The sequence below is a fragment of the Sorex araneus genome, chromosome 2, assembly GCF_027595985.1.
Source record: "Sorex araneus isolate mSorAra2 chromosome 2, mSorAra2.pri, whole genome shotgun sequence".
Classification (NCBI taxonomy): Eukaryota; Metazoa; Chordata; class Mammalia; order Eulipotyphla; family Soricidae; genus Sorex; species Sorex araneus.
In genome coordinates this window covers 345,654,333-345,726,421 of record NC_073303.1, presented here as the reverse complement: position 1 = coordinate 345,726,421, position 72,089 = coordinate 345,654,333, and the positions used below count along the sequence as shown (strand labels likewise).

At 43.3% G+C, this 72,089-nt stretch overlaps 1 protein-coding gene across 3 annotated transcripts; it reads left to right on the top strand.

The window, feature by feature from the left end:
* Window positions 1-22,605: 22,605 nt before the first annotated feature.
* INO80C (INO80 complex subunit C) lies at window positions 22,606-53,710 on the top strand. 3 transcript variants are annotated; one of them, XM_004606073.2, is made up of 5 exons: window positions 22,606-22,836; window positions 40,908-41,018; window positions 41,912-42,023; window positions 44,058-44,125; window positions 53,331-53,710. In XM_004606073.2, the coding sequence occupies exons 1-5, from the start codon at window positions 22,681-22,683 to the stop codon at window positions 53,460-53,462; spliced, it is 579 nt and encodes a 192-aa protein (XP_004606130.2). In that variant the 5' UTR covers window positions 22,606-22,680; the 3' UTR covers window positions 53,463-53,710. The 3 variants fall into 3 exon arrangements, with proteins under 3 accessions (XP_004606130.2, XP_054985566.1, XP_054985565.1); XM_055129591.1 differs by lacking the exon at window positions 22,606-22,836 and adding an exon at window positions 22,909-23,034; XM_055129590.1 differs by lacking the exon at window positions 22,606-22,836 and adding an exon at window positions 22,995-23,133.
* The last annotated feature ends 18,379 nt before the right edge of the window (window positions 53,711-72,089 follow it).

The window sequence follows — 72,089 nt, the reverse complement described above, 5'->3', positions numbered from 1 at the left end:
GGTTCCTTTTTAACGGGTCGGACTTTTGTGGGAGATCCTAACAAGAATAGTAAGTCTTTTGCTGAAATATTGAAGGCAATCAAAGTGGTAGCCATCTGTCTAGACTGAACTAAGCCATATCCCCACGCTGGCTGAGAAGAAATATCCTTCTTTCTCGGGAAGAAATGCGGTGTGGCGTCAACCATAGTGTGATGTCCATTAAGCAAACACAGACCTGGTCGCGTGGGAATGGGATATAAGGGGAAAAATTATGTACATGGAACAGCGGGACGCTGGTGGAATCTCGAGCCGGAGCCGATACCAGCGCAATACCTTTGGTCCCAGAAACTGCTTGCAGACACTCTACTAGACTATCAACTAAGCCAGAGCCCCACGCCGGCTGATGACGGGAAATAACCATCTTTTTCGTTTTTTTTCCCTTTGTCAGGCAGCGTGGCAATTACTAAACAGGCGTGAACTCTGTGGCGAGGGGCAAGGGGGGAAAAAAGAAAAGTTATGTAACAAATAGTGGGACTTAATATCTCTATATTCTTAGCAATGGAGAACTATCAAATGCTTCCTTGGCAATAGGACTGTCTTTTTCTTTTGGGGGGGAAACCCCAGCAACAATAGTGAGTTATGTGTTGAAACATGGAATGTAATCGAGATAAAGCGTAAACGAAGTGAAACTTATCACTTACAAGGGTGGGGACTGGGGAGGTGGGAGGGGGCGGCAGATATACTGGGGGGGTTGGTGATGGAAGATGGGCACTGGTGAAGGGAAGGGTGTTTGAGTATTGTATAACTGACATAATCCTGAGAACTATGTAACCCTCCACATGGTGATTCAATAAAATTAAAACAAAAAATGTAAAAGAAAAGGGGCTAGAGACACAGCTTACTGGGCTGGAGCACACGCTTTGTATGCAGGAGGTCTGGGTTTGATACCTCTGCATGGTCCCCAAAGCCCTGAGCACCGCTGAGTGTAGTCCCCAAACCAAAACAAGAGTGAAAGCATATCTAGTCCATCTAGCATATAAAGCATCATAGATGCCACATGTGGCCTTGTATCATAATCTTTTAATTGTTGCCCTAGAATTTTGTTTTGTGTTTTTTTTTTTCTTTTTGGATCACATGCGGCGATGCACAGAGGTCACTCCTGGCTCTGCACTCAGGAATTACCCCTGGCGGTGCTCAGGGGACTATATGGGATCCTGCGAATTGAACCTGGTTCGGCCTCGTGCAAGGCAAACACACTACCGCCTTTGCTATCGCTCCAGCCCCAACCCTAGAATTTTTTAACGTGAGGATTATCTGATAATTTCTTTAAAAGAAAAAAAATGTTCATAAAAAATACTGAATTCTATTAGAATCAGTGGTTGTGTTTGAATGTCAAATCATGGTATCCTAACAATTATCTCAAATATTTTGTAATCTTATTAGAAAAAAAAAACAGAATATCGAGTAGCAGAGCCTGGTAATACTACCTGCAGCATATTTGATATGCCCAAAATAGTAACAATAATGGGCCTCATTCCCCTCAACGTGACAGGGACGAATGGAGACATTACTGACACCTGCTCAAGCAAATCGATGAGCAACGGGATAACAGTGATACAGTGATATATATATTATATATATATATATATATATATATATATATGCCTCCATGCGGCACCTCCATGCGGCACCTCCATGTGGCACCTCCATGGGTCACCGTTGGGAAGGCCGAGTAAAAATCTTCTAAAATCTAGGGCTAGGACGAATAGAGACAGTACTGAGATGGCTCAAGAAAATCGACGATCAACAGGATGATGATGATGATGATGATGATGATATATATATATATATATATATATTTCACTTATATATCTATATCTGTGAATAAATAAACATTTCTTTAAATTTTAGTTTTGGTTCCAAAGATAATTTTACCACACACACACACACACACACACACACACACACACACACACATACATGCATACATACATACCTATATCTTAAATAGGTTTTTAATTTTGACTTCAAGGCCACACCTTGATGATACTTGTGGCTCGCAGTCTTGGGGGACCACATGTGGTGCTAGGGAGCTAACCCAGGTTGGGCACAAGTACTATTTCTCCAGCCCTCCAAATAGACTTTTAAAATATGCTTCAAAATAACTTAGTAATTTATTCTTTTCCAAATAATTTTACACTTCTAAAACCAATCCCAGTATGGGATTTCCTGTATTAAAGAACGAAATCTATTTGAATAAATTTAAAAGTCAAATTGGCAATACTAACTATGAATCAGGGAACATACCACCTAGCTTCAAGAGTGTTCTGAGGAAACACACAAAATAAAAGACTTTTATTAATAAAAGGTGGGGGCTTGGGGGAGGGGTGTGAAGGTTACTAGCAAAAGAAAAAAAAAAAGATTAGATTACTTAGAAGCTAGTCTCCTTCCCTTAGCTAAGGCAGGGAGGTCTTAGCATACTGTTGACCTGTTAGTGCTGACCAGGAAACTTCAGATTAATTGGTTTAAAATTCCACTTTAGGGGAAGGCTGAAACTGCCTGTGCTTAGATTGGGTCTTGGAGGGACTTGTCCCAGATGACTATTTTGGGCATTTTGTTTCCTTTGTAATGTTAGTTATAATATTGTTCAATATGATTTGTGGGACCTTTGCATGAAACAAGTGATATATTTGAGATGCTTTTGTGACATCACTTGTGCTCCCCTGGCGTTAGTCACTCCAGATTGCCAAGAACCAGTGACCTAACACTGAGTCAACCCAAATGATGGCAACAATGAAAGAATTAGGAAGGCCACGAAAGGCAGAAAAGGGGAAGAGAAATCAAACACTTGCCAGGCAACAACCAGGAGAAGATAAAAAGAACTACTCAAGATTATATATAGGAGAAACCGGATGAGGAAATCAGAAAGACAATGTTTTGGAGACTCTGTGGGTTTGGATGGCAAACATGTTTATTTTAACAACTGCTGATAGCTTGATTTTGGGCCATCAGAACAAATGCTCACTGGCCTTTGAAATACTGACTAATTCTCTAATAATAGAAATGACAAATGACTTGACTTTCAATGTATTTCTAAAATAAAAGCACTTTGTGAAGTGATTTTAAAGATTAAATATATGGATAGTGAAACAAATTAAAGTATGATTATAGAAACATACACCTGGACAATTCATTCAGCTTAGGGCTGGGGGCTGCCAGCACTGGCTTGACAAGAGACCTTCCTTTCAGGTCCAGAGAGCTGCATGAGGCGCAGGGAGTGGAACAGCAGGTGCTCGAGGAGACACAGTGGGGAATGAGAGACTGAGCGGAGCAGAGAGGAAGCACACAGTGGCTCACTGTTAAGTTTCAACATGAGTCTTTTTCTCTCCACCCCACGGGGAATATGACGAATTTAGACCCAAATGAATCATGTATTATGATATACTAATTTTTGTCATATATACTTTTTTAATTCTAATTTTTATAAAGTAGTCCATAATAGTTGATTACATTTAATATTTGAACACCAACCCACCAATGTTACACCTTTTCACCACCATATTTTGGATGTTTCCATCCCGAACCCCCACACCTGCCCCAAAGCAGAATTGAAATAGTTTATTTTGTATTGTTTGTTGTCATATATACTCTGAGTTTTCCCTTTAAAGCAATCATATTTCTTGGCATCTATCTCTCTCCCACCCCCCAAAAACATGAATTATTTGTGTTTTATTTTTGGCTCACACCCAGTGATGCGAGGAGTTACTCCTGACTCTGCACTCAGGAACTACTAATAGCAGTTCTCAGGGGGCCATGTGGGATGCCAAGGGTTAAACCTGGGTCAGGTGTGTGCAAGGCAAATACCTTACTGACTGTACTGTTGCTGCAGCACCCCAAAAATATTATTTTTAAAAGACATGCACACCTATGTTCATTGCAGGGCTTATTACAATAGGTAGGATATGGAAACAATGGAAATGTCCAACCACCAGCAATGAATAAAGAAATTGTGGTTGTGATCTATCTATCTATCTATCTATCTATCTATATAGATATAGATATACACACAATGTAATACTTAGCCATAAGAAAAGGTGAAATCATTCAGTTTACCACACCTGAATAGAATTGCAGAGTGTCATGTTAAGTGAAGTAAGTCAGAAGGAAAAGAACAAATACCAGATGCTCTCACTTATCTGCAATATGCAGAGTAACAAGAAAAGGGATTAAAAGGCATCAAATGATGGCAACCCCTTGGCCCTGGGTTACAGAAGTGAGAATGCCAAAGGAAGAAAAGTACAGAGAGGAGCAGGGCATGAGGAGGCAGATTCGCAATGATAGAAGGAAAATATTGGTGGTTTAGAGGTGAGGTTACTACGTACATCAAAATACAGGTGTCAGGGCCAGAGAGATAGTACAGCAGGTAAGGCACATGCCTTGCATGCGGCTGACTCGAGTTCAATCCCCGGCACCCCTTATGGTCCCCTGAGCACAGCCAGGAGTGATCTCTGAAAGCAGAGCCAAGAATAATCACTGAGAACAGTGAAGTGTGGCCCCAATAAAGCAAAAAACAAACAAGCAAAAAAAATAGGTGTCAACACTGTAGCACTATAGCACTGCCTTCCCGTGCTCATCAATTTGCTCAAGCAGGCACCAGTAACGTCCCCATTGTCAGACTTGTTGTTACTGTTTTTGGCATATCGAATACGCCACGGGGAGCTTGTCAGGCTCTGCCATGTGGGCGGGATACTCTTGGTAGCTTGTAAAAAAATGATTCAAAATATAATAAGTAAAATTTTAAAAACAGTTCAGTTATTTTGTCGATAAGAAAGCCAAGTAGGGGCCAGGGAGGGAGTTTGAGGGGTAGAGTTCATCTGGCACGTGAGAGACTGAGTTCAATGCCCTGCCCTGTGAGCCGTCTAAGCACCAGAGGGCCCAGGGGCCTCCCAGCACTGATGAATAGAGCCCCTAGGGGGAAAAAAAAAGGATAAGAGAAAAGAAAACCAAGTTCAGATGACTCGTTGGTAAAGGGCACCCTTGCAAGTGTGAGACGGTGTGTTTGGTTCCTGGTGCCACCCATCTGTACTGAGCATGGTCACTGCGGCTCTGCTGTGCGGAAGCCCCAAAACCACCACAGTGTGAGATCACCAGCACAGAGCCAGGTATGATAGCCAGGATTCTGAGTGTGAGTGTCACTGACCCACTGCGAGTGCTACAGCCAGAATGTGCAGGAGCAACTCGGCCTAATCAGTGTAAGCCTGTAGCACATGTGCGAGCACCACAACTAGAGAGTGGGACTCTGGGAGAAAACGTTTGCCAAGTGTGTGGATACAACCACATGGGCGTGACTTCAACAGTGTTAGCGACAGAAGGAAGGGAGAGGAAGAGGAACAAAAGAAAACCAAGGAGTAGAAGGGCTTAATGGCTCCTGGGTGATATACAACAATCTTCACACTCTTTCCTCAAAGGAAACTTTTTTAGAGCATTTTCAGCGGTTTATCATAACAAACAATACAGATTAAATTATCTTGGTACTGCTTTGGGGCAGGGTTGGGGTTCAGGAAGGAAACATCCGAAATATGGTGGTGGGAAGGTGTAATGGTGGCAGGATTGAATATTAAATGTAATCAAATATTGTGAACTACTTTATAAAAGAAAAAAAGAAAAAAGGAAAAAAAAAACCAAGTAATGTTTAGGAGGTGTCCAGATCCAACATTTAACATTGGCAACCATTTGTGAGAGAAAGTTGTCTATAACAGGACATTATTCTTGTCTTTTGTTTTGTGGTGGAGAGGTAACTGAATGATCAGGTACCAGGAAATTAGAAATTCTTATGTCCTATGCTTTAATGACTTCTCTTAAGTCAATCCACCTCACCTTCAGGTGTTTTAAGGCAATATAAGCCAGAATCCAGGTCATTTATAATAAAGAGAAACACATATAGAAAAATCAGGGAGAATGTAACACAGGAAGAATTTAACAAAGGGCTTATTTGTGTGGTGCTTGCTGTCCTGGTGACAGGAATTCAGAGATAGCCCCCGCATGGTGTTGATAGGTTCTCAGGGAAGTTGGGACCGACAGCAGCTGGGCCTGGAATGATGGAGAGAAAGGAGATGCTGACTGAGGAGTGAGGGCAGAGTGAGAAACACAAACCAACTGGCCTGCCTCAGGGTCCTGACTGAGGCAGCTGGAGAAACAGTGAGCTCTGAAAACATCATCAGGCCACTGGGAAGATTCTCAGAATCTAATTCTGATTAGATCAAGTGGTAATTTGCAGAAGCCATTGGTTCTGGAATATCTGGGTCCAGTGAAAAAGAAACTCAGGAATTCAGCCCCCCAAGCACTTTGATCAGGTGCCAGCTTTAGCTCCTTGGGAGCCAGCAGGAGGATAAACAATGATGACAGTACCTGCTGCTTAGGGCTGGTAAGGATGCTGATGCTAATAAAGCACCTGGGCTTGTCAGTTGACTTGCTGGATTTAAATAGAAAAAAATCATAAGTGGGGATACAGTTGGGGTCGGGGGTGAGGAGGGAATATGGGCACACTGGTGGAGGGAAGTTGGCACTGGTAGTGGGTTTGGTGTTGAAATATAATATGCCTAAAACTCAACTATCAGCAATTTTGTAACACAGTATTTTAACAAAGAAAAAATTTTTAATTTAAAAAAATCACAGCCAAGGAGCCTCAAGACAACCATGAATAGCTTTACTGATGAACTCAACCAAATATTTTTGAAAAAAAAAATAATACACAGTTTTCCTCAGAATTAAAGAGGAAGCAACTTCAAATTTGTCTCTGAGGCCAGTGTTACTTTCACATCAAAACCAAAGATACCACAAGAAGAGAAATGACAGACTACCACCTCTTGAACAAAGATACCCAAATTTAGACACATAATTTTGCAAATAAAGTCCAATAATATAATAAAAAGAAATGAGTGCCATTAGAGCCAAATGCGATCTACCCCCAGAAATTCAGGGTTGGTTTAACTTTCAAAAATCACACAATCAAAAGCAGCAGGAGAGAGGGCAGAAGGGACAGACTAGAAGTGACGTAAGTGACATAGAGGGTCTTGAACATTTTGATGGTGGAGAAGGCTAAGTAATTTTGTACATCAAAACTATAATTGTCAATACTAACGGAACCATATTTTCTAAACCACAATAAAAATTTAAGTTAGGGCCAAAGAGATAGTACAGAAGCTAAGACTCTTGTGTTGCACACAGTGGACCCTGACTTTATTTCCAGTACCACATATGCTTCCCCAAGCACCAGCAGGAGTGAACCTTGACCACATACTCATGAGTTAAGCCCTGAGCAGTGTGAGGTCTGGCCCACCCCCAGCAAAATTTAAATTAAAAAAGAAATGGGGGAAATGGGAAAAAAAAAAACATTCAATCTAATTAACCACACATACAGACTGAAAAGGAAACTATATTATGTTAATAATAGATGCAGAAAAAATATGACCACATTTTTTCTTGAGTCACTGTGAGATGCAGTTACGAAGTTGTTCATTATTGGATTTCAGTCATACAATGTTCCAATACCATCCTTTCACCAGAGCACATCATTTCCCACCACCAATGTGGGAAATTTCCCTCCTACCATTACCCCCACATCCTGCCTCTATGGCAAAAATTTTCTCTCCTCTCTTTCTCTCTCTCTCTCTCTCTCTCTCTCTCTCTCTGTGTCTCTGTCTCTCTCTGTGTCTCTCTGTCTCTCTCTGCCTCTCTCTCTGTCTCTCTCTGTCTCTGTCTGTCTGTCTGTCTGTCTCTCTCTCTCTCTCTCTCTCCTTTTGGGCACTATGGTTTGCACTACAAGTAGTGAAGCGTTTTCATGTATATCCCTTTTTCTCCTTTCAATACTCAGCTCTTATCCAGAGTGAACATCTGACAAAATTTTGCCTCCCTTCCTGATTAAAAACTCTCAGTAAGCTAGGAATAGAAGGGAACTTCCTCAGTCTGATGAATGGCATTTTATGAAAAACCCACAGCCAACATCATACTTAGTGGTCAAAGAGGAATGCCATTTCCTAGGATCTGAAACATAATAGGATCATTTGGCTTCATTTCTCCTACCCTCCAACAAAAGACTGGAGATTCTGGTCAGTATAAAAAGCGAGAAAGAAGGAACAAAGCTTTGAGGGACTCAGCTTGACCTGAGAAGGGGGTGAGGTCCTCCTGGAAAAACACCTTAGCTATTCTTCGGCATCTGACCTCAAGTCAGATAAGCTGCTGACGCAAACCAGGTTAACCACTAGGTAGCTATGCAACTTTAAAGAATTCTCTTTCTTGGGGAAGGGAAGCATAATTTCATTCTATTTCTAGTTTTCTTAGAAGACAGTTTCGTAAGAGAGGGGATGGTTGGGAAAGCAGGCTCATGGAGCCAGAGCCAGAATGGAACCAATATAGATGAGAAGCACTTGTCAGTGGTAAAGGGTCATCCTAGTATCTGGTTTTTCCACATTCATGTTGAGTGTTGAGGGAGATAACGTGACCTCTTGAGAAGGTCAACAGGTAGGCCCGAGGGAATAGAATTTGAGGAGCAAGGTACAGTGTAGGAAGGATTTGCCTTTGAGCTAAAGATGTAACTCTGCACCTTCTGTGTTGTAGCAGGACCAACATCAGACCAGTGCACATTGTGTTGGCAGCCAGTTTGGGTGGTGTTGGGCCCCCACTTCTCCCCAAGTGGGGGGCAGTAGTGAGCATGGTCATTCTTGGGGAAAAATGACAGGACACTGGATCAGATCTTCTTACTATTATGCTACCTTGGATGACCTTTGGAAACTCTCCACTGCCCTAAAGATTTCTTTTCAGAGGAAAATGATCTGTCGGAAGCAACCCACAGTGGGACACCAGGGATGGTGATCTAAAGGATATTTTCTGGGAGTCCCGGGGCAGGAGCAGTGTGAACAAAGGCTGTTCAGGAGTTTGAAGCTTCTATCCATGTTCTTCTGCCTTGAATTCCTCCTCTCACACTGTCCTGTAGCGATGTAGAGGATGAAGGAATCATAACGAGAGGGAAGCAACCTTGTCGAAGATTGCACTGAGGGGCAAAGTGAGGCAGGGTCGAGGGAGGGCAGACGTGGGAGTTTCACAGGGGGGCCCTCACTGGCCAAGAGGGCTCAGTAGTACAAAATCCAGCTGGGCTAGTCAGTCACAAGGGAGCAGCCGAATTGAGGGGATAAGGAAGATGACACTGGGTGTGTCTGTGACATGTGTCAGTGTTAATGGGAAGGTGTGGGCAAGCAGATTTCCATTACTTTCAAAATGCATACCTGTGAGGTCTCCAAAGGGATGCATTTCAATCTTTAATTGAGGAGGCATGAACCATTACATTCCAGGGCTGGGAACAAATAGTTGTCCTGTTAGATAAAACTTTCGATAATGGAATCATAGGGGCCTGACCCCTCTACCACTCAATTAGCCAGTCCTTCTTCATACCTTGCATGGTTCTGGGAAGCTGTGTCACTTCTGAAAAATAAGATAGACATGTCCTTGGGTGGGAAGATGCCGTCCTTAACAACATCGACAAGGAATACGATCAACTGGTTCAGCACCTCCATGACTGCACAAAGAATGCAGAGAGTGAGAAAGCCACAAACAGACGCCTGTCTTTGGGAACTCTCGAGCTCATTCATCAATGTGGTTTGGCGTGAGCCTCAGGCAACCACAAGCTAACGTCCGAGCTCGCAAAGCTGTGCAGAGAAGCGATAAACAAAGACCTCAAAGAGAGAAGAGCAGCAGTGTTGGCCGATGCGGCAGAAGCTGGGTAAAGTATTTGCAGTGCTTACCTGTCCTTCGCCAACTACAAGACCAAGATGACTGTCCTCCAATGTCGTGATGGATCTATCACATCTTCCAGAAAGGCAATGGAGAGGATTATTCACGACTTCTACTCAGATCTCTTTGACAGCCACATCCACCTGCCCACATACCAAATTCCGAAGGATGGATATGTCATTCCCAATGTCCTCCCATCTGAAATCCGACACGCCATTTTGTCGATAAAGACTCGTACAGCACCCGATCCAGACAAGGTCAGACCCAAACACCTGAAGAATCTGCCACTGGTACTCATCAATACACTGGCTCGACTCTTCACATGCTACCTGTCTGAATGCAAGGTTACATCCCATGGAAAACCAGCAGGACCATTCTGTTGTACAAGAAGGGAGACACCGACAATATCGGCAACTATCGCCCAATCTACCTGCTGTCTGTCGTCTACAAGATGTTCACTCATGTAATCCTGAATAGAATAGGCAGAACACTAGATGAAGGACAACCATGCGAGCAAGCCGGGTTCCAAAAAGGATTCAGCATGGTCGACCATATCCACACAGTGACCAAACTCATTGAAGTTTTGCGAGAGTTCAAGATGCTGCTCTGTCTAACATCCATTGACTTAGAGAAGGCCTTCGATTCTGTTGAGACTGAAGCAGTCATCGAAGCCCTGGCCAAACAGGGTATTCAAACTTAGTACATCAAGATCCTCCATGAGCTGTATTACGGATTCACCACCAGGATCTCACCATTCTACAAGGAAGTGATCATTGACGTAAAGAGAGGAGTTCGGCAGGGCGATACCATTTCATCGAAACTCTTCAGTGCCACTCTCATGAACATCATGAATGACTGGAATGGGAAGGAATGGGAGTGAAGATAGACAGTCGGCAACTACACCACCTCCGCTTTGCTGATGACATCGTTCTCATAACACCAAACATTAGCCAAGCGGCACAAATGCTGGCTGACTTTGACCGCAAGTGTGGAAAGGTTGGACTGCAGCTGAACCTCAACAAGACAATGCTCATGAAAAATGAACTAGTCTCTGATGCTCCATTTGCTCTCAATGGAACGAACATCTCCGAATGCAGCAGCTATGTGTACCTGGGTCGAGAGCTCAACATGAGAAACGACTTGGCACCAGAACTGCGCAGGAGGAAGAGAGCAACGTGGAACACCTTCAAAAGTGTCGAAGAAGTGGTTAAGAGGATGAAGGACCTCCGACTCCGGACAAATCTTTTCGACTCCACAGTTCTTCTGTACCAACGTACACCTCAGAAACCTAGGCCCTATGCAAACAGGATGAGAACACTATTCAGGTATCCCAAAGAGGAACCAAAAGAGCTATGCTAGGAGTATCATGTCTCACTCAAGTGAGAGAAGTAATCCAGAGTTCTGACCTCCGTCAATGGTCAAGAATCAGGAATGCTGTCTCATTTGCCAAGACATCAAAAATCAGATGGGTCGGACATGTAAGGCGATTCAGAGATGACCGCTGGACTAGAGTTGTTACCAACTGGATTCCACATGATGTCAAAAGACCTCATGACTGCCCACCAACGAGATGGTCAGACTTCTTCGTCAAAACCCTGAATGAATGGTTTGAGGCTCTTCCTGTTTCTGGAGCAAGCAAATATCATTGAGCTACACTAGCACGCAACAGGGACAAATGGAGGCGTTACTGGCACACGCTCAAGCAAATCGAAGATCAATGGTAAGACAAGTGATACAAGTGTCCTTGGGTGGGAGTTGGTGGCGGGGAGGAGGCAGATCTAGGTGTGGGTCCTGGATGCTTTACCGTAGAATCTAATAGAATAAAAGTGTTTTTGAGGTTCTTTAGTTTTTTTAGTTGTTTTTCTGTTCTGGGGCTACACCAGTGGTGCTCAGGGTTTATTCCTGGCCCTACACTCAGGGATTACTCTTGCTGGGGCTCAAGGGGCCACCTGGAGTGCTAGGGAGTGAACCAGGTGAGTTGCATGCAAAGAAAGTGAATTACCCACTGTCCTATCTTATCAGTCCATACTCTTTAGTTGTTATTAAAATAAAATAACTAGGAAAAATGAAAAACTAGCAGTTGCCTCTTGTCTTACTATCATCAGTAACCATAGCCACGGTGGTCCCCCATCTGAACTCCTTCTTGGGCTTGGTGCTCTCTTTCCTCAACAGGTGAAAATGTCAGGTCCTCATGCACCAACATTCTCTCACAGTGAGATGAGCATTGCCACAGGCTTCACTACCCAGTGTTCCAGTCCAGAATTGGATGAGGAAGAACATAGCAGCGGTAGCAGGGTTGGGACATGTCTCGCCACAGTGGCTAGGCACTTGTCCTTGTTCCTTCTGGATTCCTATTGTTCTGCCAGTTCAGCCTTGCTGCCAGGAACAAAGTTAACACCACTATGGGACCAAGACTCTTCCTGAAAATTTCTTTTGCTCATTTCCTACCTGCCCCATTCAAAGACCTTATGTGGATCTAGAAAGAGAGGAGCCGGAAAGTTTATAATGAATGAAACATTTCTCGTGAAAAATCAAAACAAGCCAAGACTTTCATGGAGACCAGCACTGCTTTATAAATGATTTAATGGTCCAGAACAATTGCAGGCATTGCTTGAAGATTCACTTCAGTGTTATTTCTGTCATATTGAACAGCCTCTTCTCTTGCCAGTGGGACTTATTGCCAAACATAGCTATTCATTATAAAGTTCAATAAAAACAATTCCTTTATAGTCTTGAATAATTGAAAGTCTCATTTGTTGGTAATGCAAAGACACATTTGTATGATCACTTACCAAAATTGTCTGGAGGTATCTATTAATCCAAAGCTATGACCCAGCAATTTCATTCTTGGCATAACCCAACAGAAATATGTTTATGTGTGTGGGAATGAAAGATATATATGGGAACTGGAGAGATAGTAGTAGGTAAGGTGCTTGCCTTTATCTGGCCAATCTGAGTCTTATCCCCGACACTGCGTATGATCTCCTGAGCATCTCTATGAATGATCCCTAAGCACAGAGCCAGGAGTAAACCTTGAGCACAGCCAGGTATGACCCAAAACCCAGAATAGTGGATAAGTTGTGTGCATTCTCATGTGGAAAAACTACAGCTATGAAAATGAAGCACTGCTGCATAATTCAAAGATGAAGCTTTGGATTGGGGCTATTACTTAAGTGGAATACATATCTACCATGCAAGAGGCCCTGAGTTAAATCCCTGACACTTCATGTCCCTTCCCTCCCCCAGTACCACCAGACATATCACTGGTAGCTTTGGGTGCTGCTGAGTCTGAGCATTGCAGTCTGAGCACTGCATCATTGGGTCTGAGCACCGACCATCAAGGCCATAAGACTAGGCTAAGTATTTCCTGTGGTTGCCCCTGTGTCCCCATAGCACTGAAGAGAAAGCAGCCCCCAAAATAAAGATGAATATCACCACAGAATAGGCACATTAAAAGAAAAACAACGTGTGTATTTTATTTATATAGTATTCAGAAGGAATCCCTGGTTTTGAAATTCAGAATAATGTTAAGTTCTAGGAATTAGAAAGGATAAACACTGGACATAAAATAGGGCTTTTCAGGAGCCAGCAATGTTGTGTCTTGACCCGAATTACCAAGAATGTTCACTCTATAAAAAAAAATCATCAGACTATGCACTACAATTTGTGAGATTTTTGTGTCTGAGTTATGCTTTAATAAAAAGTGCTTGTTCTAAAAACTTTCAAGTAAACAAGATTGGCCAATACATCTTAGGTGAGGAAACTGTGCCAAAGGTTAGAAGGATTTGAAACAAAAGCCCTTGACTGGTCAAAGAGATAGTACAGCAGGAAGGGTGCTTGCATGCAACTGACCCGGGTTCAATCCCGGCACCACATACAGTCTTCTGAGGCCAATGGGAGTGATTCCTGAGCACAGAACAAGGAGAAATCCCTGGGCACATCTGGGAGAGATCAAAAACAAAACAAAATAAGAAAAAAAAGTCATTGATCAACCAAATAAATTTCTTAAAGTTCACACACTGAAGCATATGATCCCTAGACACCCATTGTCTGCATTAAGGCCTCACTCATAGGCTTGTGATGATTTTAGACATACTTCTAACACCCTTAGAAATCTGTCACGTTAGTTTATGGTGCATTAAAAACAGAAAATATGCTAAGCATATGGTTGTGCCAGAAGAAAGGTACATAGCCAACCCTTCAATAGAAGAAATGAGCATCAACAGTAAAAAACTCAAACTGCATATTGAAATGGAGGGTCATTTAATAGAGGAGAAATATGCTTCCACCACTACCAATAAGACTGAAGAGATAGTACAGGGAATAAATCTCTTTCTTTGCATGGACCTGACTGGGGTTCACTCCCCAGCACCACATTTAGTCTACTGAGTCCCATCAGGAGTGATCCCTGAGCGCAGAGCCAAGAGTAAGCCTGAGCAATGCAAGGTATCCCAAACCAAGCCAAAACAAACAAGTCCCAAACAAAACACACCAGCTATAACTCATAAGAACTTCTTTATATTAAGAGTACAAATGTCCAGATGATTAATTCACACTGATTTACCAGCCTTAACAAAATATGTCTCTTTATGGCAAACAGGTAGGAAACCATAGAACATTTCAGAAAAAGCTCTGCAACAAGGTGAGGGAATTCAGAAGTGAACCTGAGTTAAGGAGCATGGCAGAAGTCATCCTCCACATAAGTCCATGGATTAGGCCTAAAACTGCTGCAGCATTAAGACTGAGCTGGGTTGTAGTGTGTGTGTGTGTGTGTGTGTGTGTGTGTGTGTGTGTGTGTGTCCCTCTAAGATCTCTGGGAGAAAGTGAGATACAGCGCAGAGCAGAGCAGTGCAGCTGGACTTATTCAGAAATCATTTAGCAATCAAGTGTTCGTGAGTTAAAAAGCAAAGGAGATGGGTCATAGGGCACTACAGCAGTTTTATAGCATGAATGTCAAATGGCTTTCTAAAATACTGAAAGCAAAGACATCCATTCCACTTCTTGCTCTTCCAAACAATGGTAAGATAGATCCTCAGGAAGCCGAGAAGTTTCTATGGACTTCTGTGTCCCATAGACCTCTGGCCCCCTACCCCTTTCCTACTAGGCAAGAAGGTACCTGACACTGTCCCTTGCTCAGAACAGGTCTTTATCCCGAGCTGACCAGGCCTCCTAATCTTCTAGCCCTGCCCCGTGTCCCTAGGGCTGGGCACATCTTAGAACTGGCCTGGTTGGTTCCCTTGCCTAGGGCCAAGGCAGCTGTAGGGACACCTGTACATAGGTGAATGGCACTCTGGAAGATTCAATTTCTCAGCCTTTTGAAGATTTCTTTTCCAGCTTAAAATATGAACATCAGGGCCAGAGTGATAGGAGAGCAGGTACGGGATTAAGGCACTGCCTTGCAAGTGCAGATCCGGGTTCGATCCTCAGCATGCCATATGGTCCCTCGAGTTCCACCAGGAATGATTCCTGAGCACAGAGCCAGGGGTAAGTCCTGAGTACAGCCAGGTATTCACACCCCCCAAAAAAATACCAAAAAGAATCTCAGCCTCCATATCATCCATTCATCCATTTCATTCCATAAACAACTTGCCCAGGGAATTTTTTTAAAAAACAGGGCTGACACCCAGCAGTCCTGGTGGTAAGGAGTGAGGTCACTCCTCCCGATGGTCACAAGTTGGTGACATTTCATGCTCAGCCAGGGGAATGCAGTGCTGGGGGCCATGAAGGCCACACCCTGAAGTGCTGGATGGGGCCATCTGGGCTACTCCCAGATACGCTGGCGAAGGGGTGTGGGGGGCGGCGGGGCATGTAGCACTGTGTAATGCATGGGTAGGCATATGCATCTACCACTGTGCTATTTCACCAACTCTGCCCCATAGTTTGGGGACGATTTTCTCTGGATTATCTTCAAGGGCAAGCACTGCTGAGGACACCAAAAAGTCCCATCAACATAGCAGCATAGCAGCAGGGCTGGAACCATGGTATAGGGGAAAAAATCAAAGCAGGCTGACAGTTTAAGAAAGCAGGTGTTGTCACACCTGGAGATTAGCAAATTTGAGGTTTGGGGAGAGCAAAATCAGGACAGAATCTCAGAGATGGGAGAATTATAGTAATTACATTTGTTTTTTATTTTCTCTATGGTATGCACAGAGTAAGTGTTAAAATAGTAATTCATCTTGAGTAATGGGTGGGGCTTCTGGTCAGAGAGGAAAAAGGACCAGTGCTCAGAGGGACTGTCAGAGGGTGGGAAACAAGGATGGAGAAAATACCAGCTTGGACACCTGATTCTGGCTTTCAGAAATTAAGAGCGATACCCCACTATTTGGGAAGACCAATGTCAGCCTTTTGGGGACATGTTTGTAATGTTAAATTAGTGTTTATATAACACGCATAACTTAAGATGTAATTCCAGCAAGCAAAGGAGCTCTAATGCAATTTTCTCTTAGTGAGATTTTGAAGAGTAAGATCAAGCTTTGAGACCAAATTTTAGAGAGGAGATGGCATGAACATGGGGATGACAGGTGTGGCTGTGCAAAAGAAGCAAGGCCCAAGTGAGGGGGTTGCCACTCAATGCAGTTGAGGCAGACAGCACATCCTGGAGCTGAGTAATGCTCTGCTTAAGTGCACATGGCAGAACTCTAGCACCTCCAGATTCTTACAGATTCTTCTCAGCCCCATCCATTGAACATTGACTTTTCCAAAATTTCCTTCGCCTTCTCCCTCTTCCTGTGGCTACTGCATTTTCTTCAATGAGAAAAACCTGAGCTGCAAGGTGGAAGCCATAACTTCCTGCTAGCTCATCTTCACTTTCCCTGTCGTGGCTCCCAGCTTCCAGGGAAAATGGAGTACCCTGCGCTTCATTGATGCACCTCATCTGATCCTTCCTGAGGACTCAGATCCTGATAATCAGGGGAGTCCCTAACCTGTCCAGGAGGACCCTCTTCTGATCAAACCCTTTAGCACTTTGGGCAACCCTGCTTCTACAACATGCCCTGTGTACTGGGATCCCAGAATCTCCAAAAATGGTGGTGTCTGCTCCCAGGGATACTGTGGGCTTTGGTCCTGATATACACTTCTGTCCCAGTCTCTCCTTCTAGATCAGTTTTTCCCAGAATGGACTGTACCACCACTTCGGGTTGCTACGACAACTCTGAGGGTGGGTGTAGCCTGAGATACAACTGGTGGGTGGGGGGGGCAAGGGGGGCACTGATAATTTATTTCTGAAAAGGCAGTGGAAAGCTATTAAATTTGGGAACTTTTGTTGTAGACCAGCATTTCTCAACTAAGGATCATCTAGTCTCCTGAGGACCCCCAGTATATTTCAAAGGTGCCACAAGTGAAAACTATGTAAATGGGGGCCCACAGTGCAACATCAAGAGACCAACTGGTAAGATGGGGCAGGACAGGAGAAGGGATCAAGGGCAAAAGGGAGCCACAGTCAGAAAAAGGTTGGGTAACACCGTGCTAGCTAGTAGTTATTTAAAACACATGGGAGCTCAGCAGATCATCACTGAGTGCCTGCAATGTTCAGAAAACAGTGGCAAAGGAGAACTCACCTCTGCTCAAATGCCCCTACATCCCACAGGCATGTACCTATATGATGTGGTGTGTACTGAAGGAAACAGGCTTTCGTGAGAGTCTCCTTGAGGAAGACGGCTTACACAGTGAGAACAGAGATTAGAGGCGTTCCTGAGAGTGATATCCAAGGAAAGAGAAGTTTTCTCCACCACCACGACCACTAAGTAAGAGCTACCCTCGCACTCTGTAGGTCTCTGGCTATCGCTGGGGGTACCGTGGGATTATCTGCAGTCTTTTATGCTGCACTGCATTTCCTCTAGACCTGAGTCCTCTCTACACACTGTTCACCCTTTTGTGGTGAGTGTGAGCCAGGGAATTCTCAGGGTCTGGATAGTAGTTTCAGGCTTCTTCCCAAAGAGGAGTCCCAAGTTCACAGGATCAGCTGTTGTTTACACAGAGAGTGACAGCTGTCACACTCACACAGTTACCACAAGATAGCACAGTTATCTTGTTGTAACACTCTTACCACACCCACTTCCATCCAGCAGCCAGATCCCAGAGAGCCACTGTGCTTCCTGAGATTTGCTTCAATAAAGTAGGTCCTTTATGTCTGAAACAATATGGGAGTTTTGCAAGTACAGCTGTCCTTTGCTAACTCGCAGAAGGATGTGTGACATTCATGAGAAACATGGAAACAGCAGGTGCCAGTGAAGAGGCCAGAGAGGCAGCATGTGAGAGAGTTTGGATCATGGTAGAGATGAGACATGTCCTTCAAGTTCTCAGGAATAACTGGGGAGAGGACCTAGGATAGGCACAGACTCTGTTTCAACAAGTGAGAACAGTCATTGGTGATGACTTGAAGCAACAGATACCAGAGCATGTAAGTTATGTATGTGGCGATTGGCACCATTGAGGGCAATGCAAAACAGATTTCTCCCTAGTCAAAGCATTTTTCCCTAATAGAGATATTCGTGATAGTTCTCTCATTATTCTTTTGGCCATCATTTGGTGATATCTGTAAGCTATGACTATCATTGAGTGAGTAATCCTTCAGTGTTGACATATCTGTGAGATGGGAATAATAATTTTGTTAGATCATTAATGATGGTTAAATGAGGTATTTCACAGAAAGATTAGAGTACTAATTATAGCCATACTTTGTTGATTGCCACATGCTAATACTTTGCCAGGTAGAGTTCTGTAGTGTCAAATACAGTAGACCTGGTCTTGGATCTAGAGCAATAGTACAGTGGGGAGAGCCTTTGCCTTCAATGCTGTGGAACCAGATTTGATCCTCAGCATCCCGTATGGTCCTCTGAGCACCACCAGGAGTAATTCCTAAGTGCAAAGCCAGGACTCACTCCTGGGCATCGCCAGGTGTGACCCAAAAAGACAAAAAAAAAAAAATCAAGACCTGGAGTGTGTAAAAATACAAAAGAGGAGAGGGCCAACAGGGGAGTTGGTAGTCTCACCCTGCTTCCCCATCCCTGGGGAGGTTGATGGTGATGATGAGGCAGGCGAAGGAAGGAAGAAAGCCAAACTGGTTGCTCGATCAGTTTATTTCGTTCTGTCTCTCTCTCTGCTTCTCTCCTGGTTCTCGATCTCTCTCTGGATCTTCCTCTATCCCCCTTTCTGCCCCACTCGCTCTCATTTCTTTCACCTTGTGCTCTGCTTATGTGTGTGCCACTGTGCTCTCTTCTGTCTGTCTCTCTGTGTCTGTCTGTCGTGCTGTGTCTGTCTGTTGTGCTGTGTCTGTCTGTCGCTCTGTGTCTGCTTCTGTGTCTTCTTCTGTCTTTGTTGTCTCCTTTGCTTCTGTGTCTTTCCATGTGTCTTGTGTGTCTTCTGTGTCTCCTGTGTCTTCTGTCTTCTTCCTCTGTCTTCTTCTGGCCCCCAGTGCCCCACAGTCTTAGTTTATATAGCAAATTACATAGGGTGGTGACACAAAGGTGGGTTGGACATTAAAAATCAACAAAGAAGGGTAAAACCATTTCTCGAGGAGATTAACAAAATCTCATCTAAGGAAATCTCATCTAAGAAGATCCGCTCAAGGGTGGGGGTCCAAACAAGGGTGTGTCAGGGTGTGAGCTAGTAATCTACTTAAATAGTTATGGTAAATCTACTTCTAACATTTCTAGCAATGTCATCCTGTATGAGCACAGTAAGAGATATAACCTTAAAGTTTGGTTCTTCCTGAGGACATTCACTATATAATTCAGACCACAGTCCTCAGGCCAGGTTAGTCTTCCTAACCCCAGCAGGATCCTAATCTCGTCATTACTTTTGGATCATGACAGCATTGTCCATGATCATGCCCTCAACTTATAGTTGAGTATTGTGGCGCTTTGGCCTGGCCCATTTCAATGTCAGGGTAGCTCACAGCTTGCCCTGGGTTCATTCCGTCCCTCATCGGGACCCTGCTTTTGGGGAACTAAGGGCAACTGAGTTGAGAAAGCAGATGCCCAGGAGTAAATATTATTGGAGTCAATCAACTCCCAAGTTACAAAGGATAATATTAACTGTCTTCCTGTGTCCATACAGAAAGGACATTGCTTTAAGATAAACTATGCAAAAGACACTAACTTACAAGTTCAGAGTCCTTAGAAGGATCTGATCTTACAAGATAACAGAATCTGATTAGGAAAAGGTGATTAACTGGTTGGGAAGGAGGGTGCAGAGACGAGTTTACAGATAAACAAAGGAATGGGAGTGTCTCCGGGAGTGTCTAAACCTAAGCTCCCTGTGGCAAGGCAAAAAGGAAAAACCCCATGTTCTCATACACTGGAGTTTATTCCCTTTCTCCAATATTGTTACCATTATTATTATAATAATATAATTTGGACAAGCCTCATGAATGAAGGAACCGTCAGAGGAACCCAGGTGTGCGGGACCTGGGGCTGAGATCTCCAAGCCTGCTTGGATCAGGACTGGGCCTCCTCCTCCTCCACCCAGACCCCCCATTTTCAGTAGCTTGGCAGCCACACCCACAAACTGCCCCTGGTGCTGTGTAATCCCATCAACAGCCAAGATCCAGAGACTATAAAACCAAGCTTCTGGAAGCACGCAACCACATTTGCAGCCGCGTGACCTCTTATAGCCTACTTCTCCCTCTGAGAGAACCTGGCAAACTACTGAGAGTTTCCTGCCTGCATGGGAGAGCCTGGCAAGCTCCCCGTGGCATATTCATATGCCATAAACCAGTAACAATGATGGGTCTCATTCCCCTGACCCTGAAAGAGCCTCCAATGCGGCACCATTGAGAAGGACGAGCAAAGAGAGGCTTCTAAAATCTCAGGGCTAGGACGAATGGAGACGTTACTGAGACCGCTCAAGAAATTTGACAATCAATGGGATGATGATGATGATCACTGAGTGCTCTGGCACCCAGTACTCAACAACCCTGGTAACTGTTTAAAGGTACCTACCATATCAAGGTAAAAGGGCTCTAAATATAATAAAATAGCAAGATGAGATTTGTAAGTTAGGTAGTTTATTCAATCAATTATTGTGAAGTTTAGTTCTGGGTCAAGAGGGATTAGGGAAAGATGGGATTCAGATTTAGTTGGAGACTGATGTATTCACCAGTGTAGCAGTAAAGAAAAAACATGGTGGAGGTGTGGCTAACTGGAATGGAGACTGGGTGCAATACTCAGGGTGAGGTCAGGAAGCCAGGGTTAAAACCTAGTTTCTGACTGGTAGTATCAGTGAGATAAGAATGAGGAGGACTAGCCTTAGGTGTGGAGACTGGACTATGGGAGGGCATATTTCAACTCTGGTACTCCATTCTATTAGGAAGAAATGAAAATTATTGCTAGTTTTCCTAACTGAGTCATTGTGCAATTGATTTCCTTCAAATAGCCAGATTCAACTATGCCACTTTCCTGTATTAGGACACAGTAGTAGCTTCCACTATTTACTACAGAATTTCATTCACTGTTTTATTTTAAAATTATTATACTGTATTAATGTTGTTTTGGTTTTGGGTTGGCACTCAAAGGTCACTCCAGGTGATGCTGGGGACCCTTTGAGGTGCCAGGGTTCAAATTTGAGTCACATCTCTTTGGGCCCACTGTATCATGACTTGTAAGGTACTGTAACCTGAGGGAAAGGTGAATAAAATATTGAGGGCCTCTCCCTCATTAAACAAGCAATTATAAACCAGGCAGCTTATGTTACAAAGGCTCTGAGGAAGCATAGAGTAGTATGTGGCAAATAACAAGACAGTGTTAGTGGAGTGGGGCAAATTTTCCACCAAAATTCCTAAATAACTTTTAGCAAATTTGTAAACTGCCTGTAACCTCAAGTTAAACTTTCACTCCTATCTTGTTAAACAAAACTCATTTCAATTAAAGATTCATGAGCCAGAAAATATCCCATCTAGTTATCCCAGGGGCTGGAGCATTAGCACAGCCGGTAGGGCTTTTGCGGTGCATGCAGCCAACTAGGGTTCAATTCCGCTGTCCCTCCCACAGAGCCAGCAAGCTACCCAGAGTATCCTGCCCACACGGCAGAGCCTGGCAAGCTACCCATAGAACATTCTATGTGCCAGAAACAGTAACAAGTCTCACAATGGAGACATTACTGGCGCCCCCTCGAGCAAACCCATGAACAATGGGAGGACAGTTACTGTACAGTGAGTTATCCCAGGGGTGCTCTGAGGACCCTCCACATGAAAGGGCTTACACTTAAAAGAAGGAGGGGGGGAGAGAGGGAAGGGTCAGGTCAAGGTTATTAGCAAAAGATGGGTCCTGGTAAAGATCTTCCCTTAGGGGTCGGCAGGAGGGGGAGGTGCTTAAAATGTTCACCTTTGGAAGATGTTGGAACGGTAAATAGGTTGTGTATTAAACATGTGTGAGACTTGGCATAAAGGACTCCATTTTGCAGCCATTTCTCTTCCAATATTCTCTGTACAGATCCGCACTACGGGCTGGGGAGGTCGGGGGAGCGAGCTTACAGGCTCCTGGGGTTACATGACCTAAAAGTCAAGAAAACTTGACGTCCCATAGGCAGGCTTCTGCCACAGAAGGAGGAAAGCAAGCAACCTGCGGTTACATATCCCAAGTGACTAATCCTGAGTGGGAGAGGTGATTCCAGGGTCTTCTGACGATTTAAGGGAAAGGCAGAAAAAAAGGAGAAAGGAAGCTTTCTAGTCCACAAACACCGGGGATTTTCAGGCGTGGACCTAGCCCCCAGGAGCCAGAAGCCGGGCGCCGCCTTGCTCGCCCATCCCCGCCCCCTGCAGCACTGCCGGCTCCCAGCTCCGCCTTTTAGATTTGGCCGAGGACTTGGGCGAACGCTCAGAGTCCAGGCCGGGTTTTCAAGGCGGAAGTAGGGCGATCCGGAAGTTGCAGGGCCCGCTCGGGAGCAAGGGGGGTGGGGGAGGAGGGAGACGGGCTAGGCATGGCGGCCCAAATACCAATTGTGGCCGCCTCATCCACCCCGGGAGTAGCCCGGAACAGCAAGAAGAGGCCAGCCAGCCCTTCTCACAACGGCAGCGGCTCCGGGCTGTACAGCGCCAGTAAGAAGAAGAAAGTGTCCGCCTCCGGCTTGCCCCAGGTACGTCGACCAGCGCCGCGCCCGCGCGTGCGCAGAGGCGCTCGGGGCGGAGCGAAGGCGCGCGCGCGGGGCCGCGCGGGGCGCGAAGGCGCGTGCACGGGGCCGCGCGCGGGCGGAGCGAAGGCGCGTGCGCCGGGCCGTGTGGGGCGGAGCGAGGACTCGAGGGCGGCGCGGGACCCTGGCGCCGGGGACCTTGTGGTAGATGCGGGCTGGAGGTGCCAGGGAACCTGGTTTTGTTTTTGCTCAGTTTGGCTAAGCGGTTAAAGCAAACCACCCTTAGGCATGGTCGCAGTTGAGGTGAGGGCGTGATTCCTGAGGAGACTCCCCCCTTCTAGGTTGCATTTAATCCAGAGCGAGGCTCAGGACTCTTTTTCTGAGTTTCGGTCAGGCAGGAGCTAGCGGGTTAGAAAGGGACATTAGAGCCAAGTTGTAAGGGGACATGATAGCTTATCTCGTACACAGACTTTTAGCAAGTGTCTCAGGCGCCAGCGCCCTGTTCAGTAGACGACACGGAGGGTCTGATAGGGATGGAACTCCCTCATCCCGCGTTGGGCCGACACGGAAGGTCTCTTTCACGACAGTTCCTCTGTCCCAAAGTGGGCTTGAGCTTGCCCCGTGGGGTTGCTGGGAGAGTTCAGCTTCCAGGTGGTCGTCAAGCCTTGGGCATCGCGCCTGGCACGGTCTGCGTGGCGCGTGGCAGGCTTGGCTCCGCGTTGCCAGCGTTTTCCTCAAAGCCCTCAGAGGGCCAAGGTGCGAGTTTGTTCCTTGTGACTCTGCCTGCTGCAGCACCTTCGCCCTGAACGTGGCTTGGAGATACTGGCACTGCTTCCCAGGGGAGTTTTTTTTGTTTGTTTGTTTTTGGGTTTCACTCTGGTGATGCTCAGGGCTTGCTCCTAGCTCTGTGCTCAGGGATCGTTCCTGGTGGACTTGGGGGACTATATGGGGTGCGGGGGATAGAACCCGGTTTCCCCGAGCACCATATCTGCTGTACTGTCTTTCCAGCCCTGATAAAATGTTTTCCTTTTTCCTCTACTAGTACTTAATTGAGCATTGCCTTTTGGCACTAGGATTACATACAGTAAAATGTAGTAAGTCTTAACAAGTATGGTGGCTCGGCATGTGCATTAGTCTTACCTTTGTGGCCACCACCTGGAACTGCTAACAGCAGTTTCAGGAAAATTCCTGAAAAATTCCCTCGTGACACTATATAGCCCTCCCTTCCCTGTTAGAGGAAACCTATTCTGACATCTGACATTTCTTTGAAGTTGACTTTGTGTTCTGGAACATAACACAAATGGAATGTTCCAGAGGGTATTCTTTTGTGCTTGTGTTTCTCCGTGAAACTGTTTTTGACAGTTAATCATACTATTAGTCAGAAAACCTGGTACATTATGAATATATATGTATATATATATTTTTTTCCCCAAGATTTTTTTTTAATCACTGTGAGATAGATCCTTATAAAGCCGTTCATGATTAGATTTTAGTCATGCAGTGTTCCAACACCCATCCCTCTACCAGTGTACATTTTCCAGCACCAGTGTCTCCAGTTTCCCTCCCATCACCACCCACCCCACCCCCAAGTACTTCTCTCTTTCTCTCTCTCTCTCTCTCTCTCTCCCCCCCTTCCTCCCTCCCCCTCTTTCTGTGTGTGTGTCTCTGTCTCTCTCCTTTTGGGTATTGTGGTTTGCAGTACAGATACTGAAAGGTTGTCGTGTATATCCCTTGCCTACCTTTAACACTCAGTTCTTGTCCAGTGTTATCATTTCCAACTTTTGTCATACTGGTCCCTTCTCTGTCTTACCTATCCTCCACCCCACACACACTTGTGGTAGATTCTAACCATTGACCAGTCCTCCTAGCCCTTGTTTTCCCTGGCCTTGGATATTAGTCTTCTACTATATGTTTTTTATATACCACAAATGAATGCAGTCATTCTATATCTGCCCCTTTCATTCTCACTAATTTCATTCAGCATGATACTCTCCATGTTCATCCATTTATAAGCAAATTTTATGATTTCATGACTTCATTTTTCCTAACCATTTCATTACTTCATTTTTCCTAACCACTGCATAGTATTTCATTGTGTAGATGTACTATAGTTTCATTACCCATTCATCTGTTCACAAGCACTCAGGTTGTTTCCAGATTCTGGCTATTGTGAATAGTGCTGCAATGAACATAGAAGTGCAGTTGGTGTTTCTGTAGATGGTGTTTCTGCTGTGTGTTTTGGAGACTTCAGAGTATATTACCTGAAGTGGTATTGCTGGGTCAAATGGGAGTTCAATTTCTAGTTTTTTGAGGAATGTCCTTATTGTTTTCCAAAAAGACTGGACCAGTCGGCATTTCCACCAACAGTGAAAGAGAGCCCCTTTCTCCCCACATCCACTCCAGCACTGGTTGTTCTTGTTCTTTTGGCTGTGTGCTAGTCTCTGTGGTATGAGATGATATCTCATTGTTGTTTTGATTTGCATCTCCCTGATGATTAGTGATGCAGAATATTTTTTCATGTGCCTTGTGGCCATTTATTCTTTGAGGAAGTTTCTGTTCATTTCTTCTCCCCATTTTTTGATGTGGTTGGATTTTTTTTTCTTGTAAAGTTCTTTGAGTACCTTGTATATCTTTGATATTAACCCTTATCAGAAGGGTATCGGATGAATAACCTTTCCCATTTCATAGGTTGTCTTTGTTTCTTGGTCACTTGGTTTCTTTTGAGGTGCAGAAACTTCTTAGTTTATTATAGTCCCATTTATTTATCTTTGCTTTCATTTGCTTGGTCAGTGGTGTTCCATCTTTGAAGATACCTTTACCTGCGTTGTCATGGAGGGTTTTGCCCACATTTTTTTCCATGTACCTTATGGATTCAGGTGTCATGTTGAGGTCTTTAATCCATTTTGATATGATTTTTGTGCATGACATTAGAGGTCAGAGTTCTTTTTTTTTTTACATATAACTGTCCATTTTTTCCAGCACCATTTGTTGAAGAGACTTTCCTTGCTCTGCTTCATATTTCTTGCTCCCTTATAAAAGACTAGGTGATCAAATACTTGAGTGTGTCAGAATATTCAACTTTATTCCATTGGTCTATGGGTCTGTTTTTATTCCAATATGATGCTGTTTTAATTACTACCACCTGTACAGTTTGAAGTTGGGGAAGGTGATGCCTCCCATCTTCTTTTTTTCCAATGATTGCGTTAGCAATTCGTGGGTATTTATTGTTCCATATGAATTTCAGGAGTGTTCAATTTCTTTGAAAAATTGTCATGGGTATCCTTATAGGGACCTCATTCAATCTGTATAATGCTTTGGGGAGTATACATAGACTTTTTAATTATTTGCAGTTTTTTTACTTTTATATGTAAACTGGGATGGAGCGATAGCACAGCGGTTGGGCGTTCGCCTTTCTCGTGGCCGACCCGAGTTCGATTCCTCCGCCCCTCTTGAAGAGCCCGGCAAACTACCGAGAGTATCGAGCCCGCACAGCAGAGCCTGGCAAGCTACCCGTGGTGTATTGGATATGCCAAAAACAGTAACAATAAGTCTCTCAATGAGAGATGTTACTGGTGCCCGCTCGAACAAATCGATGAGCAACAGGATGACAGTGACAGTGATATGTAAACTGCTCTAAATATTTTTGTTTTAAGTCCTTGTATGTAAATATTTTCATTTCTCTTGGTAAAATGGAATGTAATGGAATTGCAGGATCCTGAGGAAGACACCCCTTTAACTTAGTTAAAACTCATTAGACACCATTTGCCAGAGTGAGTAGTTATCGATTTATGTATTTTCACTAGCAAACCAGAGGAATTCCAGTAGCTTCATATTCTTACCAATATTCAGTAGGTCATTCAATGAGTGAAGTCTAGTTCAGTGTTTTAATGTTTCTCTGGCTCATGCTACCAATTGCCATTTTATATGACTTTCGTCCATTCTGATATCTTCTGTGAAGTGCCTGTGTTCTCCTACATAAATTATTTTTTCCAAGAAGTAATGAATATGTAGGAATTCTTTCTTGATTGAATCCTCTACCAGGTATATGCACGGAATCTTGTTCCCAGGGTATGGATTTTGACATACATCTGTGCTACAATAGACAAATGCAGCTAATCATTAAGAGGAATGATTGTATGTTCATTTGTTTGGGGGCCATACCCAGTGATGCTCAGGGGTTCTCCTGGCTCTGCACTCAAGAATTACTCCTGGCAGTACTCTGGACACCATATGGGATACAAGGCAAGTGTCCTAACTGCTACACTATCACTCTGGCTTGGAATGATTGTTTTTTGACCCCCAAGGGTAGCATCTCCTACAACAGAAAGCTTCAGAGAGTATACGTTATGTTGGATGCTGGAAATTCCAATAACCGAGCTTGAACAGAAGTCACAACTCGGGTAGGGTTAGAACTCTTACTTTCCCGAGTCTTCTCTATTTCAATAGAAATAGAGAAGACTGCAACAAACCCTGAAGTTGGAAAAAGTAGGGCAGTCTATAGAATGGTTCTTTAAAATGCTTTCTACTTCCCAGACTATTTAATAATGGGGTATATAACCAGCTACCCCATTCCTATAGTCAGCATCCCATGAAGTAGCAAAATACTTGGTTTCTGCTTCCACAAGGAGGTTTGGATAGTTTAACTGCTCTAACTAGCTTTCCATTCTAGTTCCCTGTTATAGCATATGGCAGAGATTAAAACAATGTTACCTTGAGGATATCCCGCCTGCCCAGCAGAGCCTGGCAAGCTCCCCGGTGGTGTATTTGATATGCCAAAAACAGTAACAACAAGTCTCACAATGAAGACGTTACTGGTGCCCGCTAGAGCAAATCGATGAACAATGCGAGGACAGTGCTACAGTGCTACCTTGAGGGCTGCCTAGTATCTTTCTGTATTGACCCTTATCTGTGTCCTCTACTCAGCTTTTTTTTTTTTTTTTTTCTTTTTGGGTCACACCCGGCGATGCTCAGAGGTTACTCCTGGTTCTGCACTCAGGAATTACCCCTGGCAGTGCTCAGGGGACCATATGGGATGCTGGGGATCGAACCCGGGTTGGCCGCGTGCAAGGCAAACGCCCTACCCGCTGTGCTATCGCGCCAGCCCCTACTCAGCCTTTCTGTTCTGTTTCAGTTCATTTCAATCAGCAAGAATTCATTGTACTGTATTTCTGTTTTATCTCCACAAATATCCTTAAAACATTTCAAAGAATTACAGCTCATCTCTACACCCCCAGAAACCTTGCAGGAGAGAATGATTTTATATATATCGTATGTTATCTGTTGCTCTCATAACAGATTACCACAAATTTAATGATTTAAATAACAACTCTTTATTAGCTCATGGTTCCATATGTCAGAAGTCCCAGCAGTACTTACTGGTTTGGTTGTCTTCCCGGGCAGGGTATCACAAAGCTGAAATCAGAGTGTTGGCGAGGCTTAATTCTTATTTGGAGGCTCTGAGGGAAATCTCTCTTTAGACTAATTCAAGTTTCCTGGGTTCAGTTCTCTGCAGCTATAGAACTGAAATTCCTGTCTCTTTGTAGCCTCTTAGCTACTGTCCACATTCCATGTCATATGGCCTTTTTTGTCTTAACAGTCAGTGAAGAGTGGGGAATTTCTCTTATGTCTAGTTTCTCCCATGCTTCATAGAGCTCTGACCTCTCATGTCCTTGACATCTGGGTCCAGATTTTTTAAATTTATATGACTACGTGACAGGGACAAATGAAGACGTTACTGGTGCCTGCTCGAGCAATCGATGAACAACGGAATGACAGTGACAGTGACTACAGGATACTATCACTTATTTGTGGTATTTAGAATAATTGGATGAGGGAATGCAGTGGTTTAAAGGGAGGCTGCCCAGATCAACCTTGGCTCTAGAGTATAGGGAGGAGAAGGAAAGAAGGAGTGGAGTGGAGGGGAATAAGAGACAGATGAGAAACAACAGGGCCAGGCCAGGGGATTCAGGTACAGAGGTGGGTTTATAGAATGATAGTGCCAAATATACAAACCACAACACTGAAATCAAGAGACCCAAACTTTACCAACCAAACTTAGAAGTGTGCCTGTCAAGAGAGCAGACTGGAGGGGCATTGAGGATTAGGGTAGGCCGGAAGGGGGGGAGGGGTATGGAACCTGGGAACACTTGTGGAGGGAAGTTGACACTGGTGGAGATCGGTGCTGCAATATTGTATGTCTAAAAATCAACTATGAATAACGTGTAAATCACTGTGCTTTAATAAGTTAAAAATAAATAATTTTTTTATTGAATCACCTTGTGGAAAGTTACAAAAGTTTCAGGTTTAAGTCTCAGTTATACAATGCTCAAACACCCATCCCTTCACCAGTGCACATATTCCACCACCAAGAATCACGGTATACCTCCCGATAAAACAATAAAAAAATAAAATTAAAAAAAAAATAAATAAATAATTTTTTGAAATTCTGTGATTAGATCATGCTCATCTGGAATATCTCTTATTTAAGATATACTGATCTGAGACCTTAATCAGATCTGCAAAATTTGCACACAAGTTGTACCTCTAGTTTTGTTTGCTTTTATTTATTGGGGGGGGGGCAATCACACCCAGCAGTGCTCATAACTTATTCTTGGGTCTGTGCTTAGAGATCATTGGGGGACCATCGGGGTACCAGATTGAACCCAGGTCAGTTGCATGCAAAGCACGTACCCTACTCACTATACTATAGAGTCCACATTCTTTTACATTGATTTTTATTTAATATTTCTTTTACAAAGTTTTCTATATGTACAATGTCTTAAGAAATTAAATGCTCTTGTTGACTTAATTGAATATTTAGGTTGCATCTCACATATTTTCTATTTCAAGTATCCTTGCAGTTTTCGGGGTGAGTCAGCTCTACTGTTACTTGTAAGGGAGCAATTAGGTTTTTTTTTCAGAAGAGAAAGAACTTCTGTGTAATCATAGGCAGAATGCCCAAGTTATCCATAGGCCTGACTGAGTCGAGAGTCCTGCAGGCTGCTGTCTGCAGAGATGAAGCGATATATTGGGCGCGGAGCTGGGCCAAGGGACCCCAGGCCTTGCTGACTCCAGTCACGGTTCTGGCCAGCATGAGAGCATGCCAGGATTTCTTTTCTCTGGAACTTACATCAGCTCTTTTAGTTCTGCAAAGAGGGGCCAGCTCTCTGTGGTAGGCATGCCTTTCTTTCCTCACCTTAGGGCTTCAAGTCTCATGGTGGTAAAACTCATTCTGAAAGCCTTTAGTGTTAGTAGCGGTTTAGTAATATGAAAATTGTGGGTAATTTTTAGAATTTTACTTTAACCCAGCCTCATAGACTTGATCCTGTCTTGGGCTGAAAGTGTCATTCAGTCACTACCTCTCATTCTGTCATTGATAGATAAAGGTCTTAGCCTTCCTAGAGCTCTTTGACAGGAAGACTGAGGACTGGTTAACATGGAGGGAGGGATTAAAGAGGAAAGAAAAGAAGTACTTGGAGTCGGATCATCTTAAAGAGCCTCCATGTTTTTGAGAGGCAGGATGCAGAACTGGGCATGGCTGGATGGCCACATCCTTGAAATACCAGAGTTTGTATTCATCATCTCCATCCATCTTCCTTCCTTCCTTCCTTCCTTCCTTCCTTCCTTCCTTCCTTCCTTCCTTCCTTCCTTCCTTCCTTCCTTCCTTCCTTCCTTCCTTCCTTCCTTCCATCCTTCCTTCCTTTCCTTCTTTCTTTTTTTCTTTCTTCCTTTCTTTTTTCGTGATTACGTTTCAGTCATACAATGATCAAGTACCCATCTCTCCACCAGTGCCCATTCTCCACCACCAATGTTCCCAATATCCCTCCCACCACCCACACCCCATTCTCCCCTCTGCCTCTGTGGCAGGCACATTCCCTTTTACTCTCTCTCTCCTTTTGGGTATTATGGTTTGCAATACAGGTACTAAGCAGTCATCATGTTTGGCCCATAGTCTACATTCAGAACACATCTCTCATCCCGAGAGAGCCTTCCAAGCATCATTTACTTAGTGGTCCCTTCTCTATTCCAGCTGCCTTTTCCCCCAGTATGTGAGGCCGGCTTCCAAGCCGTGGAATCATCCTCCTGGCCCTACTATCCTTGGGTGTTAGTCTCCCATTATGTTACTTTATATTCCACAAATGAGTGCAGTCATTCTATATCTGTCCCTCTCTCTCTCTGACTCATTTCACTTAGTATGATACTCTCCATGTCCATCCAGTTATATGCAAATTTTATGATTTCATCTTTTCTAACAGATGCATAGTATTCCATTGTGTAGTCCATCTCTTTCTTGACTTTACTTGCTGCCCAGAGTGGAGATGTAGACTTCCTACCCTCTCTCCCCATCGCTTCCCCTTCTGCTTAACAGACGCACCTGTTTAGTGACCTGTTAGTGACTCCCATTGGCAGTACTTCCAGACCTTCCAACCCACACAGACTGCTGAGGTGCCTGTTTTTCTTAGTGGCCTCAGGGCCAGTGCCACCTGCCTGAGTCTCAGGGAGGCTTTTCTGTTTTCAAGGGCCCTCTTGGGATTCTCTGGGGCCTTCAAAAACTTTGAGTCTAAAAGCAGCACTTCTCAGCTAGTAGCCATATGGCTACCCTGGGTATTCCACGGGGGACACAGCCTGAGAGAGACTAGGGGGCCAACCAGTAGGACGGGTCCCACAGGAAGAAAACAAAGTTAGAAGGGGTTCCTTTGTCAGAACAGGATTGAAACATTGCCCTGCATTCCTTACCAGGGTCTCACTGTGCAGACTGTGCTTTTGAGCTTCCCTGCAGGGCTGAAGGAAGATGCATGGATGGAGAGAGACTGTCTGGTGAGGAAGGAAAACAGGCGGCCATCCTGAGGATGGGCCCTGGGAGCTGGGTGTGTTCTGCACAAGGTTCTGTAATAACTGCTAGAGGCCTTGAAGTTCGATTTTTTTTTGTTTCCCGTTAGTGCCTCTTGTTGCTGTTTTAGTAGTTTGTTTTTTCTCCCAGATGGAAACATTATGTAAGTAGTCATTTTCTTTTTGAAAAATTAAACTAACTCAGGTTGAAACTCGAGTGTAACTGGCCCCAGGAAACCTTTGCATTCTGCCTGTTTTTCTTTGAGCCATCCCCGTTCGTCTTGGTTTTTCTATTCTGACTTGATGCTCATTAGGTAATTCTTAGGGAGGGTTTTCTCCACTTTTCTCACTTCATTTGGATCATCATAAACCTCAGCTTCCTGACAGCCCATGTCCATCAGCCTGGCATGTTCCTTACTGACCAGTCCAGTTGTGCACACTTAGGGATTGTTAGATTCCTCAGGAGAATCGCCCCTTTCTTTCACATTCCAGGTGCTGTCCAGTCAGCAAGTTGGGCTTTCTCATTTGTCAATATACCACCCACCACCACCACTACTTGAAAGAGGCAATAACCAACTCAGCAAGCTACGCTTTCCTCTGTAGTTTCTGGGGACCTCTTAGCACATTTATTACCAGGTTAACACTAAGAGTACAGTAGAGAGAGGCCTCAGTTTGGCCACTGATTTTTTATTTTATTTTTTGCCTTGTGGGTCACACCTGGCAATGCACAGGGCTCACTTTTGGCTCTGCACTCAGGAATCATCCCTGGAGGTGCTCAGAGGACCATAAGGGATGCTGGGAATCAAACCCGGGTCAGCTGTGTGCAAGGCAAATGCTCTACCCTCTGTACTATTGCTCCAGCCCCAGGCCACTGAGTTTTTAATTCTTGTGTTTTGTCCTCTAAATAATCTGAGTGTCTTAGTCCTTATCATATTGGTGCTTTTGAAAAGCACTGGGGCACTTACTTTGTTGAGGGTTACTGAGCTTGGGTTTGTCTGACACTTCTTTATTAGATTTGGGTAATACACTTTTGTGAAGAATGGTAAAGTGATGCTATTTCTTTAAGAGTGTGTCATATCTCAGCACATGATGTCACTGTGTCCTCTTAATGGTGAAGCTAGCTCTGAGCTAAGTTAGCTGGGGTGTCTGCCAGCTTTCTACACTATGAAGTTGTTTCTCTATTTGTATTGAAGTACCTTATGGGAAAGTACTTTGAAACTATTTAAATATTCTTAAAATTCTGCCAACCATTTTTAGTGTTCATTGATAGTTTTTTTCTGCTTGAGATTATTATTATTGTGGTTTTCAAATAGTGATTATTCAAATTCTTTTTATGTTTATTATTCTTTAAGAACTTTATTTTCTCTCATTTACTTACTCTTTTTTCATTTTTTAAATTTTTAATTTTTGATTTACTCATTTAAAGAATTCAGTGTTTATATCATAGACTCTTATTTCACTCTTTGGGTTATAATCTATTTCTAGCTTTATTTATCCTTTAAAAAATTATAGCAGCTTTATTGAGACATAGTTCATATACTGTAAAAATTCACCTCTTTAAAGTGGTTTATAGTAGATTCAGAGTTAGTGCGATGATCACTGTCTCATTTTAGAATATTTATATGATCCCACAAAAAACAAACAAAAATTACCCATTGGAGTCACTCTCCTTTCCATCTTCTTTCCAGTCTTTGATAACCAGGGTCTTCTTTCTTGTTTCTATAAATTTGACTAGTTGCCTCATATAAATAGAATTACATAGTATGTAGCCTTTTGTCTTTTTCTCAATTATCATACTTTCAAGTTTTATCCATATTCTAGCATTTTTCCTTCATATAATTGAATACTGTTCCTAAGACTATATTACATTCAGTTTATGTAGTTTTTGATGGATATTTAGGTTGCTTTTAAAGACTATTTTGAATAATGTTTCTATGAATATGTTCAAACTTTTGCATGGATATGTTTTGGTTTTCTTGGTGATATATTGGAGGTAATTATTGGACTTCAAAAAAATGGGGGCCATACCTGGCAGTGCTCAGGGGTTACTCCTGGCTCTGCACTCAGGAATTACTCCTGGTAATGCTTGGGGAACCATATGGTTTGCCAGGAATCAAACACAGATTGGCCATATGCAAGGCAAACACCCTCCCCGCAGTACTATCACTCTTTCCCCTGTTGGACCATATGTTAATTCTATGTTTAACAGTTTAAGGAATCACTAAGTTGTTTTTCAAAGTGACTGGACCCTTTAAACTCTTGCAAGCTATGTATGAGGGTTGTAGTTCTCTCAGCAAGTTATTACATGTCTTTGTTTATTCCAAAGGAGTAAAGTTATATGTCATTGTGGTTTTGATTTACATTTTCATGATGACTGATGATGTTGAGCCCCTTTTCATGCACTTCACTATCACTATCATTCCGTTGCTCATTGATTTGCTCGAGCGGGCACCAGTAAGTTCTCCATTGTGAGACTTGTTGTTACTGTTTTTCGTATATCGAATACTCCATGGGTAGCTTGCCAGGCTCTTCGTGTGTGCGGGGGAGTTACTTTCAGTAGCTTGCCAGGCTCTCCGAGAGGGACGGAGGAATCAAGCCTGGGTTGGCGGCATGCAAGGCAAACGCCCTACCCGCTATGCTATCGCTCCAGCCCTCAGGCACTTACTAGATATTTATGTGTTGTTTTTGAAGAACTGTTCATTGAGTTATTCTGTCCTTTAAAAAATAGAATGATTTGTGTTGTTTATATATTATAGCTTAACATTATTTTTTGACTTAAATTATCTAGAATCAGTGAAAATGAAAACCACTATAAATTGACTCCCATGTCCTTCAGTTTGACTCCATCATTTTTTGTTGTTGTAGACTGAATTATATCTTGCCATGATTCCATATACTGAAAAGTTAACTGTAATACACTTCAATATTACTGTATTTGGAAATGAGGCATTAAAAGAGTTAATTCACATTAAATAAAATTGTGGTTTTTTTTAAATTTATTTATTTTTAATTAGTGAGTCACAGTGAGGGTACAGTTACAGATTCACACATTTTCGTGCTTGTTTTTCCCTCATGCAATGTTTAAGAGCCCATCCCTCCACCAGTGTCCATTCTCCACCACCAATGAACCCAGTCCCCTCCCACCCCCCAGTCCCATTCCCCCTACCCCATCCCACCTCTGTAGCCGGGCATTCCAATTTGATATCTCTCTTTCCTTTTGAGTGTTGTGGTTCCAAATAGGGGTATTGAGTGGCCATCCTGTTCAGTCTCTTAGTCTACTTTCAGCACGAATCTCCCCTCCTGCGCAGGATCTCCAATCGCATATTACTTGGTGTTCCCCTTTCTATCTGGGATGACTTCACGTAAATAAAATTGTAATGATGAATCCCTAATTCGGTTTGTTTGGTGTTCTTAAAAGAGAGAAGACCCTCTACTGGGGAAGTGCGTGATCTGAACGGCCACAGAGGATAAATGTGAGGAAAGACATCTGCAGTCCAAGGAGATAAATATCAGTAGAAACATGAGGCCTTGCCCTTATATGTCTCATTTCAAGAACTGTGAAAAAATTAATTTCTGTTGTTAAACCCCTGGTTGTGGTGGTTGTGTGGTTGGTGGTATTTTGTTATAACAGTTATAGTAAACTGACACCAGTATTTTCTTACTTTCTGGAACCACATCGTTTATCTTGAAGTTTCTTGCTCCAGCCCTTCAGTGGCTAAAGAATCAACCGTCTTGTCTAAGATCACCTGTTCTTGAAGAATAATATTTAGAAACCAGGATCTTAGCCTTGGTATTCCATTTCCCTCTAATTCTTTTAGTGGAGATAGGAAATATAGCTCTCTCTCTGTGTACTCCTCAGTTCTCATATATAACTTCCATCTGTCACTGTGTTTAATCTACCTGTGAATATATTAAAAACTGAGTTCTTATTGAAAATCTGTGATTTCAATCCATGTAAAGTAACACGCAACGAATCCACTTGTTCATTCTAGCCTTTTCTCATGCTTCGTTGGCTCTATATTAAAATACACAAAAGGTAATTGCAGAATTATTACTATGAACCTTTATGACAAACCTAACAATTATTTATAATTACTTTTGCCTTTAATTTAGCCTGTATTGTTAACAATACGGTGTTCAGAATCACCAACATTATTTCTCTCTTCCTCCCTTTCAGTGCACTTATGTTGTATTCATTCAAAATACAGTCAAGTTGTTTTGTTTTTAACTCATTCCATTTTATTTATTTCTTCTCTCCATCTTTCTCTTGTCTAGCTGCCCTATCCTTGATGGTGGTAGTTAGACCCTATCTTAGTGGTGGTTATATTAGACTTCAACAAGGTTCAAACTATCTAAATCTGGGACCAGAGCATACTACAACAGATAGGGTACTTACCTTGCATGCAGCCAACCCAGATTTGCTCCTGGGCACCACACATGGTCTGGAGAGCCTACCATGAGTGATCCCTGAGTGCAGAGTTAAGAGTAAACCCTGAGTGTCATTGTTCTGGTGAGCGGCCCCTGGTGCGTTCAGAGCTGATCACTGTCCCCCTAGCCAGCCAATGGCAGACGAACAAAGGAACAGAAGCCACCAGGCTGGTTGATAATCAGTGGTCATTTAAAGTCTCATAGCATTAGATATAGAGAAATCATGAGGGGTTGTGGAGTAGCAATTACCCATAGGTGTGGCTGAACATTATCATAAATAATGAACAGATGAAAAGTCCCGCCTTTGGGGAAATTCTTCTAGGAGATCCACTCAAGCACAGAATCTCATCGAGGGGCTCCAGCGCTCGAGATTCCTACTAGGAGATCTGCCCAAGGCGGGAATTCCATCTAAGGGTATATTGCTTTCTCCTTTCCTTTGCTAATAATCCATTTAAACAATCATTTTAATAATATTTCTAGTGATTTTGTATGAAAACAGTAAGAAATATATTAAGTTTAAAGGGTGGCATTTCCTGAAGCTGGATATTTGCTGCTATATATCTTAGACTACAGTCTTCAGGCCAGGTTTGTCTTCCCTAACCCCAGCAGGGTCCTTATTCAGTCACTTCTTTTTGGGTCATGTCAGAATTTTTTCCATGACTGTGCTCTTAACTAATTATACTTCTTGTGGCGCTTAACCTTATGATGCCAGAGTAGCTTATGGCTTGTCCCTTAGCATGCCTCTTTTGTGGGGTGTTAGAAACTTAGGGTAACTGAAGCTTAAGAAAAGTAAATATGATGGATATCAAGGAGTCAATATTGTCGCAATCAGTAAACTCCCTGACTAAGATAGCACTGTCTTCCTGTGTCTATACAAAAAGGACATTGCTCTAAAATAAATTGTACAAGATTTATTTTGTACAATTTGCCAGTAGAAAACTGGGCCCAATCATAACTGTCATTACCTGGTGCCGGGAACTGGGTCAGATACTTAAAGACTGAGCCATTTATTAACGCAGAATGTTTTGAGTCACGCTTACTCTTGAAACTCCCCATCCTCATCCATTTACCTATCTCCTTTGTCTTTCTTTTGTTGTATTTCTTAGTTTCACTAAGCAGCTATTTTTCTGTTGACTAAGTTTTAACAACAAACTATCCATCTTATATTCAGTTTGTAATCTGTGTCACTCTTACCGATAATCTACACAAAATATTCACAACTAGCTTAAACCACACAAGGTGACATGCATCTCCCCTCCTTTGGTTATTGGTTATTGATTATTGATTAAATGTGTTAATCATTGGTTATTGATTAAATGTGATGGGAGAATCAAAGTTTTCTCATCAAGTTGAGTCCCCCCAGGAGATATGTACCTGGCAGAACTGCTGTGACTGTGAAGGAAAAATCACACAGGCAGTAAAGTCATGTCCAAAATTCTCAGTCTAGTCTTTGTGGTAAAATCAAAACTGACAGGGTGAAATTATCCTGGTGAAAATTGTTTTAGTGGAGCATAACTGAAAATGGAGAAATCGGAAACTGTTTGTGCTATATAGAACAAGACTGATGTATTTTGCACCAGGAAATACAAAATACAGGAAGGAGGCAAGAGGCAGAGCCGAGGGGCCACCAGGATGTGTTTCTAATCCCAAGGGCAGTCCTTCGGGGAACTGCTGACTAACCAGAAGTGGGGAATGACATGAAGTTTCCATTTTTGGGTTTTGGTTTTTTTGGTTGTTGTTGTTGTTGTTGTTTGGTTTTTGGTTTTAGGACGAGATACAGCGATGTACAGGGGCTTTTCCTGGCTCTCTGTTCAGGGATCGTTCCCAGCAGTGCTCAGGAATCGAACTCCCATCTCTTCACATATGAAGCATGTGCCTAGCCTGTTTGTTGCACTAATAGACTTGACCCAAGCTTGCATTTTAAAGTGCTTCAGATTCTGTGCTGTGAAGAATGGAGTGAGCAAAGTATGTGCTACAGTCTCCTTTCACGTGAGGGCTGAGGAAGGTGCCGGGTGAAGGAACAGGCTGTGGGAAGTTGGGAATGAGGACGGGGTGGGCGGGGCCTGTTTCTCTTTGGGCAATTGGTGGTGGGAAATGGATGGGAAATTGGAGGCTTCTTCGTTGCTAGATAATTGGCATTTGAGTTAGGCCTTAGTCAGAAATGTTTTGAAAGACTCCAAGGGTGGGGAGCAATCTACACAAAAGTGTTGATGTGAACAGAGAAGAAGGATCCCAGATTATGAAGAGAAAGACCTAAGAGAGAGTCTGAGATGTTTGAGAAGACATCCATTAAGGGAACTACTATAGCAGATGAAGTGATTCCTCTATCTTACTCCCCTTCCCTGCCATCGCTGACATGCTGTGTGGGGGAGTGGCTGTGTCTTCTGTCAGAACTCTCTTGGGGGAGAGGGTTGATTCACACCCTGTAGTGCTCAGGGTCTCTTCCAGGCTCTGTGCTCAGGAGACTATATGCAGTGTTGGGGATTGATAACAGGGCCAGCAGTATTCTCTTCAAGCGCCTTCCTCCTGTACTCAGTCTCCAGCCTCTGCCATTAGAATTCTTGCACACTGCTGCTGGGAGTGTTAAAGAATGTAGCCATTTAAGAAAATGATTTTGCCATTTCTTATCAAGTTAAACATAAATTTAACCCAACCCTTCCATTCCTATTTACCCAAGAGAAGTAAAAACACATGTTCACACAGACTTGCACAGAATGTTAACGGCAGCTTTATTAATATTAACTAAAGACTAAAAACAACCCACATGTCCATCAACAGGAAAATGGAAAAAGAAATTGTGATGTATCAGTGTGGTGGCATACTGCCTTGCAGAGAGTATACAGGCTGAGTATACAGTTTGTTTCAGATTGAGGAACAAACCACTGATTCAAGCCTTACAAACTAAGATGAAATCAAATCCAACAGCATATGCCATCCGATTCCAGTCATAAGAGTTCTAGAACATGGGGAAGTGGTGTGGCTAAAATAAGAACAGTGGTTGTCTGTTCTGTGTGGAAGATATTGACTAGGAAAGGGATATGTGAGAACTTTCAGGGATGAGGAAATGTTTTATATCTTATTGAAGACATGGGTTACACAATGTAAACATTCAGCAAAATTTATGAGACCTACATTTAGCATCTTTGCTTTTCACTGTATGTAAATTATATATGTGTATATGTGTATGTGTGTGTATATACATGTACATATATATATCACTGTATCACTGTCATCCCGTTGTTCATCGATTTGTTCGAGTGGGCACCAGTAACATCTCTCACTGTGAGACTTATTGTTACTGTTTTTGGCATATCCAATACGCCAAGGGTATTATTGACAGGCTCTGCAGTGTGGGCGAGATACTCTCGGTAGTTTGCCAGGCTCTCCGAGAGGGGCGGAGGAATCGAACATGGGTCGGTCGCGTGAAAGGCGAATGCCCTTCCGCTGTGCTGTCGCTCCAGCCCACATATATATCAGGTATATATATATCTTCTCGAACGGCAATAAAGAATCTTTATTGCCGTTCAAGAAGATAGGAATTTGGAAAATTGGAAACTCGGAAGAGATTTTTGTCTTTAACTAACTTTTACTTTGTGATCATTAGCTTAAAGGGTTTTTTGTCTTCACACATATCAGCCTACTTATCAGGGCACTCTCAGCTGACTCAGTGCTCTCAAGCCTCCTCCTCCTCCTCCTCCTCCGTTTTCCTTTCCCATATTGTGCTTGAGAATACGGGCCTGGGCCCTTGCTGGGGTTCCCCAAATGATGAGACCCTTAATCCAGGTGTTGGATCTCTTTGTGTTTAGAATCAGTTTCATTAGATTGGCAGGAATAGGGACCATCTGTCATGAGGTGGTGGGGCTTAAGATCTCACGTGACTTGTTTCAAGCCAGCTGCCTAACAGTGTGTGGCCTTGAACCTGTTCCCCAGAGCCTCAGTTTTGTTTTCTGTAAACTGGGTATAATAGAACCTACCTTATGGTGGTTTTCACTGTGTCACTGTCATCTCGTTGTTCATCGATTGGCTCAAGCGGGCACCAGTATCATCTCCAATGTGAGACTTGTTACTGCTTTTGGCATATTGAATACGCCACGGGTAGCTTGCCAGGCTCTGTTGTGTGGGAGAGATACTCTCAGTAGCTTGCCAGGTGGTTTTATTTTTATTTATTGTTAAGGTCTGGAGCGATAGCACAGTGGTAGGGCATTTGCCTTGCACGCGGCTGACCCGGGTTCGATTCCTCCGTCCCACTCAGAGAGCCCAGCAAGCTACCTGTGGCGTGTTCGATATGCCAAAAACAGTAACAAGTCTCACAATGGAGACATTACTGGTACCCACTCAAGCAAATCTATGAACAATAGGACAACAGTGCTAAAGTGCTACATGGTTTGGGAGCCACCCCCAGCAGTGCTCAGAGCTTACTCCTGTGTCTGTGCTTAGTGATCACTCGTGGCAGGGCATGGTGGACCAAATGAGGTGTCAGGGATTGAACCCAAGTCAACCTTGAGCAAAGCTATCACCCTACCCACTCCAGCCCCCATGGTGGTTTTAGGAGCTTATGTGAGCCAGCTTGGGTAGGACATCCTATCCGGTGCTTGCTCATGGGGTGAGGGTGGGGTGCTGGGAGGCATGTTGGATGGGTGCCTGGCCGTCTCACGTCTGGTTTCTGCACACAGTGCTGCTTCCAGCCCAGCTCTCAGGCTTAGTCTGCTTTGCCTCTTGGTACAATGCCTTCCCTCTACATTGTAGAGGATCTTGTTGAGAGCTGAGTTATGAAATCCCCACTACAAACTAACTTCAGATGATTCTTCCTATGATTTAAGGGTATCGGCATGGAAGCCATGAGTGAGAACAAAATGGTGCCCTCTGATTTTGGCACAGGACCAATGGAAAAAGCTGCAAAACCGTTGCCGTTTAAGGACCCCAACTTTGTGGTAAGCAATCCATTTTGTGCCACCTCTTTCTCATAGTGGGAGTGGTAGATGGATGAGCCTTTCTGTGGATCTTCTAGAACCAGGTCCCAAGGATTGGGTTTAAATGAGATGTTTACTTTAAGAGTGGGTCATTTCCATGATGTGCATTTTGCTTTCTTTATGTTGTAGATGAGATATGAAATAACTAAAGAGGAAAGTTTCCAATTAGTTTAAGTAAATCTCAACTATTGTACTTTAAGTAGAAATTAAACTACTCTTTCTTCCTTTTATTCTCAAGAAAAATAGTAAATTATAGCAATTCTAATTACCATAAAATATTTATTTTTCATTAATTAGTTTTGAAAATACCTTATTGCCAATGTCTGAGACAGATTTTGGTATTAGTTTTTCATTTTGTCATCTTCATAGTACAAAGAGGAAGAAAAATAAGGTTTCCAGAAGGCTTGCCATGCCACGATTGAGACTTCCTTGGGTATTCTGGGACTGTTGGCATTTTACAAGGCAGAAACTTGCCTTCAAAAGGTAGTTTAACGATAGGGTCCTAAGTTACAACCTAACTTTATAATAAATTAATTTTAAAGTTATGTGAAATTCTATAATTGAGTGATTTCTACAATGTTAGATCCAGGAAAAGTGTGGTGTTTTATGTACATCTGTAAAATAACCTTGTATTTCCACTTCATGACCAAATAACTCAGGGTTTGACAATACAAAAGCTTTTTTTTTTTTTAAAGAAAAGTTAAAATGTTTAATACTTAAAAAGTCAGGAGTGCAAATGATTGCTGACAGAATAAGTGGCATCTTACAGTTATGAATAAGAATAAATATAAACTTCTGAAGTGGCTGTCTCCACTGATTTTTTTGTTCCTTCTGATCCATGCTTTTAATTCAAGCACTCTGGCCATGGTGGTGCAGTAGCTGGCAAGAAGAATAGAACCTGGAAGAACCTGAAACAAATCCTTGCTTCTGAAAGGGCGTTGCCATGGCAACTGAACGATCCTAACTGTGAGCTCTGTGTTTATAATGTTCAAACCAAGCACTTTTTTTTTTTAAATAAACCTGCATTGCTTTATTATGTTTGCATTATTTTAGGAAACTTTTTAGCTTGGAAATTTTATAGTGACATCAATATAGGGAGTTTATGTATGTGTACCTTGTAAGTGTGTCTGAGTTGAGTCTGCTTATTGTCATGGATGTGGGATTTTCAGTCTTTTTTAACATTTTAATCTGGAGAAACATTCGTGTTTCTGTCAGATAAACATTTTTGATTTTTGGCCACACTGGCTGTACTCAGGGCTTACTTGTGGCTCTGTACTCAGGGATCACTCTTGACGGTGCTCGGGGACCCATACGGTGTGCTGGGAACCTAACTTGGGTCAGCCACATACAAGGCAAGTGCCCTGCCAGCTGTATTATCTCTCTACCCCCAACCCCTTTTTTTAAAAATGGGGTTGCTTTTGTCAGAGCTGAGCCCTGCATTGCTTGACCTTTGGGGCCATTCCTGGCATTTCTAACCCAGCCATGCTTGGAAATCACCAGGGCTACACCTGGAGGGTCTGGGTGGGGGCAGGGAGGGCATACAGTGCCAGGGATTTAACTCAGGGCTACATATGTTGTGCATATGCTCTGCTTCTTGAGTTATGTCCCGACCTTCTTTTATAGGAGTCACAGTGCTTAGGGGCCCCAAGGCCATACCTCACAGGGACTATGTGGTGCCATATTCACAGGGATTGAATTGAGGGCCTCACACTGCTAGACATCTGCTTTACCACTTGAGTCATATCCCCAGCTCAGGGGAAAAAAAAAAAAGGTTTGTTTTTGTTTTGAGGCCACACCTGGAAATGCTCAGGGCTTATTCCTGACTGCACTTAAGAATCACTCCTGGAGGGGCTTGGGATACTATATGTGGTGCTGGGGATTGAACCCGGGGTCCTTTGAGTATAAGGCAAATGCCCTACCTTTTATACTATCGCTCCAGTTCCTTGTCACTGTTACTGTCATCCCATTGCTCATCCATTTTTTCGAGCAGGCACCAGTAAGGTCTCCATTGTGAGACTTGTTACTGTTTTTGGCATATCGAATATGCCACGGATAGCTTGCCAGGCTCGGCTGTGAGGGCAAGATACTTGGTAGCTTGCCGGGCTCTCCGAGAGGGGCGAAAGAATCAAACCCAGGTTGGCTGCGTGCAAGGCAAACGCCCTATCTGCTGTGCTATCACTCTAGCCCCTTATTATTATTATTATTTTTTTGGGGTCACACCCAGTGATGCACAGGGGTTACTCCTGGCGGTGCTTGTGGGACCATATGGGATACTGGGAATCGAACTCGGGTCGGCCGTGTGCAAGGCAAACGCCCTACCCACTCTGCTATCGCTCCATCCCCAGCCCCTTACTTTTTATTAAAAAATTTACTTTTTAATTTTGTTTCCAAGACAAGATTGCCTAGGAGGTTTCTGAAAATCAACTTAAATGCCAACTCTGTTTTACTCTGAGCTAGAGGTTTTCAGAGTAAGTGCTTTATGCTTTTTTTTTTTTTTTACAAATAACTAATCTGTATATTTTACACAGATATATGTTCTGTTCAGCTTCATTAGAAAGGAGAGTTTCAGAACTCTCACCATTTCCTTTCCCACTGTACACCTTTTATGGGTGACTCAGATGGTGACATATGAACCAGAGAGTTTTGGGTGTGGGCATTCTTGTAACTCGAAGCGGAGATGTAATTAATTGGTCGTTTGACATCTCATCACCGTCAGCCCAGGCAGCCTGAGTCCAGAGTAACTTGTGGGCAGATGAGGTTCTGTGGTTCTGCAGGGGCAGGGTGCCCTGGGGAGAGGGCAGAGCCAGATCTGGAGCTGCTTAGTCTGGAGCATGTGCATCATTTCCCCAGAGAAACCTGAGGATTTAGCCACCAAGTAAAATTTCGGGAGTATGGTCAAACAGTCTTTTAGGAAGTGGGGGGGAAAGGCATTTGAATGTTTTAAAGGTAGCTAAATTCTGTACTTTTCTTCTCCCTCCCGTCCCTCCCGCACCCCACCAGACTTCAGTATTGATGCTCCGCCATCCTTTAAACCAGCCAAGAAGTATTCTGATGTTTCAGGTCTCCTTGTAAGTATAATAACTGTGTCTTTATCTTCTAACATCGAAATGAAAAAAATTTCTCAGCAATGTTTATTTAAGACGGGGTAGAATGTTTGTCACCACTGATCCTTCTGGAGCCTGTATATGATGAGTTGGGTTTGTGCTGGAACTTTCCAGCGCTTGTTCCATATGTGGGTATCTATCCATCTAGGCCTTTCCAGGGAGGATTGCTCCAGCAGGTTGGGATCCGAGTACCCTTTCCCCATCCTTTGCTTGTCAATCATGTGAGATAACATGAAAGAAAGGGCTCTTTCTCTGTTGACATTGTCCTGCATTTTGGAGGTGTATTTGAAACATTTTTAAAATTTTCTCTAAAATGGTACTATGGTAAAGGTAGTGCTTTTGAAACCTACTTTTAAGCAGTAAAACCTTTTCCAAGGCTAGAGCGATAGTACAGTGGGTAGGGCGTTTGCCTTGCATGCGGGTTCAATTCCCAGCATCCCATATGGTCCCCCGAGTACCTCCAGGAGTAATTCCTGAGCAAAGCCAGGGGTAACCCTTGTGCATTGCCTGGTGTGACCCAAAAATCTAAAGAAAAAAAAAAACCTTTTCCAGTGAAAAATTTTATAAAATTTTTGAGTTCAACTAACTCCTCTCTAGCCCCCTATGGGTCTGCTCCTCTGATCTCTTCAGTGCTTACTCTAATGAGTTCCAAAGTGCTTCTGGGGAGCAGTTTCAGGACCACTAGCATAGCTGGGCACAAAGGCTGTGAGCTGGCATGCATGCCCTATTTCCTTCTTTTCATAGTGGAAAAGAAATACGCACCCCATAAAGACCCTTTCAGCTTGCTTTACTCTTGTTTCATCATTAGTAAATTTGAAAGATGGCTCTTTCTTCTGTCTTTAGAGATCATGCATCGCTTCACTTTTTAAAACTCATTTACACACATTAAATGCTTCATATCTTTATGAAAATTGATGTTCCCAACATCTTTAACAAAAAATGATCAAGAAAAACACGTTTAAAAAAAATTTTTTTTTATTAGTGAATCACCATGAGGTTCAGTTACAGACTTACAAACTTCCATGCTTACATTTCAGTCATACAATGGTCAATTATCCATCCCTCCTCCAGTGCCCATCTTCCACCACCAATGGTCCTAGTATCCTTACCACCATCCCCACTCTGTTTCCCCTCCTCTCACCCCACCTCTGTGGCAGGGCATTCCCTTTTGCTCTCTCTCTCCTTTTGGAAAAACACACATTTTTACATTGAGGAAATTTGAGTTCTTGTATATATTTTTAAATAGTGCTAGTTACATTCTCCAAATTAGTTGTGTGTTTTGTTTTTTTCTCCGGGGAGCACATACTGACTTAGAATTTACCACAACATTTTTTACATAGACCCGTAAGTTCATGAGTTAAAGTGATGCTGAACTACAACAAGGGAGGTGGGACAAGCTTAATGAAAGGAGGGGCCTGGGATATGGCTTAAGAGGGTGGGGGCCCTGAGGTTATTCCTGGGACCACTCAGCACCATTGGGTGTGCAGCCTTTGGTGCCCCCCAGCACTGCAGGGCAGTCCCACTTCACCCAAACTGAGCACTGAATCATCAAGCCTACACAAATAGAACAGATGTCATGGGGAGTGGTCCCTGGACCTCAGAACAAAGTGCTATTGGGAATGGCCTCTATAAAAATAGTGTTTTTTAAAGATACTTGGGCAGGGGCCAGAATGATAATACAGCTGGTTGAGCACTTGTCTTTCACATGGCCAACCTGAGCTCAATCATCAACACCCCATATGGTCCCTGCAGGCGCCACCAGGAGTAATTCCAGGCCCTAAGCACGGAGCCAGGAGTAAGCCCTGAGCATCGCTGGGTATGGCCCTAAAACAAAAAAGGCACTTGTGAGCTCCATTTTCTTTTACCTCCTTCAGAAGCTGTACCATGCCTCTGTAATATGTTGTCTTTTATCACAGTCAGCAGTCCGTGCTAAATTCCCCTGCCCCCTGGTTGGTTTTTCTTTATCATTTGCCTGTGGTAAAGTTCATTCTGTGATTAACAATTCTGTGGGTTTTTCAAAATATGTAGTCATGTACCTTACCACCTTAGTGCTGTACAGAACTAGTCACTCTAAAAATGTTCTTGTATGGCCGCTTAACAGACTACCTCATCCCAAGCACCTGATAGTCACAGACCTGGTTTTTGCCCTTGTAGTTTTACCATTTTCAGATTTTTTTTTTTTCTATTTGGGTCACACCCAGCGATACTCGGGTGTCTTCTGGCTCTGCACTCAGGAATTATTCCTGGCGGTGCTTGGGGACCATATGCGATGCTGGGTATCGAACCCAGTTGACCGCGTGCAAGACAAACGCTCTACCCACTGTGCTATCGCTCCAGACCCTCAAAATGTGGTATTAACCGAATCATTCGATGCGTAGCCTTTGGGGGCTTTCACTTAGAAAAACATATTTAAAATTAGTTTGTGCTGTTTATGAATCAATTGTTCTTGTTATTATTAGTTTATGTTTTTGTTGATATTAGTTAATGTTAATCTTGTTAATGTAGTATTCCATTTTATAATTTGCCACACTTTATCCATTCACTTGTAGAAAGACATCTGGGTCATTGCCAGTTTGGGGTGAGCTTGGTAAAGCTCTGCCATAAACCTCTTATACAAGTTTTTGTCTGAATATAAGTTCTTAATTCATTTGAGTAAATTCCTCATTATGAGATTGCTGGGTCATAGGGTGAGTGTATCTTTGGCTTGGAGGAATTGAAAATGTCCTTTAAATGTGCTGTACCGTTTTCCATTGCCACCGGCAATGAACAAGATTTTTGTTTCTCTGCTTCCGTGCCAGCATTAATATTGTGGTTTTCTGGTTTTCCCCTTCTAATAGGTGTGCAGTGGTATTTCCTTGTTTTATTTTATATTCATGCTTTTTACTACATTTATTGAGATGGTTATATGAGATTTCTTATTTTCTCTGTTAAAATGGAGAATTATATTCAGTAAATTTAGATGATTAGTCATCACTGCATTCCTGGGATAAACCCCATGGGTGATATCATATTATCTTTTTTGTATGTTGCTGGACTTGATTTTCTAATATTTTTGTTGCAGACTTTATATCAGTGGTCATAGATACTGACTGCCAATTTTCTTTTCTTAAAAATTATTATGTTTGAATTGGGCAATAATAAAATGCTGGCTCATATGATGGTCTGGGAAATATTCCCTCCTCTTTGCTTATCATAAAATATTTGGAAGAATTCTTCAATGTCACTGTTCAGACCAAGAGTTTTCATTTTTTGTTTTCTTTTTTTTGAAAGGTTAAAATATGGTTAGTTTCTTTCAGCGCTGTAGGATAAGCTATGTTATCTATTTCTTCTGATTGAGCTTCAGTCATTTGTGTCTTTCTGGGAGTTGATATGTTTTTATTTCCAGCTGTTGAACTTTGGAGTAGAGAACTATTTGGGGTATTTGCCTATTCTCACTGTAAGGATTAGTTGTACTAGCCTTAATTTAATATTTTTTCCTTTGGGGGCCACATTTGGCTGAGCTCAGGGCCTACTCCTGGCTCTGTGCTGCAGGGGTGGGGGGCAGGGGTTGGAACATATTTGGTATAGGGGATCAACCAGGATCAACCATATGCAAGGAAAGCGCCTTAATCCCTATAATAAAGCTAAGGTGTTTTCAATAATTACTTACTTTCCAAAGAGAGAATTTTGGTTTTACTGATTTTTATGTTTTTCTTTTTCTTTTTTTTTTTTTTGGGGGGGGGGGAGGCGTGCACAATGGGCAGTGTCTGGCTTACTTTTGTCTCTGTGCTCACTCCTGGTAGTGCATATGGGACCATATGGAGTAAGTGTCGGGGATTAAATCCAGCTCAGCCACATGAAAGACAAGTACCCTGCCTACTCTCCAGTCTCAGTTTGTTTTCTTTTTCTTTTTGGTTTTTGGGTCACACTCATGGGTGCTCTGGAGTTTCTTAGTGCTTGAAAATCATTCCTGGAAGTGCTCAGAGGACCATGCAGTACCAGGCATCAAATGTGGGTGTCTAACTTGCAAAGTATATTCTCCAGACTATTGGGCTATTTTTCCAGCTCCAGTTTTACTTTATATCCTATTCTTTGTTATTTTCTTCTTTTGCTTCCTTTATTTAAATTGACTTTTTTTAATCTACTTTGATAATGTGCAAACTTAGATTACTTCAGTAATCACTTCCTTTCTTTTGTAAAAATTTTTTTATTATAACACCATGATTTACCAAATTCTTCCTAATACAGTTGTTTCAGGCGTTAAGTGTTCCAACACCATTCCCACCACCAGTGTGACCATCCATCCACCAATGGCTCCAGTTCCCTTCCCACTATCCAAGCCTGCCTCCTTGCAAACACAGATAAATTTTCTTCATATTGTTCTTATAACACAAGAGCAAATGGAATTATCAAAACTTGGACCAATACGAGTCAATTTGTGATAATCGTTATATCTCACAATGATGTTACTAAAGTCATTGTATGAGGATCTACCGCGCTGGTTAATGCTAGTTGATCCTTCTATGTTATTATTTAGGCTCACTGAGCTTGGTGGTCTTCTATGCAACTTTCCAGTCAGATTTACTCAGATCCTACTGGGCTGACAGTACTATGAAATTTTGAGGTCTGAGGCCTCGTAGTCTACAAACTATAGATCTGGAACAAATTTGGTGGCTTGGGATTTTGATGAGGTTCAGTTGTGGAGCTGGGCTGTTTCCAAGACATAGGGTGTCACATATGGCTGTGGGCGGCTGTGCCTTCAGGCAGAAAGGGGAATGTGTCCACCTCCATTTCAAGAAGGCCCCAAAGTCCTCAGCCTGGACCTTCTGCCTGGGAAGCCTCAGCAGCATCATGCCCTTTTGGAGATGTGATGCTAGGCTGTTTCTCTGCTGGCAAGATCTCCTCACTTTTTTTTTTTTTTTGGCTTTTTGGGTCACACCCGGCAATGCTCAGGGGTTACTCCCGGCTTTGCATTCAGGAATTACTCCTGGTGGTGCTCAGGGGACCATATGGGATACTGAGAATCGAACCCGGGTCAGCCACGTGCAAGGCAAACGCCCTACCTGCTGTGCTATTGCTCCAGCCCCTCACTTTCTTTCTAATGTGAGCATTTATCTCCAGTAAGTACTGCTTTAATTTTCTCACAAAGTTTGTGTTTTTTGTTTTCCCCCTCTCCTCCCTCCCAACCCCCCAGTCACACCTGGCCGAGCTCAGGGGTTATTCCTGGCTCTTTGCTCAGAAATGATCTGGAGTTGAACTTGGGAGACCATATCTGGCCCCAGAGATATGAACTGGGGTCAGTGGCATGCCAGACAAGTTACCTTAACCCCTATGTTTACTATTTCATTGGCCCCTTTGACTCTTTATTTTTACTGGGTTCTCTACTTTCTAATCAGTGGGTTATTTTCAGCTAATAAATACACATTTTAGAATTTTAAGATATTCTATTGTTGATTTCTCTCTTAATTCTGTGATAATCCAGAACATATTTAAGTCTTTAAAATTTTTTAGATCTTTTTATGGCACTGTGGTAGGCAGTGATGACCTGAAAGATGTTCAGCCCCTAGTCCTTGGAGTTCATTACCTGTCAAAGGAGTTTTGATTGCAGATAGAATTAAGGTTGCTAATCTAGGTGGATAAGAATTAGGTGGTTTTGTGGGTCATTTAGATAGGTCTCAGATAATCACAAGGCTTCTTAAAAGTGGAAAAGGAAGAAGTACATTGGCAAAGAAATACAGTACTACTTTGAATCTGAAGGAAGAGAAACCTCTCAGCATGTGTGGAAAGAATGTGCATTGCTTATATAAGCTAGAAAAAGTAAGGGAACTGATTCCTTGAGAACCTAGAAAGAAGACAGCCTGGTCGATATAGTGAAACAATGTTGAAATTCTGTCTTCCAGAATGGTTGCGAGAATAGATCTGGAGTGTTCAGCCCACTTGCACAGGACTTAACCATGTTATATGTAACCTAAAACCCTTACCCCCACTGTACTTATATGCACTTGAAAAAATTTAGTATTAAGATACTCTGAATATATAAAGAACTCAATCATTGAAAGACATCCCACAGAAGAATCAGCTAAAAGAACATAAATCAACAGTTATAAGGAGAAAGTACAGATGGCCAGTAAGTAGATATTCAAGCTGACTGATAGGATAAACACTAACCAATAGGAGAGAATTAAACCATTTGGTTATATACAGTGTCATCAACACAGTGAAATAGTCTCTTACACTGTTGTCTTAGGTGGGAATGTACCTTGGTAAAGCTTCTTTGGAGAATGATTTGACACTGTTGAGACAAGAAAGCAAATTCCTATGACCCAGCAAATCTGCTTTCAAGCTAGACAACACTCCCTAGAGAAAGAGTGTGTATGCCCAAGGAATGCTTTCTGCTTTTCCTTTATATTCCTGTCATGCAGAATGAAAGACTGTTTGTTTGGGAAGAATATTGGAAACAACATAGAGGTTAATCAATGGTGCTTTCATACTATTCTGTGAGCTCAGTGGTAAAACATGGGTAAACATACTAAAATATTGTTTACCGAAAGGGGAGGGCAGCTTGAACATATGGTACTATGAAAATAAGCATTAGCACACTGAAAAAAAAATCTCGGGCAGTTGCTGCTGTGCTGTGTTATATATAAGAATGCTTATAAACAGGGTCTGGACAGTGCCTACCTAGCAGTGATTTCCTCAGGGGAAGGATGAGGGTGTCAAAGGAACTTAAGTCTTACTCATAATCTTTTTCTTTCTTTCTTTCTTTCTTTCTTTCTTTCTTTCTTTCTTTCTTTCTTTCTTTCTTTCTTTCTTTCTTTCTTTCTTTCTTTCTTTCTTTCTTTCTTCCTTCCTTCCTTTCTTTCTTTCTTTCTTTCTTTCATTACACCTGGCAATGCTTAAGGGTTACTACTTCTGGCTCTGTACTCAGGAATTACTCCTGGCAGTGCTCAGAGGACCATATGGGATGCTGGGGATCAAACCTGGGTCAGCAGCATGCAAGGCAAACGCCCTACCCTATGCTCCAGGCCCATATTTTCTTTCCTTTTTTTAAAAGAAAAATTTGTTCATCTGTTACTTGTATAATTTAAGGTTACATAATGAACAAATAAGTCAAACTATGTTTGCAGTGCCCCACCTGTTCCCAGCCAGCCATATGACTTTTCCTCTAAGGCACCTATGTTTAGCCCTGGAAACAAAGCTACAAAAAGTATTGTACCTGGGGGGCAGGGCAGATGCAGTGAACTCTGTGAAATCTGCAGCAAGGAATACCTTAAACCTTTTGCTGCCAGCACTATGGGATGGTGACCTCCATTTCATTCAGGTAGAGGGATGCAGTTCGGCTCTGGATGTCACTTGTGCCTTCCCTTTGACTCAGTACTAGGTCAGCTACAGGGTCTACAAGTCTTTGTTGGTGACTTTGCCGCCCCACTGCCGCCCATCCCCTTCTGCCCCCCTCTCCGTGTTATAGTATCTCTGTGGTCCACATTATTTTATTCAGCTGTCTGTTGGCACTGGAGTAAATGGAATAAATAAGTCCACTCCACTTGGGTGGATCAGTTCAGCACAGTTTGTTGGTGGGGATGAGGCAACTATAGAAATGGTGCCAGGAGCAGGCTGGGTAGTATATGAAGACTAGCAGATCAAACCCAGATGTGCTTGCCTGCTCTCCAGCCTTCCCTGCCAGTAAGTTTGTCTACATGCCTCATGGCCAACAGCCCACAAAAGAGACTTGCTGCTTTTCCTTTGTATTACTATCATTAAAGGAAACGACATAAAAAGGCAAGCTCAAGATTAAGCACATAGATTAAAGTTTTATTTCATAGGGAGCTTTCATTGGTTTTAAGGGATATTTTCATTTTCCTGACACAGAAGTTAAGTACCTTAGGGAGTCCGCAGTAGCAGAATAAAAGACTGTGGTGTATGAGAAACCTATGAGTAAGTCCCGCCCGCCTGGTGCCTGTTCAGTGAGCCTCCCCTCCCTGTTAAATCACACCATTGTTGAGAGTCTGGGTCCTCAGAGATGATCAGCATTGGAGCAGACAGTCCACACTCAAGTAATTGGACATTATCTGTCTAGACTTTAATGGTTTTTAAAGATGCTCAAAGTGATTCACCCTCATGTTTTCTGTCTCAGAAATCTGAGGAATCCTGTGGCATGAAACATATAATAAGTGAATTGTTTTCTCTGCCTTGCATAGGGAAAACAGATCAAAAGATTTTGATATGTCAGTGGGAAGCAGGTTGTCATTTGTGCGGTGGTCTCGGTCATCCATTTGCTGCGTGCCTTCATTCATTGTCCGTTGTACCAACGCGAATGCTGACTGAAGGGCCGCAATAGGAGGGAGGACATAGTGCTAAGAAGATGAAGAGCGGAGAGTTTCTGGGTCATTGAACATATGGCTCATGCCTTAACCAGAGAGTCGTGCAGATCATACACATGAGAGATGCACACTCCACAGGAAGTATCTGTAGTGACAGAAAAGTGAGAACAGGTTCCTGACATCCTTTGAAGAGGCAAATAAGACCTCCAAAATGATATGACTTTGGGGATGAACAGGTGACTACTGGTTGAAGTGGCCTGGGTAGGAGGGACCCAGAACCAGCATAGTTGGAAACAGACTGAGGACTTGCCAGCAAGATATGCTGGGTCTGGCATGATCGGAATTACACATAGCCTTACAAATGGCCATGTCACTGTGGGGTGGCCAGCCCTTCTGGTGGAAGTGGGGTGTGTCTGGCTAGTTCAGCTCTGCAGTGTAGCCCAGTGAACCATTTGAGTGCCATAGAGTGTGTGTCCCTGGTGCAGGTGGGGTAATCCGGAGAAAGGGGTATGCCCTGTACCTGCAAAGGTGCGGCTGGAACATTGTCTGAGTCAAGTGGGAGTTTGAAGTCAGGGAGGGATGGTGATCATAAATTCATCTTGGCTTTATTGTAGCTCTTGAGGCACCAAGAAGAATAGACTAAGATGTGGTTATTTCTCTTCCTCCTGTTCATACCCTGAAGAATTTCTTAAACCTAGGAAGATAAATGAGGTGTAACCAAATTGAGCAATTTAGTGTTCTTGGTGACAGAGTGAGACATAATAAAGATATATTTCACTTTCAGCAAAATAGAAAACTGCCTTTAAACTTGATTTTAAAATATCACCATCAGCACCAGCAACTTTCTCCTGTGTTCATTTCCCACCCAGGCCAACTATACCGACCCCCAGAGCAAGCTGCGGTTCAGCACCATTGAAGAGTTTTCCTACATTCGGAGACTGCCATCGGATGTCATCACTGGCTACCTGGCCTTGAGAAAGGCCACAAGCATCGTTCCCTGAACCTTAAGAAATGGAGATGACGTGGGAAACTGTTTCAAAGGCAGATTTTGGACTCATGATTTTGTTTCATGGAAACAAACTCATTCTGCTGTCAATCTGGAAATGTCAGTGCTGTGCCTTGGAAAGAATGTTTGGCTTTAATTTAAGGGCTGTTTTTCTTTTTCTTTTTTTTTTAAATTCCTTCTGTGTTTTCCCTCCAAGTGTGATATTTCCTGTTGAATTAAATTATGCTTCATTTGTTGCCTCAAGATGTTTGACAAGAAAATATGAAATTGTGCTTTTAATTTAACACAAGTGAGTCCGTCAAACTTTTGCTTCAAAGTTGCGGACTCTCCTCATAACATGACTAGAGACAACAGTGAATCCTCAGGCAGGGCTGGATTATTCCTGAGCCCAGCGACTCCTTCTTGAGAGCAGGCCAGCCATTTTCTTTGGTCAGAATGCTTGGAGGAGGTCCAAAGTTGGGGCTGAACAAGAAAGAGCAGAGTAACTCATTTTGTCACATTGGACTTCGTCCTCACCCTGTCTCCAGCTCCGAATTAACCTGTCTTATGTGTCCCCACAATCAAGACAAACACACACATACACACACACACACACACACACACACACATCTGATATTGATATCAGCTGCCCTGAATGGTTCTTTGAGAGCAGCCTGCACTGCTGACTGCACAGTGTCAACCCAGTTTTACAGGGGGTATACCAGCATCAGTGCTCCTCCCGAAGGACTCAGTATCTCGGTATCGGTGGCTGCTCCACTAATCAAAGCCGCCTCCAGAAACATTGTGTTTGTCTCTGCCTCCCACCAGGGGAGGAAGAGCTCCTGGGCCAGGAGGAGAGTGGACTTAGGTCCTGAGCCTCTCTGAGCCCCATCCTTGGCCTTTTGGAGGATGGGAAAGCAAGTCCTAGGGCATGCCATTGCTTTGGGGGATTAGACACCTGAGTCCCCTTCATTTCAGAGGAACAGTCCCTCCTGCACCCCTCTTTAGACTTAGAGAAAAAGCAAAACAAAGCTGGGAGAGCAGCTTGCCAGGCAGGTGGCAGCTGCCCGGAACCTCGCTTTCTTTTGTCTCTTTGTCACTCAGCACGTCCCCAATAACTAGGTGAGAGCAGGAGGGGGCTGGGGAACAGCTTCCTCCCCCTGCATGGTGGGAAGGAGCTTCAGGCAGTGAGGTGGGGGTCTGTTCTGGGCAGAGCGCCTCCAGCATGAGCCTGGTCAGAATCTCCTGGAGCATTACTGGGACACAGGGAGCCCCCACACCCAAAGGGTCTGATTTATCTAATCTGGGTTGGCACCCAGGAACTTGTTTTTCTAACATGTGACACTGATATTGCTCCAGGGTTATTACTTTGAAATGCACTGTGACGTGGAAGTTTAACAAGAACAGAAGCTTCCAAGGTCCCTACTGTCTCTCCAGCCCAGGAAAACACCCACCTCACTTTTGCTAGAAATGGAATGGGTCAGGTCTACTCTACTTCTTTTCCATGAAAGCCCCCCAGTGTGTGTGTGTGTGTGTGTGTGTGTGTGTGTGTGTGTGTGTGTGTGTGTGTCGGGGGGCTTGGGGACTAGGGTACAGGGAAATTATGTCTGATGACAGCTGCAAGACACACCCTAAGTGCCTACAGGTCCGACCTCTACAAAGCCTGGCTTGACATGAAACCCAGTTTGTGTCCCCTAAGGGGGACCCTGGTTTCTGTTCCTCTGGCCTCTTAGATTTGCCTGGGGTGTGTGCCATGAACCCTGAGAGGGTTACCTGAGGCTGTGAAAATGTTGACTCCTTATAAAATAACATCACATGAGGCTGACACCCAAGTACAGTAGATACAAGGGCCAGGGAGATTGCCCCATAGCTGGAAGACTGCTTCATGAGTGGAGGGGAGAAGGCAGATGGAACAGAGAAGGGACCACTAAGAAAATGATGGCTGGAGGAACCAGTCGGGATGGAAGATGCATGCCGAAAGTAGATGATGGACCAAACATGATGACCTCTCTGTGTTGCAAGCCATAATGCCCAAAAGTAGAGAGAGAGTATGGGGAATATTGTCTGCCATGGAGGCAGGGGGAGGGTGGGAAAGGGGGGTATATCTGGGATATTGGTGGTGGGGAATTGTGCACTGCTGGAGGGATGGATGTTTGATCATTGTGAGATTGTAACCCAAACATGAAAGCTTATAACTATCTCACAGTGATTCAATAAAATTTTTTAAAAATTAAAAAAAAAAGAAAGAAAGAAAATGTTGAGTCCTGTGCCACACATTAGACCTGATGCTGGCAGTGGGCCCCAGGCATCCTCGTTTGATCAGGATCTCGTGACCTACAAAGGCATGAGCAGCGCTGCCTTCCCCAGCCAGAGGGGAAATGCGTGCTCTGGACACCTCGTTTCCTTCTTTCCTGGCTTCCTGCCAGGCTCCCCATGCCAACCTCTTTTCCTATAGGGAGCTTTGAATTCTGAAGGTCGGGTCACTTCTCTCACCCCGAACAACAACGGATCTAAGCTGAGCCAAACTACGTTTCAAGCTGTGAACAGTTTCAGTAATGAGTTCGACCACATTTAGGATAAGGCAGTCTTGTGCTGAAGTCACCCTTGCTCTGCACGCCCAGCCCAGCAATTCTCAGGCCCTCTCCTCAACTTTGGGTGAGAAATTTGTTTATCGTGAAGGTTAACTGGTGATTCACTCAATTCCTTGTAATTGGAGCAATGGCCTGTGGGATCCAAAGGATAAACAGCCCTTCAGATGAAGTTAGTTGAGTAATCAGGTTGTTTTCACAAGACAAACTGAAGTCCAGACTGCTGAGTGGAGTTATTCCAAATATCTGATGTTTTGTCTTCACTTTCGGATCATGAGTGTAATATGTTAGTGGGCATGGTTTAGAGCTCTTTGTAATGTTGGAGAAATTCTGGGGACAGTCCATGTGGATGAGAGGAACAAATTTGCCCCATCTCTCAGAGAAAGCATATTTCCATCCAGATTTCAAGTGTGTCTTACAACTACACCAAAAGTGTTTTCTATGAGAATATTATTTCTGCATGTGTGGCCACCAAAAAGACGAAAAAGACACTTAATGTTGTTTCCGGTGACCTATAATTTTAGTTGGAATTTAGCAAAATTTTAATTTAGTGAAAATAAAGGGCAAAGAAAGATATAGATGGGATATATAGTACAGAAATATGACAGAATAAACATCAGGAAGAGAGCAAATGCCTTACAAGCAGAATGATCGTTAATATTTAAAATAACATTCTACCAAATATGAATGTGGAACCTTTATAAATCCTGATTCTCACCAAAAAAAGAAAACATTTAAAAGACAATTGAAAATTTGATATTTGATCATAATTAAGAACTACTATGTCTTCTTTTAGATGTCACTTTAGTCTTGTTAAAAAACAGAGTTTGAATCTTTTAGAGATGTATACTGAAATATTTGTGGGTGGAGTAATCTGGGACCTGCATTGGGATAATACTGAAAAAAGGAGGTGAATTGGGATAGTGTTGAAACAAAATTGGCCAGAACTCAATAGTTGTTGAAACTGAGTCAAGGGATCTGTAGAGGTTCATTATACTATTCTAGTTTTTTATGTGTTTGGGTTTCTTCATGATAAAAAATTTTTGAAAGAATTTCTTTAATTCTTTAAAAGAATTTTTTAAAAGAATTTTTTGAAGAATTAAAATTTTTAAATTAAAAATCATGGTAAAATATTTACCTAAAATTAAATATTTAATATTTAATTTTCAGCTAATGTAGTCTGCATTAGCTGAAAGAAGTTTATAAATGCCAAAAGTTTAAGAAATTTTGCCTGAATGGCTTAAGGTCATGAGTAGAGGTAATGCCTAATTCCTGAAATATTTCACAAAGAAAGGGTTGGAAGAAAAGCAGAAGGCAAAGTTGTCATTCAAGTGTTTTTAATGAAGGTTCTCTTTGTGTGTTTCATTGTCCTGGAGTTTAGTGGCTGTTTTTTTGTGTAGAAATAGATAGGTCTGGTAGACATCAGCTTCAGATTTGTCATAAGGTGTAAATAAATCACACTAAAGTGGATTGAGAATGCATTGGAATGACTGAGTAGGGCCAGAAAAATACCTCAATCTATTTGGTAAAATTTGCACTATTTATGTATGTACACACACCAAAAAAAAGTTCATGAAAGAACTAAGCTCATGGGCTTAGTTCAAAACCTTAGTTCAAAGGTCTTAGCTTAACTCTTGGTTCCAGAATTGATCTCATTGAATTTCAACTGGATTTATGCTTTGGGGCCGGTAGTGGAGATTGCCTAAAAGGAGACGAAATGACACTGTTATCACAGGCCATTGTGCCCCCACTGACCTGCAGAATGAATTACCTGGTTTGACAGGAAGCCCGAGAGCTTTGTTTGAATCTCATTCCTTGTGTCTCAGGCCTAACAACTTCAGGGTGACCAGGGCCTACACAAGTAATACTAGGAGACTGCGGGTGGCAGCAGGGAGGGAAGCAGTGCCTGGGATTAAACCCAGGGCCTCACATATGTAAGGCATATGCTCTACAATGAACCATACCACCAGCACTGAATTTCACACTAAGGGGGAAGTTGCCAGCCCACTCTCAAATTCTTAGTTTTCTTATGAGCCTCAAAGTAGTATGCTCAGCATCGTCATGGTCAAGGGGGAAAATGTTAGAAGAGTATTCAGCACAGCCCAGCTCCACAGACTCAGCAACAAGCACCGTGATCCCCACCTCTCTCTGGTCTCTGCACTAATGAGATAAACCCTTTCCTGGCTTGACCATGTGGACCTTCTGCCTCGTTGTTTTTCTCTTTCGTTGGCTTTTAGGGCTCCTAGATCCAAATCTGCAGCCAACTGTGGTGACTGAACAACACCACATGATCTGCCTTTCCATGTACTCATTTTATTGCTGGCTCTATTTATTATTTTTCTTGTCTTCTTTGTTGCTTATCTTGGTCTCTTGTCCATCTTTTATTCTGTGTATTTTTATAAGCTTACTCAATTTTTTTTAAATGGAGCAAAGAAAGGAGGAAGTAATGAGCAAAGTAAACATCAAGTGATCTTAAGGGGCTAGAAGAAAGGAAGGTGAAGCAGTCATGGAACGGATAGTAGAGGATTCTGATGAATTAGAGCGGGGAGAGCCGACTAGAAACCACCGAGTGGGCTCCTTTGAAACCGTGATCACTTTATGCCATTCTTGGTATTCATTACGTCTGCTACCATTGTTGATGTTCTTATAACAGCAGGCGAAAGACCTTTAGTGGCTTGTTTATGCGTTTGGGTGACAGGGTGGGGCGGGGGAACAGCATCTCTGCAAACACAGCAGCCCTGGGTTCAGTCTGGTTTTCTTCCATGACTCAGTGGCCTCCATCTGCAGGTGCTTCTGTCCAGCTGCAGACAAAGCTTTTCCTGCAGACGAGGCCCCGCTTTCCTGGCCCACAGGATACCAACTGCTGACAGGCCCAGTGTTCACCAACCATGCAGCTGCCCCCACTCGGATCAGGAAGATGAGTCACCTCCCCCCAGCCAGTGAGAGTATAGGAGGGCCAAGGCCTGAGCTTTTGTGATGTCGAGTATTGGAAGGTCTGTTTTCAGGGATCCAACCAAGCAAGGCCTTGGTGACTGATATCTCCCCTAATAACAACTGGGGAGGAAGCTGCTCACTAGAGATAAAGATGAGAATTTCTGGTGTTTGCAGAGCAAAAGTCCCTGCAAAGATAATATCAGACCTTGACAATGAGGGGTCTCCAAAGTATACATTTGTTTAATTCCCTCAATCTTCTTGCTTGCCTGTTTGGAAGGTTTGCTTAAGAAACAATAACCTAATTATTTGTGTCCACTCTGTTACCACTTTCTCTGACATTTAATGCTGTTGTTTGTTTTTGGAGGCAGAGGGCCAATAGCTGTGTCTCAGTGCTAGAACCACTGAGCAGAGCCAGTGAAGGAGAAAGGCAGGACAGAATGGTACGGGAAGGGGAGGGAGAGGGGGGAACGTTGGGACTTGGGCTCATGTTGGGTCTGGGAGAGCAAAGGTAACACCTGCGTTAGGAAGGCCAGGCCCTTCCCAGTGAGAAGGGGGCTAAACAATGTGCACCCATCTCAAAAAACTGATTTCTTAGGCCAACTGTGAACCTCACCTTTTATTTGTAAAAAGCATTTTATTTATTTAGTTTACTTAATTGGGCAGGAGCAATAGCACAGCGGTTGGGTGTTTGCCTTTCACACGGACGACCCGAGTTAGATTCCTCCGCCCCTCTCGGAGAGCCCGGCAAGCTACCAAGAGTATGGAGCCTGCGTGGCAGAGCCTGGCAAGCTACCCGTGCATATTGGAAATGCCAAAACCAGTAACAATGTCTCTCAATGAGAGACGTTACTGGTGCCCGCTCAAACAAATCGATGAGCAATGGGATGACAGTACTCTGACAGTACAGTACTCAGTTTCCTTAATTATGTGTTTTTATTTAAGTCAATAGGGAAAAGCTATGCCAAAAGTAAGATTTTGACATAACATAATGTAAATATAGTAGGTTCCTAAGTTAACAAAATCACCAAACCAGAGCTGAATCCTCTGCCTGTGTTAAGAAAAGTTGGGTGAGGGGAAGGGTGGGCACAAAAAGATAATATTAAGGTTCTTGCCTTGCCTGTGATTGGTCTTGTTTTGATCTGGGCACAACATATGGTTCTCTGAGCACTGCCAGGACTAATCCCTCAGCGCAAAGCCAGGAGTAAACCCTGAGCACCACTGAGTGTGGCCAAGAAACAAACAAATTTTTTAAAAAATAACAAATGATAAAGGATTCGTTTCAAGGAATTAATCATTGTCACCTTTGGAGAAGGGGCGGATCAAGAAGAGGAACCTCGACTTGGGGCTCTGAAATTTTGGCAAACTTTGGAAAGAGCATGTGGTTATTCAAAAGGAGAGAAACTCAGTTGAAAGAAAACTCTGGATGGGAGTCTTTGCTTTGCCTGTTTGTCAAACTTACCCCTGAGATTGGGCCTTTCTCCTGGGGGCACCAGCCTGCACTGTCTGCCCCAGAGGGACCCTCTCCACTTGCCCTCTGGGAGCAGACTAGCACTTTGTGACAGCTCAGTGACAGTGCTAAAAGAGTGCCAGGAACCTCCCAAACATGGTATCATTAATGCTCCTGGCAGCTCTGCCAGGCGGGGCTACCTGGGTGTCCACTTCATAGCAAAAGAACCCGGAGCCCAGGGGTAAACTGCAACGCTAGCGGGGGTCAGAGTGCGGTGAGCCAGGATCTCTCTGTCAGGAGATGTGAGTCCTTGTCAGGTGCTTTGGAAACAGGAAGAGGGTGACTTGGAGCTGCCTGGAAAGAATAAGAGGACACAGCGTCTCTGCCTGGATGAATCTTGAGGACACTAAAATCATAAGCTTACTCCCTCTTAAGCTGTGTGACACACACACCTCAGACACTGGGTTCTGCTCCACTGCTGTGATAACGCAAAAACTGCAATAAAGTGAGTCATGCAAAACTTTTGGTTTTCTTGTGCATGAGTTACGCATACTATATTCTGTACTGTAGTTTCATGAAGCATGTGAAATAACCATCTCTTTAAAAAAGTGTGCACGTCTTATTTTAAAATTGTTTAATTGCTAAAAATGCTAACCCTCACCTGAATTTTCAGCAAGTGTAATCTTTGGGCTGATCTTGCCTGAATGTCTGTTCGTGGCTGACGAGACAGTGGTTGCTGAAGGTTGGCTGTGACTATATCTTAAAATACGAAAACAGAGACATTTGCTGCGTTGGTGACTCTTCCAGATTTCTCTGTGGCACACAATGGTGGGTTAACATTTTTGTTCAGAGTTGAAATTCTTTCAGTGTTAGGGTTAATCATCTCAAACATGGAAAGAGAAGACATGCGTTGTCGACTCAATTTATGTCATGTTCTAAAGCCTGGGCTGTCATTTCAGTAGCATTCATAGCATCTTTGCCAGAAGTAGATTCTGTCTTAAGAAGCCCACTTCTTTCACTCACCCATAAGAAGCAACTCCTCGTGATTCAAATTTTATCATGAGATTGTGCATGTTAGTCATATCTTCAGGCTCCACTTCTTGTTCTAGTTTTCTTGGTTATTTCTACCACATCTGTAGTTACTTTCTCCACTGAAGTCCAGAAGCCTTCAAAGTCATTGTCATCAAGGCTGGAATCAACTTCTTTCCAACTTCTGTTGATGTTATTTTGATCACCTCCCATGAATCATAAAAATGACCAGCTAGAATGATTAATCCTTCTTAAGGTTTTCAGCACACTTCCCAAACCCACTAGAAGATTCATTATCTAAGACAATGATATGAATTATGAATTTAGTTCTTTGGTAGGATTTGAGTGTTGAATCTACTTTTTGTAGAGCAGAGTAGTGTTATACACCCAGTGATGCTCAGGGCTTACTCCTGGCTCTGTGCTCAGAAATTACTCTTGGTGGTACTCAGATAATTTTGGGATGATCAGGATTAAACCTGGGTCAGCCACATGCAAGGTTTCTCTCTGGCCCCTAAATTTACTTGATTTAGCGGCTGCATAATAAATGTTGTGTTAGGCATGAAAACAGCATTAATCTAATTATCCATTTCCATCAGCTCTTGGTGATCAGGTACATTGTTGGTAAACAGAATTATTATAAAAGGGATCTTTTTCCTGAGCAAAAAGCATAAGTAGTGGGCTTAAAATATTCAGGGAACCATGTTGTATACAGATGGGCTGTCATCCTGATTTTGTTGTTCCATTTATAGAACACAGGCAGACTAGATATACCATGATTCTTAAGAGCCTTTGAATTTGGGGAACAGTAAATAAGCACCGGCTTCAGCTAGAGTAATAAGCTGTATCAGGCCTAGGAAGAGAGTCGGTTCTATCCTTTGAAGCTTTGAACCCAGGCATGGGCCTCTCATGAGCTTCGCAAGTCCTAACTGGCATCACATACATTGGAAATTTGTTGCTTGGCGTAGTCACTCTCATGATGATTTTAGCTAGATCTTCTGGAGAGCTTGCTACTGGATCTCTGTCAGCACTCTCTACTTCACCCTTCCCTTTGAGACAATGAAAACAGCTTCTTTCCTTAACGTCACAGGCCAATTTCTAGTGGCTTCAAATCTTTTATCCACAGCTTCCTCACCTCAGCCTCCACTGAGTGGAAGTGATCAGGGCCTTGTCTGGGTCATGCTTAGGCTTCAGAGAATCTTATGACTCCTTTGGTCTTCTCCAAACTGCTGAAACTCTCCACTTATGCATGAATGCTGTTTCACTTTCTTATCATTTGTATGTTCACTGAAGTAGCACTTTAAATTTCCTTTAAGAATTCTTTTCTTTGATTGGCTTCTTGGTCACAAGTGGCCTACCCTCCTCACTCAGCTTCATCATTTTTAGCTTTTGATTTAAGTGAGATATTTGACTTTTCCTTTCGTGTGAACTCTTAGAGACCACTGCAGGGTTATTAATTGGTTGAATTTTAGTGTTGATATGTCGAGGGAATGGGGAAGATTATGGGGTGGAGATGGGGAACAGCTATCAGTGGAGCAGGCAGATTAGTCACATTTGTCAATTAAGTTCACCGACTAAAATAGTTTGTAGTGTTCCAAAATAATTACAATAGTAATATCAAAGATCATTGGACATAGAGTACCACATAAAGCTGATGGGAAAGTCTAAAATATTGTAAAAATTATTAAAAAATGGGAGGCACAGTGAGCATAAATTTATTAGAAAAATGATATGATAGGGGCTGAAGAGATAATGCAATTTTTAAGGCACTTGGCTTGCATATGGCCAACCTCAGTACAATCCCCAGCACCCCAGATGGTCTCCACTAGAAGTGATCCCTAAGCACGGAGCTGGGAGTAGCCCTGAGTACCACTGGGTATGCACCCACTGTAAAAAAAATGAAGAAAAATTATATTATTTTTGCACTTTCACTATGCAGGGGTGCCACGATTTTTGATTTGTACAACACACAATATTTGTAAAATGCAATAAAGTGAAATGCAATAAAATAAAATATGCCTTATAATTAATTTTATATGTCAACTTGGCTAGGTCATGGTACCCAGATATTTAATTGACTATTCCTAGCTTAAATATTGGTGAGGGTACTTTTTAGTTGAGATTAACATTCAACCAGTGGATCCTGAGTAAACCTTACTAGTCCCATAATTTGAGTGTGTCTCATCCAATAAGTTAATGGCCTTAAGAGGAAAAGGCTAAGATCCTCGAAAGAGGAGAAGATTCTGCCTCTAGTGACCTTAAGATTTCAGCCTCAGTTCCAACTCTTTCCTTCTTGAATATCAGTCTATGAGGCTGCCCTGCAGATTTCAGATTTTCCAGCCCACAATCCCCACATGGACCCCAATTCCTTAAAATAAACCTCATAAACCTTTCACTGATACACACACACAGACACACACAAACACACACACACACACACACACACATCTTACTGGTTCTGTGTCTCTGGAAAACGCTGACCCAATTCTAGACTAAGGTTTATTGGTTGAAGATTGGGTGGACAGATATAATTTACCTCACTGACATTATCATACCTAGCAATGAGCCTTTTATGTCTTATGTGCCTCATAAATATTTTAGTGAAAACCAACTCCTACAGTAAAAATGTTGATGTCTTTCCCAGATGTGTTATTTATTTAAACTATTGTTTTGTTCCCTCATGAGTCATTGTATCTAATGGAAAGGAACAGCAATTGTCTTGATTTAATCCCAGTTGGTTAGGGAGCAGGGGAGCCATGAATAATGAGATTCCTTCCTTTTCTAAATATTCCATGACCACTTCCATACAGAAATTATCGTTCTTATTTTGTTCTTTCTTAAAAACCACTTTTATTGAGATACTGGGATTTACAATACTGTTAATCACACTTTTTATGCAACAAACAGACCCATCACCAGAGAGCTGGCTTCCCTCCACAGGTGCCCAAAGACCTCTCCACCCCCCCCCCCCAACACACATGTTACATCCCCTGGTATTCCCATATATGTTCAGTTCTACTAACAAAATCATCAGTCACTATAACATTGACCATTTGTTGTTCTACCGTGTTTGAGAGATTTCTTTCACTTTCTTTTTCTCTTTTCTTTCTTCCTTTCTTTCTTCCTTCTTTCTTCCTTTCTTCCTTTCTTTCTTCCTTCCTTCCTTTCTTTCTTCCTTCTTTCTTCCTTCCTTCCTTCCTCACTTCCTTCCTTCCTTCCTTCCTTCCTTCCTTCCTTTCTTTCTTTCTTTCTTTCTTTCTTTCTTTCTTTCTTTCTTTCTTTCTTTCTTTCTTTCTTTCTTTCTTTCTTTCTTTCTTTCCTTCTTTTCTTTCTTTTGTGGAAGTGGTGACACCCACACATATAATAAATGAATAAAGCTATTCATAACAAGCAATACAAAATAAATTACTTCGGTTCTGCTTTTGGGGTAGGGTTTGGGGTTTGGGATGGAAATATTCGAAATATGGTGGTGGGAAGGTGTATTGGTGGTGGAATTGGTGTATGAATTTAAATGTAATCAATTATTGTGAACAACTTTATAAAAATAAAATCAAATTTAAAATAATAAAGAAATGAATAGAGCTAATCTGAAATTCTGCCAAATTGAAAATCAATGATAGGTTGATAAAGTACATTTTTTTCAAAAGACTAAATCTTTTTTTTTTTAATGGGTATACACACTTAAAGAATTTGGACTGGAGAGATGTACAGTAGGACTCATGCCTTGCAGATGACTGAACTGGGTTTAATCCCCAGCATCCCATATGGGCCCTTGAGCACGGCCAGTAGTACTTCCTGAATGCAGAGCCAGGAGTAACCCCTGAGTATCGCTAAGTGTGCCTGCCCCGCTCCCCTACCCCCTCAAAAGAATGTATTATAGACAATTCTGTGCTAATACATTTTAGAGTTTACATGAAATCTGTAAATCCTACAAATGTAAATTTTAGAAAATAGATTTAAAGGGGAAATCTGAATAGGCCTATAAGATATAACATATGTTTTTATCCTAAGAAGAGAATACTGACTTTATATTAGAAAAATATTATAGATACTACTTAACTGTCTGCATTAAGAAGCTAAATATTAGACTAAAGAGAGGTACAAGCTTGCAGTAACAAGATGCATGCGAGATCTCGAAGATGGGGGCGGTACTGGTGCCGCTCTCCGCCAAGGTATGACCCGAGTTGCTGCACGTGTGCAGCCTCTTCATTGTTGGTGCTGGATGACCATGATCCCGGAGGCCAGCTAAACTACTTTTGGTACCAGCAGCTTCTTGCAGAAATATCTCTAGACTGTGAACTAAGACTTGAGCCCATGCCGCCCAGGAGGGGCGAGGTTTTTCTCTCTCAGCTTTTCCTTTCGGGGGGGTGGGGTGGGGTGGGGGGAAAGCGTGGTGACCACCATCTTATAAGGACCACTAAAGAGAGGTACGAGCTTGCAATGATGCAATTTCTGGCAGAAATTTCCCTGGACTTAGTTACTAAAAATACTAAAAGACAAATACAAAACCTCATATCTCTTCATTCTCAGCAATGGAAAACAAATTATCAAACGCTTCCTTTTCATCAGGTCTGATTTTGGGGGGGAAACTCCAAACAATAATAGTGAGGTTTTTTTGTGGAAATATTGAATGTAATCAAAGTAAAGAGAGAAAGTAAAATGAAAATTATCAGCTACACAGGCGGGGGTGGGGTGGGGTGGGAGGGGCGGTATACTGGGGTTCTTGGTGGTGGGATATGTGGTGCACTGGTGAAGTTTGACTATTGTATAACAGAGACTTAAACCTGAATGCTTTGTAACTTTCCACATGGTGATTCAATAAAAAATTTTTTTAAAAAATTCTGAAATTGAAAAAAAAAGCTAAAGATTATTATTATCTCAATGGATGTAAAAAATTGATTAGACATAGAATATTCAATGTAAATGATATGTTAATTCATTATTGGGAATATGTAAGATCCATTAGCAAGGTTGAAAATACCTTTCTAGTAGAGGGCACTCTAACCTAGTGGGGAGCACTCATAAGTACCATGAGTGAGTGCCATACCAAGTGTAACAAGCTGGAAAGTTTGTCCTGACTTTTAAAGAATCTCCTTTAAAAATTTCCTTCCTGTGACTGTGCATAGACGATGGTTGTTTGAGGGCACGAGCCCACCACCTTCCAACCTGCCATTCTGTTGCCAAGTTGATGACACTTCCTTAAGCCATCCAGTAAATAAATAAAAAATAAATAAACAAATTTCTGGCCCAGTGTTTTCTTTCAAATAATCCATTTCCAACACATTCCATTGCCCACAATGTGGTGAGTTCATTCTCAGGCCCTTTTCACTTAAAAGATCCTTTATCCCTAGGCACTTAGTTTGGCAGTCACCTTTTCTGGTCAAAATGCCAGTGACAATGAAGAAAATGTTTTTAATTTTAAAATCTTCCTCCCATAAATGTTTAAAAACCATTGACATTACTTACCTAGAATCTACAGATCCCAAATAACTTGTTTTAGACATTTGGTTGATTCATTTTTCATTCATTCATTTGTTCCCGTGGGGAGTGGAGGCCTCCTGTCACAGAAGGGAAGTACTGAGGGGACTCTGAGGAAAAGGCACAGTGAGAGGTGGAGAGTGCTGGCTAAATTGGGTTTCTCAGCTTTTTTTCCCACCATCACTCCCCTCTGACCTTGTTTCCTCTCTGTCACCTCTCTGTCCTAATGGTTGGTCCCTATCTCAGGCAGTGGCTTCCTATTTATGAAATTTCCATCTATGGTCTTTCTATCTAGAGCGTCCTGGGGGCCTACAGTTGAGAAATGCAGAACTAAACCAGTGTTTCCCAGTGTGGGTGATATCTCCCAGATTTGGTGGGGCCGGGGATGAGATGGTGCTGAAAAGATCCAAAGGGGTGGGTAGTGGGGCTGGAGCGATAGCACAGCGGGTAGGGTGTTTGTCTTGCACATGGCCAACCCAGGTTCAATCCTCAGCATCCCATATGGTCCCCCAAGCACCGCCAGGAGTAATTCCTGAGTGCAGAGCAACGAGTAATCCCTGAGCATCCCTGGGTATGACCCAAAAAGCAAAAAAAAAAGAAAAAGAAAACCCAAAGATCCAAAGGGGCCGGTAGTAACCATAGATGCATTTCGGGCACAGGTGGTGGGGGTGAGGGGCAGGCTTTCTATTTGGTCACCTAAAGAAAGTAGATTTCTAGAGTTGTACTGTGATGCATTTTTGTTTTCTGAAAAGGCTGTAGGTCGCCAAAAGTTGGGGAAACACTGGTCTACATTTTTATAAATAGACTTGACTCTTGATCAAAACAGAACTTAAAATATTTAAATAAATTTAGGCCAGAAGCAGTACACAAACAATGTGTTAAGGGGCGGGGGGGGGGTGTAGCAAGATGAGGAGTCTTGATGTTGAGAAAAGGGAAGGGAAAGTTTTTCTTGGCAAACAGCCGTTCCATGTAAAACAAATTAGTTGTGTTTTTGGAAAAGAGAAAGACAACAGCAAGATGGGCGGGCAAGGGGCTGATCCTACAACTGGAGGAAAAGCCTGTAGCCTGGTGCCCTGAGTCAGGGAGGAGGAATGTGATAAAGGAGCACAGGATGGGGCTCTGGGGAGGGCAGCCTGGAGCAGCCAGGGGCTGTCAGCATGGCAGCATGCATGGAAACCCAGACCTGGCAGCACTCTGCACAGCACCCTCGCCTTCCTAGACTGAGCGGGAGAAGAGAGGGGAAAGGGAACCAGCGCCTCCCGCTTGGGCACCCCTGGTCGGAGAGCAGGGCTACCATCTATGCCCTGGATTCTCCTTGCCAGTGGAGTGGGGTCTCAGGGCCAGGGGTGGCGGGGGAAGACTGCAGCCCCCTTCATTTGGAAGAAAAAATGTCCCACTGGTGATGTTAAGGAGTGATAGAGCTAAATATTCAAACCACAGTCAACAACAGTGAATTCACAAGACCCGAACTTTAATAACCAAAAAATCCAACTATGAGTAACTGTAATTCACAGTGCTTTAGTGAAATTGGGAGGAAAACGAAGGGGAAAGATGCTAAACTCGGGGCTGGAGCGATAGCACAGTGTGTAGCGCATTTGCCTTGCACACGGCTGACCCAGGCTCAATTCCCAGCATCCCTTATGGTCCCCCGAACACCACCAGGAGTTAATTCCTGAGTGCATGAGCCAGGAGTAACCCCTGTGCATCACGGTGTGACCCAAAAAAGCCAAAAGATGCTAAAGTCTTCAACAGACCAGTCTGGGCTATGCTGTTGCTCTACTTGACACATTCAAATGCCAGGCACGTTTGTGCCATCTCTGTATAATGCCTGAGCCTTACTTCACTAAGATAACTCTTGCAGAGGCTCCTATTTTATTATGGGTTGTGGGTTTTTTTTTAAATTTTTGGTTTTGGGGCCACACTCAGCAGAGATCAGAGCTTAATCTTGGCTTTGCACTCAGGGACCATGCTGGGCGCGGCTCAGGGGACCATATGGAATGCCGGGACCAAACCTAGGTCAGCCACATGCAGGGCAGGCAAGGCACGCCCCCGTACCTGCTGTCCTGTGGTGGCGGCCAGCAGGACTCCTAGTTTAAATATAGCCCCTGTCTGCAGAGCCAGGACCTCATCTCTGCTTCTCCATTAGCCCAACCTGAGCCACCGCCACGGCAGCTCCCTACGCTTCCTGGCGGCCCTTGCCGGAATAGTTCCTTGCCAGGCACCATGTGGAATTGAGCCGGACCAGGTGACAGGTTCCCTCTCCCACTGTGGGGACAATCTTGTCACTCGGCAGCATAAATCTCAGGGCTTTCCTGGGAACATATGGTCCATCCAGGTCAGAGTTCTCCTGCTCTTTCATCTGTAATGAAATTCAGAGTTTAGCCCTCCCCCTCTAAGCTCTCCCACACGGATCTGGGAGCTCCTGTCTCCCGCCCCCCTCTCCTTTCTGTCCCTCTCTTCCTCCCTCTTCTCTCTCCTCTCCTCTTCTCTCCTCTCTCTCTCCTCTCTCCTCCCTCTCTCCTCTCCTCTCTCCACTCTCTCTCCTCTCTCCTTCTCCCTCCCTCCCTCCCCCCTCTCTCTCCATTCTCTCTCTCCTCTGGAGGTCTCTCTTCTCTCTCCCTCTCTCCTCACTCCCTACCTCCACCCCCCAACCCCCACCCCCACAGTCTGCTCCTGCTTTGCACAGGGGGGGCAGGCCCCACTCAATCCCAGCACCAAGTGTTCCTGGAACAGAGCCAGGAGTGGCCCCTGTGCACCTCCTGGCATGATCCCAGAAGCAAAAAAAAAAAAAAAAAAAACCAAAAAGCATCCTGTTCCGAAACAGGCAGTGCTGCTCAGCAGCAAAGCACAGACCTGTCATGGATGAGGCCCTGGGTTGGATCCCGCCTCCTCCCCTCCCCACGTGAGCATTAGAGATAGGTCACTGTCACAGCACAGGCCCTTGATGGCACTAGAGAAGACTGGCTCGGCTGCTGAGGCTTCTCCCAGGGGCCAAGAAACTGAGTCACGGTCATGAAAACAACAGGCAGATCCAGCTGGGCCACCCAGCCATGCCCACCAGGATGTCCCAGGTCACTGGGCAGTACACGGGGCCTTGGGACCAGCCTGCACTGCAGCTTCTAACACTGTCTTAGAGTGATATTTATCTTAAAATATACCCTGGGGGGGGGTCTCCCAAACCATACACAGGGGGCCCTAGGGCCACTCCTGGCGATGCCAGGCAACTCTTGTCTGGCTATGCAGATGTGCAGACTCAGTCTGTGACCTGGCAATTTGGTGCAGTTCAGGCTCAGTAATAGCAACATTCAGGGGCCACTAGGGCCAGGCCTGGCGGTGTGTGGAGGACCATGCAGCGTTAGGGATCAAATTCAGGGTCTCCACATGCAAATGCTCTCCAGCCCTTGGCCTTAAAAGAAAAGTAAATCTTTTTTTTTTTTTTTTTTTTGCTTTTTGGGTCACACCGGGCAATGCACAGGGGTTACTCTTGGCTCTGCACTCAGTAATTACTCCTGGCAGTGCTCGGGGGACCATATGGGATGCTGGAAATCAAACCCAGGTCGGCTGCATGCAAGGCAAAAGCCCTACCTGCTGTACTATCGCTCCAGTCCCCGAAAAATAAATATTTTAAAAAGTCATCTTATAAACCCCCACCTGTGGAACAACAGCTAGACATGACGTATCATTGAGAAAACTTTTCGTCAGGAATTCTAAAACTATAGGATTGGCTCTTCAAACAATAACCATGATAAAATATCAACTAATAACAAGATTAAAATGCGACTATCACTCACCTTTACTGCTGTTTTAGGCACCTGTTACACCACCCACAAGGACTGTTCTGGGACTGGAGAAATAGTATAGCGGTTAGGGTGTTTGCCTTGCACACAGCCCACCCAGTTTTGATCCCCGGCATCCCATATGGTTCCCCAAGCACCGCCAGAAGTGATTCCTGAGTGCAGAGCCAGGTACTCCCTAAACATGGCCAGATATTACTGCCTCTGCCCCAAAAGAACTATTTTTAGTATGTACTTTTTTTTTTTTTTTGCTTTTTGGGTCACACCGGCAATGCACAGGGGTTACTCCTACAAGGAGTTGAATGTTTGGTTTGTCTTATTTAAAAGTCAAAACATAGAATTAACTTGGTATGACTTGAAAAGAAGAAATTATTGTCACAACTGTATTGCCCTTACATTGTTTTATTTGCAGGACTCCCCTTAAAAGCTTTTTTGGACATGACTCAGATGTTCGCTTACTCTGCCTTTCTACCTCGTAGGAAGGGTAGATAACAAAGCAGTAATTTCCACTAATAACTAGCTGCAACAAATCCCAAACAACTTAATTCTCCGTCTTATTGTGCACATGCAAAGTCCGATGCATTCTTTCTTGAGGCAATTTGGGAGACTGTAACTACTGATTTTGCTTAACAGAGGTTATACTTAGTGGTTCCAGGGGTTCAGGGCATGTCTGGAGGTACAGGGCAGAGGGCCTGTCGTGCCAGGGATCACACTTGGGGTCTCCCACATACTCGGATTGAGCGTCGCCACAGAACCAAAGACTTCTTACTCAGATTCTATTCCTCACATGTCTCTTGTTTTATAGAAAATGGGAGGATTTGAGAAGGGGAAGGATGTTATCATGGGAAGAAACTTTCTTTGTTCTTACTAGCCATATGACAACTGCAATATTCATGTCTTGATTGGCCCTTTGGTGGCACATCACCATACCATCCAGATGATGGAAGAATTTTGTCTGAATGGAAACAACTTGGCAAATACCTTTTAAAATCAGAAATAGGTACCTGAGGACCTGCCACCACTGAAATCCTCGTTCAGTTGTCTTACTTGCCCATCTGCAGCTCTCTTGTCTCTTGGGCTTTCCTCTCCTCCTTCCTTTGCCGTTTGGTTTTTATGTGGGGTCCCAAGAAGTGCAATTTCCAATGATGCAGTTGGCTGGATGGTTCAATCCCCAGGTGGAGTGATGAAGTAGTGGTGAGGGCCATCAGGGTCAATCAGGGCATGGGGCAATCAATCTTGGAAATCAAACTTGGATCCCCCAAGCTATCTCCTAGCCTCCAGCCCTGGGTCAGCTTGTCCCTGGGTTCTTATTCTTCCCTGTCCAAGCTGTGTGAGTCAGGACAGAAAACGGACCAGGGCAGAGGGCCTGTCAGTAG

Excerpts from the sequence above, each read along its gene's own strand:
- INO80C (XM_004606073.2), top strand. The coding sequence starts at position 22,681 with ATGGCGGCCCAAATACCAATTGTGGCCGCCTCATCCACCCCGGGAGTA. Across the intron at positions 42,024-44,057 it reads GCAACTGAACGATCCTAACT|ACTTCAGTATTGATGCTCCG; the intron begins GTGAGCTCTGTG and ends GCACCCCACCAG. Across the intron at positions 44,126-53,330 it reads CTGATGTTTCAGGTCTCCTT|GCCAACTATACCGACCCCCA; the intron begins GTAAGTATAATA and ends TTTCCCACCCAG.